Source organism: Urocitellus parryii, chromosome 4, assembly GCF_045843805.1.
Source record: "Urocitellus parryii isolate mUroPar1 chromosome 4, mUroPar1.hap1, whole genome shotgun sequence".
In the NCBI taxonomy this organism is placed as follows: Eukaryota; Metazoa; Chordata; class Mammalia; order Rodentia; family Sciuridae; genus Urocitellus; species Urocitellus parryii.
Window position 1 is genome coordinate 16,301,561 of NC_135534.1, and position 72,089 is coordinate 16,373,649.

At 36.0% G+C, this 72,089-nt stretch overlaps 5 protein-coding genes across 5 annotated transcripts; 2 read left to right on the plus strand and 3 right to left on the minus strand.

Annotated features, from left to right (window-relative positions):
• The first annotated feature begins 16,747 nt into the window (after positions 1–16,747).
• On the plus strand, positions 16,748–17,683 carry LOC113195167 (olfactory receptor 9G19-like). Its single transcript, XM_026406590.1, has one exon. The coding sequence runs from the start codon at positions 16,748–16,750 to the stop codon at positions 17,681–17,683; it is 936 nt and encodes a 311-aa protein (XP_026262375.1).
• Positions 17,684–25,770: 8,087 nt separating this feature from the next.
• Positions 25,771–26,733, plus strand: LOC113195128 (olfactory receptor 9G4). Its single transcript, XM_026406541.2, has one exon. The coding sequence runs from the start codon at positions 25,795–25,797 to the stop codon at positions 26,731–26,733; it is 939 nt and encodes a 312-aa protein (XP_026262326.2). The 5' UTR covers positions 25,771–25,794.
• Positions 26,734–28,766: 2,033 nt separating this feature from the next.
• On the minus strand, positions 28,767–29,702 carry LOC113195168 (olfactory receptor 9G19-like). Its single transcript, XM_026406591.2, has one exon. The coding sequence runs from the start codon at positions 29,700–29,702 to the stop codon at positions 28,767–28,769; it is 936 nt and encodes a 311-aa protein (XP_026262376.1).
• Positions 29,703–39,110: 9,408 nt separating this feature from the next.
• LOC113195129 (olfactory receptor 9G4-like) lies at positions 39,111–40,073 on the minus strand. The gene has a single exon (XM_026406542.2). It carries the CDS (start codon positions 40,047–40,049, stop codon positions 39,111–39,113), a length of 939 nt encoding a protein of 312 aa, XP_026262327.2. The 5' UTR covers positions 40,050–40,073.
• A 17,297-nt stretch (positions 40,074–57,370) lies between these two features.
• Positions 57,371–58,309, minus strand: LOC113195130 (olfactory receptor 9G4-like). Its single transcript, XM_026406543.2, has one exon. It carries the CDS (start codon positions 58,307–58,309, stop codon positions 57,371–57,373), a length of 939 nt encoding a protein of 312 aa, XP_026262328.1.
• Between the last annotated feature and the right edge of the window lie 13,780 nt (positions 58,310–72,089).

The window sequence follows — 72,089 nt, forward strand, 5'->3', positions numbered from 1 at the left end:
CAAAAGATATCCCACAGCCAATTTATAGAACCATAAAGTTCACGACGTCATAATGGCCACGAAAAACAAATACAGGGTTTGATAAAGAAACAGAGTGAGGATGGAAACAAGAAAGGTAAGAAGGGAGGGGAGAGGAGGAGGAAGGAAGGAAGGGTCACATGGGGTGAGGACATTCACATGATTTCTTTAAGGAAGCTTCCCGTCCTGGGGTTGGTGGTGAAGATTGATTTCACGTCTAGCAATGGTGAGGAGGACACTAGATTGGAAGGGACAGTCTCAGCAAGAGCATGAGGAAATGACAAGGCATGATGCTTAGCTGGATGAGGGAAATGGGAAATAAAGGGCAGGAATGTGAGTAGGAGAGCAGAGGGAGTCTGACCTCATTAGTTTGAAGAGGTGGGACTTCATGTTTTCTGGAGAAAGAAGGGGCCAAAAACAGATATTTTAAATGTTCAGGGCTACCCCGTCAGAGAGCTGGCTTGGTGTAGCTGGTCAGAAAGAAAGAATGAGATGGTGCAATACCCTGGGAGGGATGGCTAAACAGTGAGGATGATGAGCATTTATTGAACTCTTCCTGTATACCAGGCACTTAAATGAATTATCTTGGGTAACTCCACACTCCAGGGACTCTTACTGAGTCGACTTTTACATTTGAGGAAACTAACACTCAAAGAGTTTTTAGTAACTTGATCAAGATCAGGAGCTAGTGTTCTGTCCCAGAGGGGTCCTGCAAGAACCGTGCTCCTCCACATAAGGAGGCTGGAACTGCAGCCTTTCCTACAGCTTTCAGTTCTTATAAGTTAATGTGATCTGAGTTGGCTGGGTTTTGCTGAATTGGAATATATTTTTGTTTGTTTTGTTTTGCTTTTTAGGGTGATAAATTGAAGCCCAAGAAGACAGGAGAGCAGCCCATGAGTGGATAATGCTCAAAAGTGGCCCTCCCTCGCCTCTCATCAGTTTACAAAGGGCACTGCCTATCCTCAGACCCAGTGTCTCTGTGCTGGCTGATCTGCCAGGTCCTTGGAGGTACCTTTCAGAGCTGAACCACAATTATCATCCATGAAGTTTTCTTATTTAAAATTGCCTTGATTAATTAGATCCTCTGAAACTTGTTTAGGAGTGAGTAAGGTAGGTTAATTAATGTTGATAGTTGCTGGTCTCTGAGCACCCAATGGATCTTAACAATACCCAAGACATCTTGTTAGGCCTCGGAGTCTCAGTCTCACACTGTCAAGAATAACTCAAGTCACTATTTGGCTGTAATAGCTTCTCTGATATGTTAAGTTCTGTTTGCTCAGGCTCCAAACTCATATAAAGCTTTTTTTTTTTTTGAGTAACAGGAATGTTAATTAGAAAAATCACTCTAGATATGACTTGGACTAAGCCCTTTCTTTGTTAAGTGAGGGAACTGCCAACAGGAATGGAGAACTGATCTCAAGTTTGCAGAATTAGAAACACAGACTCACCTAGAACCTATTCTCCCTGGTATTTAAAGCACTAATTCCTTTTAGAGTAGCATGACACCCGCTCATAGGAAAGAAAGGAAAGAAGAAAAAGAGAGGAGAAAAGTAAATTAAGAAAGGAAGGAAGGAAATAAGTCTCAAGTAACCATCACGTTGGAAAGGGAATATTAAAGATTTTATAATTAATTCAGGGTCCTCTCCAAAGGACCCAACCTTTGAAAAGAAAGGAAATAAGATGACAGTTGTGTTCTTGTGAAACTTCTAAAATCTGTGATAGGGCAGTAGGAGGGTTTTTTGAAATGAGCACCAGTGCTTCTTGGTACCTGGGAAGAAGCCACAGAGGGAGGGAAACAGCTTTGGCCACTCAGGGGAATAAGGACACTTGCTCTTTTTTTTTCTCTGCTTGCATCCCTCTGCTAGCTGACTTTCTTTTTTTAGATTTATCTAGGCCTTCCCTCTGAGAAACATTTGATATAAGCTGAATGGATATTAGCTGTGCAAATATGTTTATGTATTTATTACATAACCACATTTTATTTCTTATATTTGTGAACTGCTACATGTTTCTACACACATCTTATGCCAAAGAGCAAGCTTTGAAACTAAGTAGGAGGGAAGTTCCAAATGAAGAAAGGATGAGTTTGAATAACTAGAAGTATTACCAAGGCTTGGGTTTAGAATGTGATGGTATTAACCCCTTGCCAGAAGTCTAGCATTCAAGTTCAAATATTTCCTCCTGTTCTATAGGTTTTCTCTTCACTCTGTTGTTGCCTTTCTCTACAGAACCCTTTTCATTTGCCCAATTTGGCTTTTGTTTCCTGTGATTTTGTTAATTAAATAACTTTGCAATTAAAAAATCTTTATCCACACTGGACTTAGAAATATCCTGTCTCTAAATAAAATATTTTAAAAAGGGCTGTGGATGTGGCTCAGTGGTTAATTACCCCTAGGTTCAATCCCTCATCCCTTCCCCCTCAAAAAAAATCTTTGTCCGAGTCAATGTCATGACCCATGACATCTATGTTTTCTTGTAGTAGTTTCATGGTTTTGAGTCTTACCTATAAGTCTTTAATCGATTTTGAGTTGAATTTTACATATGATGACAGATAAGCGTCTAATTTCATTCTCCTACATGTGGATACCTAGTTTCTGTCAAACTATTTATTGCAAGCAATATCTTTTCAACAAAGTGTGCTCTTGGCACCTTAGTTGGCAATCAGTAGGCTGTATTTATTTATGGACTCTCTATTCTATTCCATAGGTCTGTCTGTTTTTATGGCAGTGACACTATTTTGATGACTTCAGCTGATAGGATATTTTGAAGTCAGGTAGTGTGGTGCCCGCTGTTTTGCTCTTTCTGATTATGATTGCTTGGACTCTCTGATGTCTTTCATGATTTCATACAGATTTTAGAATTCTTATTTCTCTTTTTGTCAAGTATACTGTTGGTATTTTGGAAGGGATTACATTGAACCTACAGATTGCTTTGGGTAGCATGAACATTTCAACATCAATTTCCCGCTGCATGAACATGAAAGATCTTTCTATTTATTTATATCTTCTTCAATTTCATTTGCCAGTGTTTTGTAGCTTTCACTGTAAAGATTTTTCACTTCTTTGGCTAAATTTATTTCTAGGCTTTTTTTGAGTTATTAGAAATGGTATAGTTTTTTTGATTTCTTTTTCCATATGGCTTACTATTCAGTGTACAGAAATGCTATTGATTTTTAAGTATATACTTCTTTATTTTTAATTGGTTCTTTTATGTATCCATGTTACTGAATTCGTTCATCAGTTGTGATCATGTTTTGGTGGATGATCTGAGGTTTTATATTTTCAAGAGCATATTGTCTGCAAACAGCAAAAATTTAACTCACTCCTTTCCAATTTGGATACATTTTATCTCTTTTTATTCATTAAATACTCTGGCTAAGATATCCTATACAATGTTGAATGGAAATAATGAGAGTATCATACACAGAACTCAAACAAATAGATAGAAGTAAAATAAAATAACCTGATTAAAAAATTGGCAAAAGGCTAAGAGCTATATGAAAAAAAAAAAGAAAGCTCAACATCTCTAAACATCAGAAAAATGCAAATTAAACCACAATAAGACATTACCTCAATCCAGTTAGGATGAACATTATTGAAAGACAAATGATATGAGTTTTGGTAAGAATATGCAAAAAAAATGAACTCTTATATGAGGTTGTTGGGAATGTAACTTAGTACAGCCATCATCTGAAACACTATGGAGTTTCCTTAATAACTAAAAAATTAGGCTATAGATAGCAGAGTGGTAGAGCCTAGCAAGTACAAGGTCCTAGATTTGATCCCCAGAACCACAAAAATAAGTATAAAAAATAACTATTGCATGATTCAGTAATTACAGTACTAAGTATATAACCAAAGGAAATGAAATCACTTGTCAAAGAGAAATCTGCACCCTTGCTTCTTGGCTGCATTATTTACAACAACCAAGATATGTAATCTACTTAGCTGCCCATCAATGAATGAATGAATAAAGAAAGTATGTATATAAACAATAGAATACTATTGAGTCAAAAACAGCATTAAATCTGGGCACTTGCAACAACACAGGCAATCTGAAGGATATTATATTAAGTGAAATAAGTCAGACATAAAAAGATGAATGCTGCATGATCTCAGTCTTTATCTGGAGCTTTAGAAATCTGATTTTGTATAAGTAGAGAGTATAATGGTGTTATCAGAGCCTGGGGTGGTTGAAGGGCATGAAGAAGTATTGGTGAGATTATATATAATCCCAGTTAGAGAATAGCAAGAAATCTCAGGAGCTCTATTGTGTAGTAAAATGACTCTATTCTAATGTCAACACATTGTATTGTTAAGAAATATAAAGATTGGATGTTATATGCTAATAGCACAAAATGATAACTAGATGAGATGATGCACTTGTTAATTAGTTAGATGTAACCACTTCAGATTGCACATCAAAAGATCCTATGCACTTAAAAAGCATGCAATGCTGCCAGTTTAAATAATGATAAAAAAGTAAATCGTGAGGGTTGTAATAAAAGGCATGTGGAGGTTTATTTTCTCTCTTTTACGAACTATGGAAAAAAAAGACAATTTCTGTCTCTAGTTGGCAATGCTTATGCTACTTATTATTTTGTTGTTATGCCTTTATGTTGAAAAATGATATATTTTCATAATACATAGTCAATAAGGTAGGCAAATAATTGCACAGTAATTACTGAGAAATCATCACAACACAGACCTTCAACTTCCCTAACAGTGATTCTTTCTAATAGGTTCTGTGTTTCCTTCCAGAGGATTTTTTATTCATTAGGAAGGATGTGCACAGATAAAATTTTAATAGGCACACCAAAGCAAATGTTCAAGAAATTTACACATTGTCCAGTGATTTGTTTTTTTTTTAAAAAAACTATAAAAATCCTTTGTCATGATTATATATCTGAATATTGGTCAATTAATTAATTCATAATTAGCTAGCCATGAGTGTCTATCAAGTGCTGCTTTATAGAAAGTTATCCAGGAGGCTGCGGTAGGGTGGAGATGGAGACACTGGGGGTTTGGGGTTTTATGGTTTTAGGACAACTCAGGGGGAAACATACAATCACAAATACACATTAATTTTACAATATAACAAGTGCTACAAAATAGAGACGTTTGGTCATGGATGCCTTAAAGGGTCTGAAATCAATAAAAATCCTGAGAGTGGTGGAAGCTGGCCAGTGGAAAGCTGGGTTCTGGCCTCAGTTCATGGATACCAAGTCACGGTGCATTGCGTTTCCTCACCACAAGATGGCAAGAACTCTCCATGAAGGTGATCGCCTCTTCTAAGCTGAGGCTAGAATGTTTTCTTTGACTGTCCACCTGTGAAAAGAACAATATCGAAAATCAAAATTTTAAAACGTTACTTAGAACAAGGACAATATTTAATTACATTGCATATAATTAAAATACTGGCAAAACCAAGTTTTCATTTCTATTTCATAGGAATTCTATTATTGCATGCCTGTTAATAAAAATAGTCAAAACCTACTGCATTGAATGAAGGATACATAATGAATATGCCTTCCACATTCCACTCCCTATTGACCCCCATTCAAATTCAGCTTTCATCCTATAGATTACCTCCCTCCCCTGTTTTTAAAGGCTTTATTTTTTAAAGAGAGTTTTAGGTTCTCAACTAAACTGAACAAAATCTACAGAAGAGAACTCCTTCTAACATTTTTTTCCCTATGTATTTGGCAGTATGTCATATTTTATTATTATTTCCCCAATATTTTTTTTTTCCTTTAGGGGCTTCTGTTTCTGCTTGTCTTTTAACAGCCTGTTTGGATTTTGGGTTTTCAACATTTGTTTGATATTTAAATGAATGCTCCAGACTATTACTAGAAGAAGGCTAGATCATATCTCCTGGGAAGCTTTCTCCTTCCACCAAGCAGTGACTCTGAAATCAGGCTGCTTCTCTCTTTTGATGCCACAGTCACCTCTACATGGCCACTACTCCCTGGCAGAGGGGAGCAGGAGGACGGGTGATGTCTATGGCATTTTATGGACAAAAAGAGAAATCTTGTACTTTCCTTTTGTCCTTGTCTCATTGGCCAAAACATAGTCACATGATCCTGGCTTTAACTACAAATCAAATTGGGATTGCAAACCAGCCTGGGGAGCTCTATAGTTATACATAACATTGGGATTCATTTTGACATCGTCATACATGCACGGAATAGAATTTGCTCTGATTTAGTCCCTAGTACTTCCTCTTTCCCACCCTTTTCACTCCCCCTTCTTTTACTCTTCTGGTTTTCCTTCTTTATATTTACAGCATTTTAAAAATTAGTGCTTTATGGATATGCATAAGGATGAAATTCACTGTGGTACACCCATAGATGTACACAACATATTTTGGTCAATTTTATTCCACCATTCTATTTATTTTCTGTCTCTCTTCCCTCCTCCTCAACCCCCTTTTTCTGCTCCACTGATATTCCTACTATTTTCATGGGATTTGTCCTTTTACTCCCTTTATTTTGGCCTATCTTCCACTTATGAAAGCAAACATTTGACCCTTGGCTTTCTGAGTCTGGATTTCTTCACTTAGCATTGTATCTTCCATTTCCATTTTTTTTTTTTATCAGTCAGTGTCATTCTTACTTTATTCTTTATAGCTGAGCAAAACACCATATATTTTTAATCCATTCTTCTGGGCTGGTTCCATAACTTGGCTATTGTGAATTGTGCTGCTATAAACTCTGATGTATTTGTATTCCTATGGTATGCTGAGTTTAGTTCTTTTTGATAAACACCAAGAAGTGGGGTAGCTGGGTCATACTGTGGTTCCCCTCCTAGTCTTTTTGAGGAATCTCCATGCTGCTTTTGAGAGTGGTTTTACTAGTTTATAGTCCCATCAGGAACGTCTAAATGTACCTTTTCACCTGTATGCTGCTGCTGCTGCTTCTTCTTCTTCTTCTTCTTCTTCTTCTTCTTCTTCTTCTTGTTATTATTATTATTATTATTATTATTATTATTATTATCATTATCTGTTCTTGATTGACATTCTGATTGGAGTGAGATGAAATCTCAGTTTCATTTTGTGCCGTAGTCCTGCTGGGCTAAATAACCGAGAGGTGACAAGCAACTTGAAGGTTGAAGTGGGAACTACTTTATTGCGAGTGAACTCAGCAGGAAATGAGCAAGAACTCCAAGTAATGGGCACCAGAGATAGTAGGAGCCGCTTCTCTGCAGGACAGCAGAGGTACATATACCCAACTAATTACACACAGCTTAACTTAATTAACATCATCTAGATACAGCAGTCAGTCATTAAAGAATCCTCACCATCTTAATGGCTCCCTGGTGTTGTTTCACAAACCACTCCTCCTGGCAAAGTGCCAGGCGCCATCTTTACTTGATTTGCATCCCTAACAATTTTGCATTTCTCTGATTTCTAAGGATGTTGAATATATTTTCTTATATTTGTTGTCCATTTGTATTTCTTGTTTTGAGAAGTGTCTGTTTAGTTCTTTTGCCCATTTATTAATCGGGTTATTTGTGGTTCTGTGTTAAGGTTTGAGTTCTTCATGTGTCCTGAATATTTAATCCCCTGTTGGAAGAGCAACTGGCAAAGATCTCCTTTCTGTAGGCTCTCTCTTCATTAATTGTTACCTTTGTTGTGCAGAAGCTTTTAAATCTGATGCTGTCCATCCTACTTATTGATCCTTGTTTTTATTTCTTGGGCTTTAGGAGTCTTGTTAAGGAAGTTGTTGCCTATACCTATATGGTGGAGTATTGAGTCTATATTTTTTTCTAGCAGTTGTACAGTTTCTGGTCTAATTCCTAGGGCTTTGATCCACCTTGAGTTGTCTTTTGTGGAGGGTGAAATGCAGATATCTAGTTTCATTCTTCTACATACTTTTAGACAGTTTCCCTCACATCTTTTGTTAAAAAGGTAACTTTTCCATAATGTATTTTTTGCACCTTTTCAAATATCAGACAATTAAATCTATGTACATTTGTTTCTGTCTCTCTTCTATTCTGTTGGTCTTCATGTCTGTCTTGAAGCCAATAACATGCTGTTTTGTTACTGTAGCTCTGTAGTATAATTTGAGATCTGGTATTTTGATGCTGGAGGCGTAGCTCTTCTTGCTTAGGATTGCTTTGGCTATTCTCAATCTCTGATTCTTCCAAAGGAATTTTGGGACTGATATTTATAATTTTGTGAAGAATGCCATTCATATTTTGATGGAGATTGCATTGAATCTGTGTTATGCTTTTGGTAATATGGTCATTTTGATAAAATTAATTCTGCCTATCAAGAACATAGGAGGTCTTTCCATCTTCTAAAGTCATCTTTGAAATTTCTTTTTTCCATATTCTCTGCAGTTTCCATTTCAGAGGTCTTTCATCTCCATGGTTAGATTTAATCCAAGCAATTTTAGGTTATTGTAAATGGGGTATTATTTTTTGTGATTTGTTTCTCAGCAGATTCATTATTGGAGTATAGGAAAGTGATTTTTATATGTTGATCTTGTAGCCTACTGTTTTGCTGAATTCATTTATCAGTACTAGAAATCTTCTGGTGGAGTTTTCTGGGTCTTCTAAATACAGATCATGTCATCAGCAAACAGAGATAATTTGACTTCTTCTTTTCCTATTTGTATCCCATTACTTTCCTTCTCTTGCTTGATTACTCTGGTTAGAGTTTCAAGAACTATCTTAAATAGAAGTGGGAAAGTGGTTATCCTTGCCTTGTTCTTGATTTTAGGGAAAACGTTTTCAGTTTTTCTCTGAAATGATGCTGGCCTTGGGTTTGTTATGTGTTGCCTTTCAATATTGAGGTAAGTTCCTTCCATCCCTATTTTCTTTAGCATAAAAAGCACACAAATGCATGTTGGATTTTTTCAAATGCAAAAATCCTTAATAAAGTTTTGGCCAACTACATTCAAAAAACACATTAAGAATATAGTACCTCATGATCAAGTGGGTCTCATCCCAGTGAGGCAAACTTGGTTCAGCACGTGCAAATCAATAAATGCAATTTACAGCACCAATAGTTAAGGTCAAGTATCACATGAGCATCTCAATGAATGCAGAAAAAGCATTGACAAAATCCAGCACTCATTCATGTTTAAAACACTAGAGAAACTAGGAATAGAAAGAATTTACTTCTGCCAGCTATAATAACTTTGTTTTTTCATGTAATTATTTTATTGTACTTTGCATCTCCAGGCAGCTTTCCCACATTTGGGTAAACTGTGTAGCAGGGCATAAGCTTAAAATTTATGAAAAGAGTAAAACAGAAATTTCTGGAGTGGAAGTTGGAATAATTTAAGGGGTATTTTATATACCTTTAAACATCAGGATTTAATTGAGATGTCAGATTTATAGCAATTCACATCTTTAATTTTCCAGATAATCTGGAAAATAAATGATTTATTAATGCAAATACAAAGATTTTGTTAATTTATAATTTATTATAAATTATAATTTATTATAATTAACATTCAATAAGTGTAATGTGTTATTACTCTTATTGAAAATGTTAGAGACTTTTAAATTGAGCCTTGTGTAGAAAAAAATGTATTAAGCAAAATTATGTGAATAAATATTCCCCCAAAAATAATATAAAAAAAGAATTTACCTCAACACTGTAAAGGATTTATATGACAAGCCCCAGAGAGTTTTACTTTCATTTCAGTTAATCACACCATGAATTTGAGTAAAATCTGCCAGTGGCTTCCCAATGCACAGAGAATGTTGGACAAAATCATTCACATGGTCTATTCAGCTTCTGTGCTATCTGGCCTTGTAATCTCTCCTGCCTTTTAAAATATTCTTCTGTTTATCTCTTCAAGGTCCCATACTCTGAACTTCCACAGCCTGAAATCACTACCTGCATTAGCCAATCTGACTAGTCAATGATTATTCCTCAATTCTTAGGTAAAATATTACCTTTGTAGATAAATCACCCACATAGCATCTTCTATTCTAATACAATCTTATGACACCCTATTTTCTCCACAATGACATTCATAATTTATAATTTAAATTTGTATGACTATTTGACCCTAATGAGGCTGTAAACTTTACAAGGGCAAATGCTATATCTGTACCTGTATTTAAATGTAAACATGTGTATATACAATTTAATATGTATTTTATTTTCCTTTTATTTTAAAAATTGTGTAATTATTTATTTTTATATAATTTTAATTTTTAATTTATGTTAATTTGTATTTTATTTTTAAATTGTCTTTTTATTTTCTTTTTTATATTTTTAATTGACATGTGTTAAAATACCTTTATGCATACTACTTCATGAGAAAGACAAATTATTTACAATTTAGAGATAAGAAAATTGAGGCTTGGTAAATTTAAATACATTGGTCTTAGTCACACAGCTGGTGATTTGTAGAGCTGGGATTCACTCTGATGCTGTCTCTTTTTAGTCTGTCTTTTACCAGTTATTAAGCTCAGCTTGTCTCAGAGTTGTATTTCTTCCAAATCACTGCAGAGCTAGATTATTTGAATATATTAGTATATTCACAGTCTGCTCTAACTGAATGACTTTGTGGGTAATAAATAAATTCTGTCCCTCAATATTATTGTTCATAAAACAGGATGATGTTTAAGAAATTGATAATGAACAAAATTTTAGAAATAAAATTTTATGGTCTTTTAATTATTCTTCCTATTATAATTTTTTATTACAGTTGCAATGATTTCTGAACATTTCCTGTTTATAGGATATCCCATGATTTTGTCCCTGCCAGTTCCTTTTTATCTGCAATTCATAAATAAAACTCACATACTAAAAGTTTCCACTTATTTTTTAAACAAATTGCATCCACTAGATACATTATGATGATCCCTTCCCACCTCATTTCCGAAAGATAACTGAGCATTATAATTGGTCACTTGGCACCAGAATCATACATGGAGATCTTTTTTTCTCTTAGCAGCAAATCCCAAAGGGATGCACAACCTTATTTGGTTTCCCAGTATTCTTATCACTGGAAAGAAGATTTCTATGACTGAGCAGAAGGCACTTGGATCTAAGGTAAATTGAGAAATTCTTGACTTCAGCTGAAATTCAGACGAAGTGACTATGTTCATGAAAGTAAGTACTGTATTTAATAGCTAAAGGTAAAAAGGTCAGAGGATCACAATATGGACAAAGAATGATTCTTAATGTAAGATAATTGTACATTTTGAAAAAGATTAAAGTTCATCTTTTCTATAATTACATCTAATGAAGAAGTGGAAGAGTCCCTGGGTGTCTTCTATTCTAGCTCCATTTTCTATTTCAGTGAAACAGGTAATTAGATGTGTGCCTGGTGGATGTTTCTTTCTCATAAACCCTCTGTAGCTATGGTTCACTGCTTTCCCTCCTGTTACCTTGCTAAGACCATTTTAGTGCTCCTAGCCAGTCCATATGAAGAAAAACTAGAGAGAGTCAAATTTTCTTGAATGTAGAATGTTTCTTTTTCTATATTTGGTAGTGTATGGTTAAGTATGGGAGTAATAGATAGATAGATGATATATACATGCATATATATACATATATGTATAAGAAATATATATATGTGTATATATAATATATATATATATATATATATATATATATATATATATATATATATATGATCATGATCATCAGGATCATGCTATACACTTATAATTAATATATTATGGATGAAGTGTCTAATGAGTAACAAAAGGAATGACATAGATAAATTAAGGTATGGAGAGGATTTAGAGATCATTAAGAGGCTAAGTTCTAAGGTGTGATCATTTCCAGAAGCATCTACTTCTTAAAACATCCTCCAGTGGGGAGAAGTGGCATACACCTGTAATCCCAGCTATCCTGGAGACAAAGGCAGGAGGATCACGAGTTCAAGGTCAGTCTGGACAATTTCCATGACCCAGTAATAAAAATAACAAATACATAGGGCTAGGGATGTAATAGTAAAGTGTCCCTGGGTTCAATCTTTAGTTCTTCGGGGAAAAAGAAAATCTTTCTGATGAAGAGAGCTGTTGATGGATGAGTAGACATGATTTGTGAAGAGAAACTTTCTGAGCACCTCTTGACTCCAACATGCATGCAGCCAACTTTAAGTTTATGAATGAATGGGAAAGTAAATGTGCTTCAGAAAACACACACACTCTCTCTCTCTCTCTCTCTTTCTATTCATCCATCTCATTCTACATAGACCATGTTTCCCTCATTGTCTCTGCAAGGAATTTTAGAAGAAATGATTTCAAAGTTAGCATCAAGAATGGCAACATGTTGCCTGAACCTACAGCTCACTTGCTTGTCTTTGCACAATACTAACTGCATCTATGGGTTGCTAGAAAATTTCTAGGCAAACCTGTGGTCCATACCAGTAGTGGATAGAACTTGTGGATGTGCAATATGGTTTACCCCTGTCTCTATGTGTAACTTTTTCTTTTTAATTTATGCAGTTCAGCTGTGTTAATAGTGCGAGTACTAAGATAAAAAGTTTCAGGCTCAACATTAAGCCACCTTTGATTTATTTATTTTTTCAGAAAACCATTGATGTAAACATATGTAAACATTCACATTTATTTTTACGTTATGCTTCAATAACTGTAGTTGAAAGCAAGCCAGGTTAGTGAAAACAAATTTCTTGCATTTCATTTCCAAATGGAATTTTGAAAACAAGTCTTTAGCTACCCATTAGTGTGAATCCATATATAAAAGAAGGTGGTTTCTCCCACTGAACACATGGAAATTCAGGCAGTCACGGCATAGGTGAAACTGGAAATTCTGGGGAGGTCAAGCAAACATCTGAGGGCTGGATTACTGAGGTGAGTAAAATCATGGAATCTGGAAAACACAACATGTAGTCTTAACTTCAAGTTTTCAAATTGCAGACTCACATTTGTAATATGATGAAGTCCCACTGAACTAAGAAAGATAGGTAAGAAATCAGAGTTCAGAGGGGATTATGCTATTTAATATTGGCTGCAACCAACCAAGTTTAGAACCCAGGTCTCCTGATTTGTGGGCTCCTGCTGCTTCCAGAAATATGCTTATTAAAAATGTCTTTAGCACCTAACACCCTTGAGGAATGAAGGCAATCAAAATATCACCTATTTTAGTTCTCTTTGCTTATAAATAAGAATTGTTTTTGAGAATAAACCTAGCATTAATATTTAAGTATAAGTTTATATATAGGTTCTGAAATTCTAGTGGAAAGAAATTGTCTTATTATAGATGTACTGTTCCAAGAGTGTGATTCTTTATTTTTCTAGTTCAGTTTTCAGGTCATACATTAACACAATTACCAATTATTTGTTTTATTTTTGTATTTTTAAAGCTTTGAATCTACTAAAAGAAATTCAGCAGCCCTGCCAATCTGTAACCCTGGCCATCATAATCAAGCCCTTCCTTGATGCAGGTAGGTTGTCAGGAGTCTTTTGAAGGATGCATTTCCCATGTTGACAACATTCCTGTCCTGCTTCTACCTCTGAGGGAAAGGGAATGCTGAGGCTGTATTCTGTCACTTCCTGTGTGAGATTTCTCATGCTGCTCTACAGAGTAGTACAAAATTGATAGTTTAGAAAAACAGGATTTATTCTCTGGATGTTCTGGAGATCAGCAGTCTAAACTCAGTATGTCTGAGCCAAAATCAAGGTGCCTACATGCCCAGATCCCATCAGATCTTTAGTGGAGGGTCCATCTCTTGCCTCTTCCGTTTTCTTGTGGCTTCTGGCACTCTTTGGCTGCTGGTTGTATCCCAGTCTCTGCTTCAGTGGCCAAATCTCCCTCTGACTTCCTCTTGCAAGGGAGGTGATAACATACAGGTCCCACCATGATAACATTCTTATAGGAAGATAATTTTTATTATTTTTAGTTTTTTTTTATGATGTGCTATCAGTTGAACCCAGGGCCTCAAGCATGTTATACAAGTGCTCTATCACATGGTTATATCTCCAGAGTCTTAACAACACCTGGGAAGAATCTTTTCCCATATAAAGCAACATTCTCAGATTCTTGGGATTGGAATTTGAGTATCTTTGTGGAACTATGTATGGTATATTACTCAGCCTGTCAAGCTTCCACAAGCCTTTCATTTTAAGCAGTTTTAAAAGAACTATTAAATCTTTAGAAAATTTAACACACACTATTGAAATGATTATTCAATAATTAATATTTTGACTTCAATTTAGGCTGCTTTTAGAGGTCATACTGCTAAGCTGAAGTTCTCAAATTCCTGTTATCTAGGTAAATCTATCCCTCAATTTTGTACTTTCTGCAGTTTGTTCTTAGTTTTGTGGATAAATAGTTGAATGAAATGTAACTATTGCCTTTTATTGACTTTACCAGTACAATGCATTTTCAATTATGTTCCAAATTAAAGTTAGAATAAGATTATGCTTTTTTATATAATTCATTATAAAAGGACAAATTCAAAGATCTAAAGAAAAATTAAGCCTTCCTTTCAAATACCCATTTTCATATAGTCCACATGATCCTCCAAGAATCCAAAATACAACCAGAAGAGAAGATATACAAATCTGACCATTTGCCCAGGTTTAAATTGTATATTCATTTTATTATTGTTGTTAATTTTATGTATTCTGGGTATTAACCCTCTGTTGGATGAGAGTGGATATTTTCTTCTATTATCTTTATATAGTTGTTTCCTTAGTTGTGTAGAAGTTTCTTGGTTTGATATAATCCCAATTGTCTATTTTTCAAATTTTATTTGTTGTGCTTTGAATAACATGAAGATCATTGCTCATTTCAGTGTCCTGAAGTATTTCTCCTTTTTATTTCTTGTAATTTCATAGTTTCAAGTCTTAGATGAAAATTTGATCCATTTCAAGTTTTTTTTTTTTTGTACAGGGTGAGAGATGGGGTCAAGTTTCAATCTTCTGTGTATGTATATTCAGTTTTCTCAGTATCATTTATTGAAGATGCTGCCCTTTCTGCAATATGTGCCTTTTGGCACCTTGGTTGATAGTCACTTGACTCTAGATTCATGGGTTCATTTCTGGGATCTTTTTTTTTTTTACTGGAAAAAAATGCTCTATATCATTAGAAATTAGGAGAATGCAAATCAAAACCATAGTGATGTATAATTTCACCCTAGTTAGAATATCTATTACACAAAAAAATAAATGCTGGTGAGAATGTGAAGAAAAGTTAATGCTTGAACACTGCTGATGGGAAAGAAAATTAGCATATCCATTATAAAGAACAGTACAGAAGTTCTTAAAAGACTAAAAATGAACCTACCAAATGATTTACCTATCCCTCTTCTGGGTATACATCCAAAGGAAATTATATCAGCATATAATATAAACCAATAAGATATCTGCATGCTTGTGTTTATTGTAGCAATATCTACCATAGCTAAGATACAGAATCAGCCTAGGTGCCCATCAATAGATAAACAAAATACCCTCCCCCCCAGACTAGGTTACTAGTTAGCCATAAAGAAGACTGAAATTCTGTCATTTACAACAAAATGGATGGAACTGAAGACATTATGTTAAGGAAAATAAGCCAGATACAGAAGACAAGTACTGTATATTGTTGCTCATATGTGGAAGCCGAAAAAGTCATTCTGGATGTAAAGTATGGGTTACTAGAAGTTGGAAAGGAAGGATCAGATAAAGGAAGGCTGGATTTGATGAGTGCATGCTGTATACATATGTGGAAAGGACACTGAACTCCATAAATATGTACAATTCATACATGTTGGTCAAAACCAAAATTATTTTTTAAAAAAGGCAGAGGAGCTCAAGGTGAGTACAGTCCTGAATGAAGTTGATAGATGGAGAAATAACTAAGTAATCCTATAACATTGTAGGAAAAAAGCAGACTGGTTAGTAAATCTTACTCTAATTCAATTAGTTTTCAATCAGTTCTTTTGACCTGCCCTAATTCAACTCAATAAGCTGTGCTCCCAGTCATCCAGTATTTGACCTTACCTTCCTGGGACAACCAAGACTACGATGCTATGTGCTTGATCACCTGCAGTTAGACTACACAACTTGGTTTGGTATTTCTAAAACTGATTGTGAATTACAAAGAGGTAACACTGTAAGATCTGTCAATACTTGGGTATAGCAAGGTGTCAATAACCACAGAAGAGAAACTGCTAGCATAGCTGTTTTTTTTTTAATATTCTGGTAATCCATTATTGCCTTGGAAGCACAAATAAAAAATAAAGCTACATCTTCACCACATTTTGCCATCGATTACTTTAACTTCAGAAGTCATTTGCACTTCAAAAATATGTTACTCTCAAATTCAGTAATGCTTTTTTAGATCTTTATTTTCAGAGTAATTTTTACTTAGGTCAAGATATCACTAGTTCCTAATCGAATGACGGGAAAAGCTAATGTTGATCTGACATAGAAGTTGTTTCTGCATTCTAAGTTTCAATCTCCTGTGATGTTAAAAGGAAAGAATAAATGCTATAAAAATAAAAAAAAAGAAGACGAAGCTACACAAATCACCCTCTTACGTAGAAGGGAAAATTAGATTGTAAATATAAGGTGATATACACCAACTGACCTCTCCAGGCTACTGAGAAGTGATTTCTCATTTCCCTAAAGGAGGGATACCCATTTTAGCAAATACCCCCATTTCATAGTAAGAAGTATATATGCATCAGTTGGCTTTTTCAATGTTCTAGAAAGACAAAAACTCTGGGGAAAACATAATGGTGTCTTAAGCCATGATAAGTGTACTAATCTTTTCACAGAAAAGGCCCTAGAAACCCAAATCCATGGATGAAAAGAATTTCACTGGAGTGAAGGAGTTCATCCTTCTCGGATTCACAGCAGATCCAGGGGTACAACAGGTGCTCTTCTTCATCTTCCTCATCATTTATATCTTCAGCCTCTTAGGAAATATGACCTTGATTTCTCTAATCTGTGCTGATTCTCAGCTCCACACTCCCATGTATTTCTTCATTGGAAACCTGTCATTCCTGGATCTCTGGTATTCATCTGTCTATGCCCCCAAGATCCTGATGACCTGCATCTCTGAAGACAAAAGCATCTCCTTTGCTGGCTGCCTGGCCCAGTTCTTCTTCTCTGCTGGACTGGCCTACAGTGAATGTTACCTTTTGGCTGCCATGGCTTATGACCGCTATGTGGCCATCTCCAACCCCTTACTGTATTCCCAGGCTATGTCCCCAAGGTTATGTGCCAGTCTGGTTGCAGCTTCCTACCTTGGTGGCTTTGTCAATTCCACTCTCATCACTAGTGAGACATTTACTCTGAGCTTCTGTGGTGACAATGTCATTGATGATTTCTTCTGTGATCTGCCCCCACTAGTAAAGCTGGCCTGTGATGTGAAGGAGAGCTACCAGGCTGTGCTGTACTTTATACTTGCCTCCAACGTCATCACCCCCACGGTTCTTATTCTCGCCTCCTACCTCTTCATCATTGCAGCCATCTTGAAAATCCGCTCCACCCAGGGCCGCCTCAAGGCCTTCTCCACCTGTGGGTCTCACCTGACGGCTGTCACTCTCTACTATGGTTCCATTCTCTTTATTTACTCCCGACCTAGTACTAGCTATGCCCTGGGACGGGATAAAGTGGTGTCAGTGTTCTACACTGTGGTGATTCCAATGCTGAACCCTTTGATCTATAGCTTAAGAAATAAAGATGTCAAAAATGCTCTGAGGAAAATGTTAAATCGAGCAAGGATTTCTTAAACAGAAATACTTGGCAAGCAAAACAAAACAAAACAAAACAAAACAAAAAAAAACAAAAACAAATAAACCAGCAATAGATTTTTTTCCATGTTGTTATTATTAGCTTGTACTCTCAGAAATAAAGAAAAATTGTTTCATAATTATAAACAATATCCTGTGTTTGTTTTCTTAATTTGGCACTTAAGAGATATTTTTATAAGAATAAATGAAGGTGGACTATTTGGAAAAAACTGCTGTGTGTGCTAGCTTGACAGAGTCTGTAAAACTGCTGAGAATGTGAGAGGCTTGAAAGAAAGCAGATCTGTTAGAATTTTCAATTGACATTTCATAAGATGATTTTATCTATAATGTTTTAAACTGTAATTTAGCTGGCTATGGAATCATTATCGAAATTTGACTTCATATAGCTCATAGTTGAGAAAACAGGATCATGACCTATAACTTACAACTCCAGAAGCACTTATGTTGCTTAGAGAACAAATCAGCAAAATATGAAGTAGACAAGAAATATCACTTAGAGCCACTATGTATTCCCAGTAAAAGAATATTGTCTCCACCAATTAAAAATCAAGGTTAACAGTCGATTAATTGTATAAGATCGAAATGGACTTAAGCTGACCAAGAACACAGGAACATCATGTACATAAATATAGACAAACAGAAGAGATTTCAAATAACTACATCCAAGGGAAGGTTCAGAACAAAATCTCTACTGGGTAAAGTAGTGATTGATAGTAACTAAGAATCTACAAATGTTTGTATTTTTTTCTCTTTTTTATGCATCAATTAATTAAGCATTAGAGACTATTTCATTGTAATGTTTCCCATTTCTTAATTTTAATCATATCAACATTAAAAGGCCATAGTGTTGATAACAAGTGTATTTATTGGTTTGCTAGGATTTCCATCAACATTTCGTGGTTGAAACAACAGACACGTTTTTTTCTCACAGTTCTGAGGCTAGAAATCCAAGTTCAAGGTGGTGGCAGCCTTGTTGTTCTGTGAGCTCTCTTCTTGGCTCGTAGATGGCTACCATATTAGTATGTTTTCAAATTGTCTTTTCTCTGTGTATTCATGTCCCTCTTGGCTCTTTGGAGGTTCCAGATTTCCTTTTTATAGGTATCAGTCATATTGGACTAGGGTCCACTGTAACCACCTCCTTTTAATCTAATCACATCTTTTAAAATATATATATATATTTAGTTGGAGATGGACACAACATCTTTATTTAGTTATCTTTATGCAGTGCTGAGGATCAAACCCAGGGCCTCACATGTGCTAGGCAAGTGTTCTACCATTGAGCTACAACCTCAGCCTCCCAATCATCTTTTTAATGGCCGGATCTCTACAGTCACATTATGAGGCACTGGGAGTCAAGGCTTCAACATATGAATTATGGGGAGACGATTTCACCCCTAACACCAGGGTTGGATAGTGGATTCCCAATGGAGGAGACAAGGAAGGGCACTCTGGACAAACAGAGGGGCATGTGACAGGGAAAAAGCAGTGAAATATAAGATATATTTTAAAACATCATAAGTAAAAAGAAAAAAAAATAAAACATCATAAGTAGTAAAATTTGGAGAAATTCTGTATCAGACATATTTGATGCTTATATTATAACTTAGAACCATTAGGAGCCAACTTTTAAAAATACTGCTCACTTGATCATATTCCAATTAACATATTATCCCCACATTCCAAGTGTACTCTAATTGTGTCTTTGGAGACGGAGGTACCTATTTCTGGCTGATGCGTGGAAGAAGTCTCAAAGGGCTATTGAGAAAGTACATATGTTGAGACCAACAGAGGCACACCAAAACACCAGAAGAGAGAGAGCAAAGTGTGTCACTTCCAAGAACTGACCTTCCTGACCCAGGTAAGCTCCTGGGATGGGGAAAGTTAAGCAGTTTGGCCTTCCTGTGATGTTAGCTATAATTAGAATGGGATACAGAGTTTGGCTGGGCTGTCAAAGGATCATTGCTTTGCCAAACTTGCATGCAGATGTGAGTGGTCTCCCTCCCTCTCTTTCTCTCTTTCTTTCTCTCTCTCTCTCTCTCTCTCACACACACACACACACACACACACTTCTAATTCCAATTCCATCCAGTGATATATCTGGTCCTAATATACAGTTTGAAATTCAGTCTGATATTTATGCTGGAACTTCATATATTCATTGACACAGTGAAAAAAATTCAAGAGGACAAAGCATGTGCCTTTTTTGGACATCTTTGACAGCTATTTTGTGCTGTCCAGACTAGTAAAATGCATTATTTTAAGTCCCTGTAACTTATTTTTTGGTACCAGAGAGACATTAGTTCCACAGAGTTCTTGCTCCAGGGAAGGCAGCAGCGACCATCCTGCTCCTGGGGAAATGCATCACCACAAGCTGTTCTACGTGGGATGCTTCAACATGACTGCTTCTGATCCTCTGTGTCTTTTTTCACATTCAGATATATATCAGCAGTTTATTTCAAATTTGAAATGGATTTGAGGTCTCAGGAATGAATCCTCTCTTTTATTTATTTATTTTTCTTCTTGTCAGACAATTCACTGTGCCAGGAAAATCCACTTAAGATAGATTTTTCATTCTGAGTATTTTAAGCTAGGTTAGGTGTAGATAGCATTTTAGGAAAAAAAAAGTCAAGATAGACAGGAAACCAGTTATTCTCTCTGCAATTATTTATCAAATGCCACCATGTTACCATAAACTGTTCTTGATAGTGTAAAACAGCAGTAAAGAAGCAGAGAAATGTAATGCCCTGAACATGTGATATTCTGGTAAGGAGAAACAGGCAACAAATTCAATAGACAAGAGTGAGAATGTCAGAGTTGAACAGAGACAGTACCAGAGCAGAGTCTGGGCAGAATGGTAGAATGAAGGGCATTGGTGGGATGTGGTCATGAAATTTTTTAAAAGGCCCTTAGTAGAAATAACATTCAAGAGGGGCTTAAATAGATGAACCTTGAAGATATCTGGGAAATAGACTATAAAATGTTCTTCAGTGTTGGGACAGGATGGCATGTTTCAGAAAGCGGGAGAGTTGGCAGGGCTGGAGCAGAGTGAAGGAGAGAGTGAATGGTGGGTATTGGAAGATCAGGTCTTATAGGAAAGGGGGAGCCCAGACTCTCCAACATGGCACTTTCATGAAATAGACTGAGCATCTTTACAAGGTTCTAATACAGTCGTGATATTTATTGGACCACGCTGGTTGCTGTGTCGAGACTCTACTGTAGGGCACAAGGGTGCACACTAGTTAGAAAGCTGCTGGAATACTCTTTGCAAAAGATGATGGTAGCTTGAATGGTGGCAAGGGAGTTGCAGTAAGAGTCGTGGGAAATGGGCAAATTCTGGTAAATTTTGAAGGAAGGGATTTCAGTATTTTGTGGTACATTGAAAAGTAGATAGGAGAGAAAGAGATTAGGTTGATGACAAATTTTAAAATTCAGAAATAGATAGGGTAGAATTTGAATCATGGCTGTGGGAAATGCACAGATAGATCAATTTTTGGAAGTGAGCATTAAGAATTCAGCTTTAAACATGATAAGCTTAAATGCACATATCTATTATTCATCTTTTAATACAGAATGCCAGCACTGGAATAAAGCTGAAGCATCTTCAACTGGTGGAAATTTTTACATAAGAATCGAAATTGGGAAATGAAAAGTTGGCTTTCTCATAGTTGATAAAGTCTCTAAAATGTTGCATGTTTAAATATCTGTGCATGTACATATTGGGGAGAATTATCATTACATTTATCATGTTCTCAAAGAGGCCCAGGCTCCATAAATATGAAAGCCATTAATAATTGACTGATAAAGAAATTAAGGAACATGGTGGCTAGAGAATTATGGAAATTTACAGGATTGTTTTTTTTTGGGGGGGGTGAAAGAATGAGAATGCAAATTTTGAGGTGGAAAGAGGAAGGCAGTAGTCTTTGGCACTTTCTAGTATCGTCACTGCAACAAAATTGGTGATGATGTCCCATGTTTCCACAGATAGGCATGGCTAATCTGCTTTGCCACATGATATTTCAACAGGTGAGGCTATCTCTTGTTTCCTTTGAGTTTCTCTAGAAGATGTTAACATAAATTGGAATATAGAATGCTGCTTCTGGGGACAATGATTAACCTTTTTTTTTTTTTTCCATATGGGCAAAATGTGCTCCTGGGATGAAAGATTACTCTTCCAATTCACACAGGTGATTAGCATCAGGGATATGTACCAGACCTCTTCAATCCCACACCAATGAACTTTGCATTTCTAAGACTTTCACTCCTGTATCAATTACATGGGAATAGTGACAAAAGTATTAAACTTACGGATTTTAGCTAGATACTGAATGATACTATTTGGGCTTAAATTATTTGTAGAAATTTGACCTTCTTATTTTTTTTATAAGCTCAGAACTTATTTTTTTATAAGCTCAGGTATTTTCCCTCTCATTCAGAAAAATAATAGCTGTGCAGAATGGGCTGTGCATTTTACCTATTTAACTTTGAGATCTTCTCATCTTTTTGGATGGGAGCACATGGGGGTTGGCAGGTTGTTCAACTGCTTTTCCAAAATGATAGAGCTACCAATAAGGGAATCAGGCCTTGAACTTGTGTGTCATTTCCATTTTGCAATTCTGCCTATGCCAGACTTTTCTACCCTCAAGCAGACTTGCTCATATATTTGTGGGATGAATCCCAAGGAATGACCCTGCTCTCATGTCTGGGGATCATTTACTGTGTCTATAAAGTGTAGACCGGATTTCTCATTATTCACTAAGTTGATTAGGGCTTATTCACAGACATTTGGTGGGATTCTGAAGTGAGAAGTGAAACAAGAAAAAAGCTACTGAGACCCAACCTTGCAATCCACGTGGGGCAGTCTATGCTGCAACCCATTGGCCAAAGCAAACCACCAAGCCTTCTAAGTCACAAGAGGTGGGAAAAACAGTCCACTCTTGATACCAGTAAAGACCTTTTTTGTTTGGTACTACAACACATAATTTTTTGATCTATTATTTAATTTAATTTCCCTCTCTTTATTTTAAACATATGAACTCTGGTCCAAAATATAATGTGATAATTTTTGTAATATCATTTTATTGCATACAGAAGTCAAAATGATGGCTATGGCAATGCATCTTTTAACAGAGAGTTCCATCAAATTTATTTATACATTCTTTCCAGTATATTGTAGTTTCTAAGTTCTATAGTTTTCTAAAAAAAACAAGAGATACAGCAGCTTTGGTACTAACCCATATTTTAAAAGGACCTTGTTTTTAGATTTCAAGAGCATTTTAAGGAAAAATTATTATTGAAATAAAAATTTTTGTTCAGAGGTGAGATTAAGACTGATGGTCTTCAAATCCCATCTACCAAGATGTGCTTCTAGTTCATATATTGCTTTCTAATTCTACCTAGAAATTTTAATGCCTCTTTTCTGTCTTCAGAAGATCAGAAGGCTAATATAAACAACTGACAGAGGAATGAGGATTTCAGAGTTACCACTTAAGAGTGAAGAATTACTCCATTCAATGCATTTCAGGCCTGCAACTTGAATGAACTTTACATAAGTATATCTGATCACAGTAATTCTTCATAATGGCCATGGCTTCCATTTCTGTTGGCTTACAGGATAAGAAGTCTTTTTTATGACTTGCACAAGTTTAATTTTATTTTTTTGTTATCAGGGATTAAATCCTGGGGTGCTTAACCCCTGAGCCACATCCCCAGCCTTCCTTTTATTTTTATTTTTTATTTTGAGACAGAGTCTCCCTAAGTTGTTTGGGGCATCACAAAGTTGCTGAGGCTGGATTTGAATTTCCAGTTCTCCTGCCTCAGCCTCCTGAGTTGCTGGGAAGAGTTTTGTAATCTAGTGTCTCTTTTGGCTCTTCCAAGACTCTCTACCCATCCATCTTTATTTAACCTCTCTCAGTTTCTTTAGCTCACCAATTTCTCTCTTGTGTAAGCTCTGATTACTTAAATTTCTTGCGATGGAATTTCTTTCCACTATCTTCTTAACCCACAGTGAGTGTTATTTGGCCCAATTCTCATTTTTTAAGTTTCCTTAAGTTCATCTTCTGGGAAATTGATGACCAGTAGACTAGACAATTTATTCTAATAATTATTTGCCTCTTGAAGTCAGAAAAACAAATGTAGCAAAAGCTAACCATGAATTCCTGCCACTATAATTCTGCTCACACTTGATCAGATTTGGAATAAAAATTTCGTCATGCAAATGAAGGATGGCACAGCACTATAGAATTAATTGTGGGCCTTTGAGGAAATGAGAAATCATTATTGAATGATGAATCACGGGTGTGATCCTGTATGGTGATGTCTTAGGTGATGAGAACTGGTGGACTATAGGGTCATAAAGGTAAGTTAAAACCCACTTCTGGAACCTTGGGTTTGGGGCAAAAGTGCCTGTACTTTAAGTGTTAATGAAAGACAATGGTTATATACTAAGAGTGAAAGAGGTGGACTTGTCTTCAGGTTTTCAAGCTGAATTGTTTACAATAGTATCAATCAAGTCAAATCACTGAGCATCATTGCCTATGTTTGAAATATTAGGCCATTCATACCTTCCTTCCTAGAAATAAGAACAGTGGGTAAATGAAGCAGTAGAGGACTTGAGTTTGCATTTCTGCTTAGAACACTGACTAGTTTTTCTGGAAGGTAAATATTTTGAATATAGAAATATAGTTACTCTAATTAGTAACGAATTATTAACTAATTAGTAACTATAGTCACTCTAATTAGTAACTGATTAGTAGCTAATTAATTAACTAATTAGACACCTCTTCTTAGCTTCTCTCTGAGAACTCTTGAGATTCAGGATATAAAATTTAAAGGATTCATGGTTTCTCAATGCCTTGCCACCCCAAATTGGGTCCTTTTTATTGTTCAGCATCTACCACATCAGAAAATGCCTGAACTATGCATACAAAACTCCTCAGCTGGAGAAAAGTTAGTTGTAAGAGGTTTTCAGGTTGAAAGAGGGCTGTGGCATTGCCTTAAATAGGGGAACACAAGAGAAAACAAGTATTCACCCATAAGAGAGAGAAATGATAGTAGTGGAGAGCAGATGTTCTTCTTTCTTTCATTTTTTATTATTTTTTAATTTTTAAACTTAAATTTATTTTAACTGACATATAAAAACATGAACTTATACATATCTATGAAGTATCATGTGATACTTTCATGCATATATACTTTGTATAATGTTTAAGGTAGGGTAAATACATCTATCTCCCCAAACATTTATGATTCCTTTAAGGTAAAACATTCAAAATCTTTTTTTTTTTTTGGCTTTTAAAGATATGTAGTGCATTGTCAATTTCTATGATCTTTCTACTGTACAATAGCATACCCAAACTTCTCACTCCTCTCTAGTTATAAGCTGGTATCTAAACATAGACTATTGATTAAACAGGTTCTGGTTTCAAATATCAGCTCTTCTATTGACTTGCTCTGTGACTTTGATTACTTGAACATTTTATGCTTCAATTTCCTCCACTATATCATGAAGAGCATAATTCCACCTACATCATAAGGTTGTTTTGAAAATAAACTCAGTTAAATTAAGTATAGGTCTATGAATAGAAACTGGTATATGATCAGAAATGTATTTATTTTTCTATTTGTACTAATTGTAGGAGGGATAGTATAATATACTTTGACACAATTCTTGACACACAAGAAATTCTCCAAGATCTATGGAAGGATACTGAAATTTGTTTTGAGTGCCAACTATCTATTAAAACTTGACCTTAGTGTTTTCTTCTATATATTTTTTTAACTCAGACAATCTTCCAGGAAATTATTCATCATTTTCATGAATTTCATTTATTTCAATTTTTTATGAGAATAAGAGATTTGTCTTAGATTAAAGATGGTAAGTGAATTACCTAATTTTAAAATAAGTTTTGTAACAATCCCAATGGTCTTTCCAAGTCAGACTGAAGTTCTAAAATTCTAGACAGTAAGAAAGGAAATTACTTCTTAGAAATTGCTGATTCAATTGATATACTTGTTATGTTGTTTCAAAACAAAAAATCACTAAGTGATGTTTATTCTCTGGTAACAATATTCAGGCTTTTCCCTTTGTGGACATGGAAGTGGGAAATCGCACTGTCCTGACTGAATTCATCTTGGTGGGCATCTCATCAGACCCCAGGTGGCAGCCAATTCTATTTGTAATATTTCTGGTGCTTTATTTGGTGACGTTGTCAGGGAACATGACCCTGGTTATATTAATTAGGATTGATTCCCGCCTGCATACACCTATGTACTTTTTCATTGGCAGTCTGTCTTTCTTGGATTTCTGGTACACCTCGGTATATACCCCCAAAATCCTGGCCAATTGTGTCTCAGAAGATAAGCGCATTTCCTTGGCTGGATGTGGGGCTCAGTTGTTCTTCTCCTGTGTTGTGGCCTACACAGAGTGCTATCTCCTGGCAGCTATGTCATATGACCGCCATGCAGCAATTTGTAACCCTTTGCTTTATTCAGGCACCATGTCTGCTTCTGTTTGCATTGGGCTTGTTGCTGGATCCTACATGGGAGGCTTTCTGAATGCCATAGCCCACACTGCTAACACCTTCCGCCTGAGTTTCTGTGGTAAAAATATCATTGACCATTTTTTTTGTGATGCACCACCATTGGTAAAAATGTCCTGTACCGACACTCGGGTCTATGAAAAAGTCCTTCTGGGTGTGGTTGGCTTCACTGTTCTCTCTAGCATTCTCGCCATCCTCATTTCCTACTTCAACATCCTCCTGGCCATCCTAAGGATCCATTCAGCCTCAGGAAGGCGCAAGGCATTCTCCACCTGTGCTTCCCACCTGGTCTCCGTCATGCTCTTCTATGGATCCTTGCTTTTCATGTATTCAAGACCCAGTTCCACCTACTCCCTGGAGAAAGACAAAGTGGCTGCTCTGTTTTACACTGTGTTAAACCCACTGCTCAACCCTCTCATCTACAGCCTGAGAAACAAAGATGTCAAAGAGGCCTTCAGGAAAGCAACCCAGATCATACGACCACAAGCATGATGATTGTTTTGTGGCTGAATATTGTTATTTTCCAAATAACTGACATGTAGACACATGTGTACCCATTTCTATATTTCATTTAAATTCAACAAATGATACTTTAAACAATGGGGTATCAAACAAAAAACTCAAAGTATTATTTTTTCATTATATGAACTACTCTTAACCTGTAATACTTGGTTTTTAATACTCCACAATGTTATTTTGCTTCTTTGCAGTACTAGAGGCTTCATAAAACTCATTTTGCTACTTGTCATTGGGAGATTTTGTGAAAAGAAAGAGGAAATTTCATAGTTCTCAGCATAAAGTTTAACTTGGAAACTTAATATACAAACATTACTAGGTGAGGAGAAGATTTGGAATGTTTGCTCCAGATTTTACAAATAATTATTTTAGTAATGTATTTCCTCTAAATTCCTTCATAAAGCTCTAATTGAGTATACAGAAACTATATTTGTAAACCTCATTCCCTCTACATCAATATAACATTATTCAAAATATTTAGGAGTTATTTAGATTAAAAAAACAACTAGTAACCCACAAAATCCTTTATAAATCCATGGAGAAATGCATGTCCTTAGGACTGTACATCTTTCTCCAAGAGTGTTCTCTCCGTGGGAGAGTGAGCACTTCATAGTATTCTTCCTTAAGTCACACAGCCATGGAACCCCACTAGTAGAAAAGAAGAACATCAAACTAAATGAAGTAAATCAATAGCAACAATGAAAAAATCCTTAACAGTAGGGTCCCCAGCTCTCTCTGCTTTTTCGTTTGTCCTGGCCAAAAGACACAGGATGCCTAACCATGTGGCTACTAGTTGCATGTTTTCCCAGGACACTTGAAACAGAGTGGGGGTCTTGACCAGCATTAGCACTGACAGAATTTGTGTAGGTTGTTGTCTGAAACCCTGAATGACCAAATATTTTGCTGAATGCATGGGAACCCTGACCCTGAGACAAATCTCTCATATAAACTCAATAACTCATCCTCATCAGTGGACACAACTAGGTATGACATCCGCCATGTTGCTGTCCTTTGAAAGAACATGCTGCAGCCCTCCTGTTTTAAGGTTCCCTAATAAATACTGCAAATTTATCTGCCCATTGGTGATTCTCTCTTGGAATCCCACTAAGCTGTCTTAGGATGGTTTGGGGTACTTCCTTAGGGGAAATTCTCTGCCACAGCTTTTGATGAAATTCCAACTACAAGTTCAGATGGAAAGGACAATAATCTTGACCCAGTGCTAGTATTTTTCCATATAACATTTTGATTATGAAAATAGCTTACAGTTCAATATTCATTCCATGACAGGTTTGGTTAATATTTTATTTAATACCATTTCCAAAAGCATAATTAAAGGACTGTCAGTTAAGTTTTACTTACATGGAGCATCTAGCTCATAGGTTAGAACATTGTCATTGAAAGATGATTGCAATAGAGGAAATTATCACATTTAAATAATCCATTAAAATTAGAAAACATTATAAAAATAGTTGTAAACATTGTGTCATTTGTATAAGCTTCAGATTTCTTCTCTTTAATTTTATCTGCATTTATTTTCTTACACATCAATGTTCTTTCTCTCTTTTCATCAAAAATCTTGACATCCCTTGTTTGTCTGTCATTGAAGTTCTGCAAGTACTTAATAAACACTATTTAGCCAACAACATAATTCCATATTATGTTTCCTTTATAAACCCATGATACTTTGTAGGGAGAAATAATTGGATCTACATTAAGAGAGAGAGAACAAAGTAAAATTTAAACTTTGGTGTTCTAGAAGTATTACATACATACTTATATATTTTGCATTCGACCCAGATACTGCTTTTTGAAAATTATACTAAAATGAATGTATAATCAATAGTAGAAATTCTAGTCTAATCATTAAACCAAAACAAAGAAACTAATACAAATAAAAATATGTTAAATTTTATTAAATAGAAATTTAATATTTTAAAATCCAATTCCCCATTTTTCTCCAGGAGCAGTGTTTTATAGCTTAGCAGTGATCTGAAAACAAGTGTATCAATTTAGACTTCGGACTGAGCCAACTTGAAAAGCTTTTTCAGGGCTTCTTTCACATCCTTATTCCTCAGACTGTAGATCATGGGGTTCAACATGGGGAACAACACAGTATAAAAGGTAGAAACCATTTTGTCCCTCTCAAGGGAATAGCTGGAACTTGGGCGAGAATAGATGTAGAGGATGGAGCCATAGTACAAGGTCACAGAGGCCAGGTGGGAAGAGCAGGTGGAGAAGGCCTTGAGGCGGCCCTGGGTGGATCGGATCCTCAAAATGGCGGCAATGATGAAAAGATAGGAGGCCAGGATGAGCAGGGTAGGGGTAATGACATTGGAGGTCAGAAGGAAGAACAGTACAGATTGGTAGCTCTCCTTCACGTCACATGCCAACTTTACTAGAGGTGGAACATCACAGAAAAAGTCATCGATGACATTGTCACCACAGAAATCCAAGGTGAAGGTGTTGCTGGTTAATATTATTGCATTGACAAAACCCCCAGTATAGGAATATAGAACCAAACAGATGCACAATCTCCTTGACATGGCCTGAGCATAAAGCAGGGGGTTGGAAATAGCCATATAGCGGTCATAAGCCATGGCAGCCAGCAGATAGCACTCACTGTAGGCCAGCCCAGCTGAGAAGAAGAACTGAGCCAGGCAGCCAGCAAAAGAGATGCTTTTGTCTTCAGAGATGCAGGTGACTAGGATCTTTGGGGTGTAGACAGAGGAATACCAGAGATCCAGGAAAGACAGATTTCCAATGAAGAAATACATGGGTGTGTGGAGCCTGGAGTCATTACAGATCAGTGCTATGAGGATGGTGTTTCCTACCAAGGTCGCAGAGTACACTCCAAGGAACACAACAAAGAGGAGGACCTGCATCACAGGGTCTGCTGTGAAGCCCAGCAAGATGAACTCGGTCACTGTGTGATTGCTCCTTTCCATGCCTTAGAGACCTTTCACCTAGGGATGGAGTAGAGAAGATTTAATTGCCACGACCAACACCAGATGAAGGCACTCTCCATGCTAAGCCCCTTAGATGTGCTCAACACCAAGCTGGAACCTTGCGTCCCTTTTGCAAGCGAGGAATTTTCTGAGTTCATTTTCAATATGTGAAATACATTTAATAATAGGAAATTCAAAATGATGTCGAGGGTTTGTGTTAGTCAGCCTTGTGTTACTATGATCAAAATACCTGAAAAGAACAGCCTAGAGGAGGACAAGTTTGTTTTGGTTCATGGTTTCAGAGGTTCAGTCTGTGATCAGCCAACTCCATTGCTCTGAGTATGAGGTGAGATGGATTATCATGGCAGAAGGACATGATCAAGGAAATTGCTCACCATGTGGCAGCTAAAAAGAAGAGAGAGAGAGAGAGAGAGAGAGAGAGAGAGAATATGAATCAGGTGGGCAACAAGATACAATCTCTTAAGGACATATCCCTGTGATTTATCTTTCCAGCCATGCCATACAGTTACTACCTAGTATTACTAGTCTTTTAGAATTTTTAATCTATCAAATGGATCAATCCATAGATTAGGTTACAGCTCTCATAATCTAATCATTTCACCTCTGCAGATTCCTGCATTAACACAGGTGCTTTTAGGGGATATGTCATATCCAAACCATAATGGGGTTGTTATTTATTTTTACAAAAATGTATTTCTTTAGCTCTAGGTGCAGTTTAGCACACAAAGACATGGCTATGAGGCTGAAAGATTTTATTTTACAAGGTACGGGTTTGTAGGAAACAAATAAATCAATAAATACCAACAGGTTTTCAATTAATGCCTGTGCTATTATGAAAACTAAACCGGATAATGGGATAATAATGAACTAGGAACTAATTGAATTTAGACATGGAGAAAAATTCATTTTCCCATTTTCCAGCTAGGAATGGACAGGTGGTTCAGAGCCCACAAGTGCGATGTCCCCATGGTTTAAGATGTAATGACAATGTCTTTTAATACAATCTCAGAGAATGCTCTCTTCCCAGGTAGTAATTAGGAGGGGTTGATACATTTATTATGAAACCCAGGGAATAAATCAGATGGAGAGTCAGGATGAAATTGAAATGGGCACCAGCAAATCAATCTATTCTTATATCAGATAAAAACAAGTTTGATGTCATTGTGGGTTTTGGGGGTCGGAAAGCCTGAGACACAATAAATATTTACTGAATGAATAAATGAGAAGCCTTGATCCAGAAGAGAAATTGCTCAATAGGAACAATGCTCTGAGTGGCCTCAAATGGTGTCATTTTACCCTAAAACTACCGCAAAATTTTGTTTGCTATCCCACATGCATGTCTTGACACCAGCAAACCCAGATTTAATGTATTCTTTGCAGACCCAGATAGGAAGAAACAAATTAACCAGTCCCAAAATGGTCAGCCTGAGCAAATATTTGTTTACCCAAATTGTGTCTACAAATATAAGTGTTTTCCATGTCTGCAACAGATTGTCTGTCATCAGATGTCATGATGGATAGATATAGGAAGCATCCCTTGGAAATCAGAGCTATCCATCAATCCAGAGAGACCTGAAAAAGCATTTGACTTTCAGTCAACTCAACCACAGAGCAGGTACATGTTGTAATACTGACATGTTGAAAATACTAGAGGAACAAGTGATTCTCATATTCTTTATACATAAAATCACCTGGCCAGTGTTTCTAATTTAGCACATTGTAGGTGACCCCAAAGGAACCTATTTTATATATATAACCTGCTTTTAACATATAATCTGCTTTTAAATATAAAAGCAGCCCAAGTATTTGGAACTTCATTTGTGTGTAAATCACAATGAAAAATGCTGACCTGAATATCAGTCCCATTATTATTATTATTATTATATTACAGGAGTCTTGCTTGCCTTACATGCATATAAAGATGTGGTTCATAATTTTTCAAATTTCAAAAGATGAGTTGTAACAGATTTATGTTTCAGTCCTGATATTAACAATTTCTATACTTGTGACCTTGCAACAGTTATTTAAATATTCCATCTCATTTTTTCTTGTCTATGAAGGGAGGTAATAACAATTTCCTCATAGGACCGCAAGAAGATTTAAAGGAGATATTATACATCAGGTGCTTAATACATTGTCATGTAAACTATCTGTCCTATGTAAATAATTATGCTATGCAGGTGTAAAGCAGCAACATTGTCTTTGTATGAAAAGCACAGCAATGGGTGAGATTTGTGCTTAATACTGAAGCCTCCATGTGCTTGCATGCCTCTGTTGGCATTTTCTTCTCTCCCTATCTCTGCTGCCTTTGCAGGAAAATCCTCTAAATGGTCTCACCATTCATTCATCAGGAGCCAGGGGATGCTCCATCTCCTTTGATTGGGTTTCAGTCCCTTTGAGATTTTATGAAAACTATGCAATTCTTCTCACTTGGAAAAAAACCAAACCCAAACAAAGATATGCTCATGACTCACCCTGGGTCCCACAAAGAGAGACAGGGCACAGATTTCCTTGGCATTTCCCCCTGTATCACTACATACAGCCCCAGAAAGACCGACTTTTGTGCTGATCCTGTATTTTTAAATCAGAACAACAAATTAATTTACACTGGCAGGATATATTAATCAACCTACACACTTATTTTTCTAACAAATGGTACTTTTAATGATAATGAAAAAATAAAATTTCCATTCAAAAGTATTAAAAGCCACCCTTTTTGTTTAAAGGTAAGCTTCATTATCAGTGGTCTTCTCAAAAATATCATATGCCTTTAAACTTTCCCAAGGAATATCAAACTGAAAGAACTTCAGCTTTTCTTGATGTTTTTGTTTTCTAAACTAACCATCTCTGCTACTTCAGTCACCTCAGTTGCTCTTGAGATATTAACAAAGTTTCTCGTGGGTTCTTGTATGATTTCACATTTAGGTTTTTTTCCAATTGTATTTTTTGGTAGGGTTAATGGATATTTTTTGTGTCACCGAAACTGTGAAGTTCTACTTCTCTGTGTGAACTCAGAGATTAAAACAGGAAGATAATAAAAACACTTCAAAATAGGCCCCTTCTTTCAGCCTTTCAGGAGGTTGGAATATAGAGGGCTATTAAACTGATTTTTAATAAATACAATTTTCTGTCTATAACATCTGAATTGAGCAACTTACCTAAAATTTTCAGTGACAACACCATCTCAACAGAATTCAAATCTGAAAGTTCCAGAATCTTTTATGCCATTTTCTAGATTCCCAGGGTTATAGATTGCTGAACTCCCTCAGGATTTATTTACTTGTGGAGGAACTAACAAGACAATTAAATGGAATTGTGTGTTGACAAATCAGGTGTTATTAAGTAAAGTTGAGAAAGCTTTTTTTTTTTTTTTTTGAGACTGTGCTTATGCTGTGTTATGTGTAGTGGGATCTACCACTGTCTAACCGTCAACCCCAACCCCCATCTTCCTCATTCTAGGACTTCAGGAACCATCATTGTACTCAGGCATTAAGAAATGCATTGTTAAGAACATCATCCGGGGGCTGGGGCTGGGGCTCAGTGGTAATGCACTTGCCTGGCATGTGTAAGGCACTGGGTTCGATTCTCAGCACCATATATAATTAAGTAAAATAAAGGTCTATCAACTATATATAGAACATCCTCAGCATCCTTGTAAAGCTCTGCAGGGGCTGCTATCAGTGGGCTAGTGAGGGAGGTGAAAGAAACAGCAAAGCAATTCGATTCCCAGAACTACAGAATCCAAGTTGTCTTTACATAACTGTAAAGACAAGTTGAGTATATATATAAACTAGGTGTCAATAAATACTTTGTTGGGCAGACATCTGTGGCAATATTTGTAGAATCTTATGGAATGAAGAAGATGGAAGGCAGCCAAGGCTCTGCTTTTCGCATAAAGAAGACACATTTATTTGTGCTTGAAGGAAAATCAACTGAAATTGTCCCAGTATAGAAATATAATCTCGCACAATTCTTTAATCTAAACTGGTTGAGGGTGAAGCTGGTCTCCTTTTAATCTTGAAGACAAAGACACTTCATCTAATGAAGTCTTTGCCTGTTTAATTCCACCTGGGTGTCTTCTTGGAGGAGCCAGAGTAACACACATCTTTTATGTGATAGGCCAGTAGAATTTAACTCAACTACCTGTGAAATGCAGAAGGTAGTCCACTTGGTTTTAGCAATCCCTAAGTCTTCCCTTTAGTCAGATATTCATGATCCATGATGCTTATGATTTTTGCTCTTGACCCACAAGGTTTTAGATCATGGTAAGGAGTTTGGAAGTCTCTCATGATTTTAATTCATAAGTCAGACCAAGTACAAAATATGACTTATGACTTAAAATCATAAGAGACTGGCTCTCATGAGGAAAGTATGTTTTAGGGAACAAAAACAAACAAACAAACAACAACAACAAACAAACAAACAAAAAAAAACAGGGCACTATACCAGTTAGGTGAGAAGAGTCATGGTAATGGCTCTGTTTGAAATTGTTTGGATGCTTACAAGTGGAGGAAAAAAATAGAGACACGGTTTTTTTTTTTTTTTTTTCACCCATATATGGTTTCTATTGTTGCTGCCATGGCTCATTGTCATGGGCACACTATTGAAGCTCAGCAATTTAGGGAAGCAAAGTGTGAGTCTCATTTTGTACACTTCGTTACTAGTTAAAAAAGATTAATGGTTATGAAAGATTCTGGAACTAGCTGTTTTGAATCTTAGAATGAAGTGTTTCCTGCAACTTTGGTAAGTCACATGATGCAGATATTATTAGTGGCATAGAATTTTTATATTTTTTGGCCCTTGAATGTCCTCTCTGTAATTGATGCTCACTAGTGGACATTAGTGATGGAGCCTAAATGTCTTCACACTGTCCTTCCCTAATGATCCATCAATGTACCTCTCCAAGATTAATTTTCCAGTGTTATGCTAACTTCTTGATCCATCACTTTCTGCTCATGAAACTGTGTAGACTTGCATTTGAGACCACCACCCATCTAAGCCCTAGGAAAATATCAGCATTCCCCTTGACAGTCTTCATCTGCACACTTTGGTCCTAAATGTGTATCTCTAATCCTACTACCCAGCCCAAACTTCAGGAATTCTCTTAAGATAGCTGTGGCCATATTTTAGTATGATATAGCTTGGATCTGGGGTGTCTCCCGAAAGTCTATATGTTGAAGGCTTAGTTCCAGTGCAGCTGTGTTCATAGGTGGTGACTTTGGAAGGTGATTGGGTTATGAGGGCTCTAACCCCATCATTGGAGTAGTCCTGAACAACTGTAGGAGATCAGAAACTCTTTTGAAGGTGTACTTGGGTTTTTTAAATGCTCTTTCATGTAAGATGTTCATAGATTTCAGAATAAAATGCCCCATTTTTTTTTCTCATTCTAGGGATGGAACCTAGGAGTGCTCAAACAGTGAGCCACATTTTAGCCCTTTTAAAAAATATTTTTGAGACAGGGTCTCAGTAAATCTTTAGGCCCTCACTAAGTTGTTGGGGCTGGCTTTGAACTTGCAATCCTCCTGCCTCAGCCTCTCAAGCTGAGGGATTACAGGTGTGCACCACTGTGACTGGCTTCATGTTTTTTTTTTTTTAATAATCATTATCATGGTTTGTATCAGTGCTTCAACCAACTTATCTTTCAGTGCCTTTCTCTCCACTTGCACTCCATGCCATGACATCACTGGTGACAATTCAAGTAATCATGTTACCACATTCCCTAGTTACCAGTGTCCCATTTCCCTAGCAACAGACATAACTGAATACGCTAGACCTATGTGAGCCAACTAACCATTTTCTTTTTTGTTGTTGTTGTTTACTCTTAAATTCTATAATGGAGATTCGTGGATTTGAATAAATGAAGAGACCCTAATACTCCCATATTTTTATGGCACTACACAGAGGGCCTGTGGTTTAGCTTCACACAACCCTGAGTGCAAAGCCCATTTCTGTTCTTCACTATCAGTTTAAGTTGTTTGAGTCTCTGTTGTTTTTATAATTGTCATCTATAATCAAATTGTGTTGTCTTCATGTGCTTGGGCTACCATAATAAAATGCCATGTACTGGTGTCTCCATCCACATAAATTTATGTTCTCATACTTCTGCAGTCTGGAAGTCCAAGATCAGGTACTAGAATGGTTAGGTTTTTATGGGGACTGTCTTCCTTGATTGCAAACAGCCATTCTTCCATTGTGTGTGTGTGTGTCTGTGTGTAATAGGTAGATTTCTCTTCCTCTTCTTAAAAAAACAACATTCCTATCAGATTATGAACTAATCCTTATTTACTTCAAAAAGCCCTAACTACAAATAATCTCATTGGTTCAGAGATTCTTGCTATGAATTGGTAGGATCACAGTTCAATCTAGGTAGGATCACAGTTCAATCCATATAATGTCTCTATCTGATAATTGTTATGATGAGTGGAAATAATGCCTCCTCATTATTTAGTAATGCACATGGTTTAGGACACATATTTCTCCTCCTTCTGCCTCTTTCTCTACTTTCAATTCATTATTAGCAATTTTATAATTATGAATTAAGCCTAACTAGATCCAATTGATCTCTTCTGGGAATAATTTCATTTCCCATAATAGTCTAGGCCATGAAAACCCTCATGTATTACAGAAATGTGATCTAGAAGATGAGCTTAGTGATGACATCAAAGCTTTCAGGATCTGCAGTGTAGAATTCCCCTGTAAAATACAAATGTTAGAGGCAAGTGTTCTGACCCTGGAGAAGGGGTGAAGTGAAGCTCTTGTGGGTTCTTTATTGGGAATTTCATTTGGGCTGTGCTGTTGTTTTCCTTAGTCACACTAAACCTTTTGCCTCATTACCCGAAGCATTAAACATTAAAATATTAGTTAATAGCAAGCCATTATCTGTGATATGATATATACTGAGATTTATTTTAATATAATATAGTAAGGTGACAGATATTGAAGTAACTAACTGTCTTTGAAATAACTATTAATTACATTTCCGTCCAAAAGCGGGCTATAAAATCAGTTTTGGTGAGAAGGCAGATGAGTAAAAGAGCTCAGTGTCTGATTGTGCCTTTTGTGTGAAAAAATGAACTAGGCAACATAGGTAAAATCCAGCAAGTTTTAATGAATTGGATAACATGGATTTTTTTTATAGACTCCAGGCTCGGGAGGAAGCCTTAGGAATCTGTCCCTAGAGTGATTAGTGATGTATACATATAAACCTACTGCTAGCAAAATAACTTCTAATGAATTATCCAACAACTCTATTAAGTTTATATTGCAGTTCTAGGTAGAGTGTAGAAAATAGACCCAGAGCAATTGATTAATTTTGATTAATTTTCCCAAAGTAAATTCAGAAGTAAGTATAGGTAAGAACTGAATGTGCAGCAATTGGATAAAAAAAAGTTGGGGGTTTTCCTCTATACTGTGGTACCTCATGGTCTTTGAATTTCTATTCTACATCACTTCAGAGGTTGCCTATCTTTTTCTGGAAAGATAACATTTTACAGCAAGAACATATTCACATTTCTCATTGATTCGTTAACCAATTTTGAAGTAATAAGAAATGCATTGTGTTGACAGTTTTATCTAATAAGACAATTCAAACAAGACATCATACTGGTTAAAAGTAACTTGTCGACTTTCTCCACTGTATATTATAAAATATCTAATGAACAATTAATATGTTAGGCAATCTACTTGGTGTGTTAAACTTTCCAAGTACAGCTGTAAAGGACTCAGCTCTTTGAGATTTCAAAACAATGTGTTGAAGTATCTATGATGATTCCAATTTTACAAATGAATTTTCTGAGACACAGCAATGGTTGTGCATAGACTGTTCAAGATTCCAGAGTTGGAGCCTGGCAGACACACAGTTCAAAGCCAGTTCTCTCAATGGTTCTCATCTGTCCCAAGACCTGCATATCTATCTGGAATTACTATTTCCTCAATACTCTTATAGAGCCTGATATCACATACAAATAAATGAAAATATTGTATCTATCTACAACTAAAATGATATTTTAAAAAAGAAGAAGCAATATATACCTAGGTACTGTGGTTTTGACTATCCTAGGTGCATGCTAATTTTATATATAGGAAGATTGAGGTTTAAATAATATTAACAAGACCTTAGTAAAAATGTGAGTGTAGCTAGTGACAAACATTGGAAGACAAATACAAATAATAATATAATAAAAAATGAATGAACCATGTGGTGTTTTGCAACATGTTTATATATTGAGCAGCAAATTTTCCATTAAAAGCTATAATTTTTTACATAATAACTATAATCTTTCAGTAACAAAATTCTCATCTCAGAGCAATAAGCTTCTCATTTTTAAAGTATCATTTATAATCCTTAAATTACATTGTTTTGAAAAGTATTAATAAAATATAATCTAAACTCCTGCCATGAGAGCTGTTAGTTTCAGCATAAAACCTTCTGGTGGAAGAAAATGATCACTGGTTCTTGTTGGTTTGAATTTTGTTCCACTTGAGGCCGTTACTTTCCCCTAGTGAGGTTGACATTGTGTGACCACAGGAGAGCATCATGGAGTCAGTCCTTGCTTCATGAGATACACTCTAGTATATGATCCCCCAAATACATCTTTCACTGTGGATTTACCAAGTGTTTTTTCATTAAATCTGAACACTCTGGCAGCTATGACATTAATGTAGGAGGTAAAAGGTTTATACAAGTATGTTCTATATGTTCAATGAGAGATTTTAAAAGAAATGCTGAGAGGGCAACTGAATAGAAATAAATATTTGTAAAGTCTTCAGCAAATTTCTAGTAATCTAACCATTTCATATCATTTGCTAATCCTGTGATGTTTCCTCACCAAACTTCAAACTCAGATTATATCCAAGAAAAACATTTGCTTCCTCTTCTCACTTTCCAAAATGTCCCAAAGGAAACCATAGTACATTATATGAAAAATGAAATATGCGAAGAGGCAAAGTGTTCTATTACAGGACTCCATCCAATAATACAGACTTTAGAGTGCATGTCACAAAAACGTCACTAAAGAGTGTTTGCCCAATATTTCATTATTATAACTTCTCTGTTTAAATGAATTACAGAAATGCATACAAACATATTTATAAGTCTATGATATGTGGTAGCACATATCTTCATCTTAGCTATTCAGGAAACTGACACAGGAGCATGATGCCAAGTTCCAGGCCATCTTGTGAAACTTAGTATAACCTTGTCTAAAAAAAATGTTGGTAGAGGATGGGCTTATAACTCAGTAGTAGAGCAATTGCCCCATCATGTGTGAGGCCTTGGATTCAATACCTGGAACCAAAGAACAAGACATAACAAGATAAAGAAAATAAACAAACCATCTCCATAAGTCAACAACTTGTCAATTGAAATAAATGCATAAAAGTTGACCTTCAAGCTTGTGGTTGTGTTATCAGTATTGCTTTCCTGAAGGCCTCTTTGACATCTTTGTTTCTGAAGCTATAGATGACAGGGTTGAGCAATGGGTTGATGATGGTGTAGAACAGGGCAGCCACTTTGTCGCTCTCCAGGGAGTAGCTGGCACTGGTTCTTGTGTATACGAAGAGCAGAGATCCATAGAAGAGCATGACAGAGACCAGGTGGGAAGCACAGGTGGAGAATGCCTTGCGCCTACCTGAGGCTGAGCGCATCCTCAGAATGGCCAGGAGGATGTGGGCATAGGAGATGAGGATGACCAGAAGGCAGGAGAGAAATGCAAAGCCAACCATACTGGAAAGGATTATGACATAGACCTGAGTGTCTGTGCAGGACATTTTTACCAATGGTAGAACATCACATAAAAAGTGGTCGATGACATTGTTACCACAGAAACTCAGGCGGAAGGTGTTAGCAGTGTGGGCTATGGCATTCAGAAAGCCTCCTATGTAGGATCCAACAACAAGCCAATTACAAACAGAAGAAGACATGGTGCCTGAATAAAGCAATGGGTGACAAATTGCCACATAGCGGTCATATGCCATAGATGCGAGGAGATAGCTCTCGGTATAGACTGCTACACAAGAAAAGAAAAACTGAGCCCCACATCCAGCCAAGGAAATTCGTCTATCTTCTGAGAAACAGTTGGCCAAGATTTTAGGGGTATATACAGAGGTGTACCAGAAATCCAAAAAAGACAGATTGCCAAGCAAATGGTACATAGGTGTATGCAGCTGGGCATCAATCTTGATTAAGATGACCAGGGTCATATTCCCTGCCATGGTTAGCAAATAGAGCATCAGAAATGTTACAAACAGAATCAGCTGCCACCGGGGATCTGCTGAAATGCCCACCAAGATGAATTCAGTCAGGACTGTGCGATTTCCCACTTCCATGTCCACAAAGGGAAAAGCCTGGATATCATACTGAAGTGAAATGTAACTTAGTGATAACTTGAGATAGAGAAATAAACAGAATATCAACTAAGTCAATAACTCTTAAGGGGATTGAGAAAATTGATTTCTCTATATATAGAATCATAAGACTTCAGACTGTGTCTTTGGAAAACTATTGGAATTGGAGTCAAAATACTGTTTTAAAATTAGAGCTTCTGTTTATTACCTGTTTAATGCAGGGCCATTCCCTTATCAAACAATTGAGAAGAAATCAGCTCATAAAGATGACTAATAGCTTCCTCGCAGGCTGTCTGATGATGTGAAGATTCACATGAGAACACTCTGCTGAATGTTTGGTACATAGGCTGCAATTGAAAAAAAATTTGCATCTGTCCATAACTTAAGAAAACATCTTATGTATCAAGTATTGTGATGGTATTTACAGGAATACTGATATACTGCACTTTTCCTGCTGCTATAAGTGCAATTGGAAGTCTCATATTAGGAACTCTCTGCCAGTTACCTCTCAGGTCCTCTACTTAAATGATTGAATTCTCACTTTAAGTTGATAAAGCAGGTGGTTTTAGTATGATATTGTTTTAGTTGAAGAAACTGAATCATAGAGTTTTAAGTAGCAAGTCCAAAGTCACGAAGCAAAATAATAAAAAGCAAAGGGATAAAGAAAAAAATAACCATAGCTCTCTATTGATTACAGGGCGAAATCTGTTATTTAACTCTGGAGTTTTACATGTCCTGGTCAATCATTTGCTTATAACCCCAGATATCAATAGGCTTTTTGTGATTCTTTTTCACTGTGGAAACTTGTCTATACCAAGTCAACAAGCCTGAGCTAGCTTGCTGGATATTGAGGCATGTGGTCAAATTCTGTCATTCAACTTGATATGAAGCTGGGTCACCAGCATGGGCATGAGGCCATTCTATATGATCTAGTGACCAACTGAGTAAAGAGCTAACCAAAAACTTATGAAGAAGTCCAGTTGCAGGCAGACAGGTCTGGAACAGGCAGAATTGAATAAATGTAGTTCTAACTGGGTGCCTCTTTTCGTCAGCTTTTTTGCTCCTGTGACTAAAGGACCTGACCAGAAAAATTGTAGAGGAGGAAAAATTTATTTGAGGGCTCAAGGATTTTGAGGTCTTAGTCCATAGAAGGCTGGCCCCATACCTCAAGGCTGAAGATGAGGCAGAACATCCTAGTGGAAGAATGTGGCAGAGGGAAGAAGCTTCCATGGTGGACAGGAAGCAGAGAGAATTCTCCACTTACCAGATACAAATATATACCCCCAAAGCCATGCCCTGAATTCCTACCTCCTGTAGCCATACCCTCCCACCTCAGTTACCACTTAGTTAATTACTATTAGGGGATTAATTCACTGATTGGGTGAAGTCTCTCATAACCCAAGCATTTCTTCTATGAACCTTCTTGCATTGTGTCACCCATGAGCTTCTGGGGGACACCTCACATCCAAACCCTAACTATATCAATTCAAATTCCAGTACTTAGCAGCTTTAGGAAAGTCTTTTAACAAGCCCTAAACCCACAATATTCACCTCTGAACATGCCAAGAATTTTCAATGCTATATAGATCAGATGCATAGTGCAGAGCTGGAAAGAAAAAAAACAATACTTATGGAAATAATGGCTGCTATCTTCACAGGGAAAGGAATAATGATTGATTGATTTATGAGAACTGAGATCCCAGGAGGCTGAATAAACAAAACCAGCAAAAAACAGAAAACAAAAACAAAAACAAAAAAACAAACAAAAAAACAATCAAGTTTTTACAAAGAGGCAAACAATTAAGCCAGGTGGTGGTGTCACTCAGAATTTTGCTACATTCTAGAAATTTATTATTTTGGTTATCTAATCTTATGTAAATTTTTTAAGGTTCATATATTTTTTGCCAACTTTTTCTGTAATGAGAACAAGTAAAATCAAGTGTTAGCACACTTCAATTCTGCAATTTGGTATTATTAACTGTAAGCATCATGTTGTCTATTGGAGCCCCAAACTTACTCTGCTTCAACTGAGAGGCTGTGCTTTCTGTCTCCTCACTTCCCTATTCCCCAGCTTCTGGCAGCAACCATCCTGGTCTCCTTTCTTCTTCAGTCTTCTTTAGTCTGCTCGGCTTCACTGAAATAATGTTCTACATGTTCACCCATGTTGCAATGAGATTTTTAACAGAAATAGGAAAAAATAACCTTAGAGTTCACTTGGAGCTTCAAAAGCTCCAGTGTATCCAAGGTCATCGCAACTACCACAAAAAGCTAAGATGGAGGCTTCACTCTTCCTGAGATTAAATTATTTTCCAAAGCCATAGCAATTAAAAGAGCATACGACTGGCATAAAATCCCACATCTAGACCCATGGAACATGATGGAGAGCCCAGAAATCAATCTGTGCAACTGATCCTTGAAAATCTCACCCAAAAATACACAATGGAGGAAGAAGAATTTCTTTGATGTTGGGCATTGGAAAAACTGAATATCCACTTGCAAAAGAATGACATTGGTCCCATGTTTCACACCACTCACAAAAATTAACCCGAAATGGATTAATGGCATAAATATAAGATACTAAATTATGCATATCTAGAAGAAAAGCATAGGTCAAATACTTGATATTTGTCTTAGCAATGACTCTTTTGGATATGATAGAAACATAGACAAGAGCTACAAAAATAGAAAGAGAGGTGATTGCATCAAACCTTAATATAATTTGACAAAGGAATGATATTCTTGGAAGTACAAAGTTCATTGGCTTTGGACTGAGGAATCCTAATAGGGAGGTAGCTCTAATGATGATTATGTGGGTGATTTTAGGAGAGTAGAGTCATCTCCTTCCAGCAACACATTTTATGCATCTAAAATTTTTTAAAACTTTTGCAAGCATCAACATTCTATTATTTAGATTTCTTAACATCTCTTATAGAATCCATCATAAAAAAGTAGCCTCCCATTCCAATACTATGTAGAGGAGCAGATTAGGAATCTTCATATACACATTTATCTTTGCATACATAGGACAGTACAATCATTTTGGTTCAACTGAGAGATGAAAATACAAAAGATGATTACTGCATTCTTCTTTTCTCCTCAATATTTGGATTCTTATTTTCCTTTTCCTAAGAAAATAATCTTTAAGCTTGTGAATATTCTCTAACCACTGCAATTCTTAACTTGTTTATCTTATAAAAAATGACTGAAATTTTTGGAATAATGTTCTTCTTTGAGGGCATGGCAAACACAATTGTAACAGTATATATAGATATAGATATATATGTATATGCACATATATACAGACAATATTTCAGTGTCCACAAACTTTCTAATATGTATATCTGAATTTTCTGCACTTGATTCTCCGATTATGATTTCTAGCAATTGGAAATCCCTAAGTTTCTGTCCAGTGCTGACATTTCTATAAGAAGAGCTAATTAGCTTAGCATGTTCAATTCTCAATTCCCAATCTGTTTCTAAAACGTGGTGCATCTACTCATTCTCTGAATCAATATTTTGATATTTAAATTTTTTCAGATTGTCAAGATAAAATTAGGAATCAACCCACAACTTTAGTGTTCTCTCGGCTCTTTAATAACACAAAAAATGCTTGCATCCTTACCTATCTTGAGTTGTATCTTTCTAGCCACCTGCGCTGCTACCAGACTGGTCTAAATGAACATTGTTTTATTCATAGTATTGAAGTAGCTTCTCACTGGTTTAATCACCTGTTCCTGCCATATTCTGTTTCAGTGTAGCATCCAGTATGATACTTAAAACATAAGAAAGGGAGTAGGTGGTATTTAAAATACCAAAAAACTCTCAATTTATACCAAGTTAAAATTAAATTTCTTACAATGGCTAGGAATTGATTCATGGCTTAATGTTCAAATTCTAATATCTTAACATTCATTTCTCCTTAATTCTGTTGCAGCACTGTGACTTTACACAGTTCCACCAACATGACATTTCTGCCTTAATATCAATGATTATTAACTATTTTTTTCTGCCTGAAACATTATTCTTCGTGTATTACAGGATTTACCTCCTCTTCTCATTTACAATGCTTCCAATGGCATTTTATGACCACACCCCTTCCTATTAACTATTTCAACCATCAGTCTCCATCCTTTTGATTTTTGTCTGTTCGTGGTCTTCTGTTTCCCTCAAGTTTTGTTTGTTGAATTCACTGTTTCTCTTAAACACAGGCAACATCCCTATGTTAAAGAGTTCTACATTAATTTATCTGCTCTAATCCAGCAACTAAGTAACTAAGTAACTAAGTAACTAAGATATTCTTAGTAAATCTTTCTCCAATGAGTAAATGGGAAATTTCCCTTATTTCTTGAAGTTATTTGTCTAATGCATTTTCTAATTCTAATGCTGTTCAAATCATCCAGGTTATAAATCAAACAACTGATGGACTTCTCCAACATAGTGTACATATCACTACTCAGAAAGAAGATTAAATTAAAAAGATTCATTCTCATTTCCTCAAATCAATCTGGACTATGAAAGAAATTTCCTGTTTATGTGGGAATGTGAAATAATAATAATAATAAAGCCTCCTCTACAGAATGCCTTATTGTGTGGGGTCTGCTCACACAGTTATCCCCTCCTGTTTTCTTCAGGGGAGCTGTAAAAGTTCTGTAGGAATAATGAGGCCTCTGGATTCTAACAATGAGAACTAAGAAATGTAACACCATTCCCTAGAAGTTTGGGAAACACAAGGCCAACTTCTTCAAAAGCAAGGCAATTTATTGTCCTCTTGAGTGTTCTCCACTGCTTATGTGACTAAGCATGGTGTAACAAAACTACTGACCCAATTTTAAAATTGCAGGTGAGCATGCATCATTGGATAGAATATGATTAAGCTCTCTGTGTGTGTGTGTGTGTTTATCAAAGCAGTGATCCATTTAGAGACAAGTTAGACTCTAACCTCCTTGAATTGTAGCTTTTAATTGTAATCACAGAGAGGCCAAATTGCTTTGCTGCACTTGACCTGAGGTGCTTACCTTTGGTCAGAGAGCCAACTCCTGGAAGTGACAAACTCTGTTCTCAGATGTCTAGGCATGCCTATTTGTTGGACTCAATATATGCATTTTCTCCGAACTCCTCTGAGACTTCTCCCACATAGCAGTATGAAATATGTACTAAAGTCTCCAAAGAATCAATTAACGTCCTTCTGGAACTTGAGGATGATTTTAATTGGTATATGAAGAAATGAGTAACTTGTTCTTTAAAGTCAATGCAAAGCATCTAAATCATAGCATAATTGTTAAGTGTGTCTGATAATAGAAATTCTACGAATTAAACGTTTTGAACTTTTTGTCAGTGTTTCTTGTGGTCCATTTTTCTCATATCCTCTTCTCTGTGTCCAGGCTACAACTTCTTGTCTCATTCACGAAACTCCTATTCATACTTGGTTTTATTTCTCCTTCCAAATTCATATTAGGTCTAGATCCTCAAAACGTGGCTGTTCTTAAAGGCAGAACCTTTCAAGAGGCAAGCTCAAATGAAGTGGTTGTTTCCAACTCAACTATTTTGGTGTGTTCTTATCAGAGGAGAACATTTGGGCACAAGGGGACAACAGGTCTGTGTTCACACAGTGAAAAGGACCACGTGAGGCTGCTGCAGGTAACTGGCATTCACAAACCAAGGAGAGAGGCTTCCAGAGTAACCAACCCTGTTGCATCTTGCATGTGGATGTCCAACATACAGAATGATGAAAACAAATTTCTATTGTTTGCCTCCCAGTGTATGGTGTTTTGCCATAGCAGCTTTAGTAAACAAGTACACTTGGTTACCATTATTAAGGTCCTAGGTATTGATTGGTACAACTTCATGTTGTATTGGTAAAAGACTGCTAAATGAAGACATGTGCTGTATCACAAAGTAACTTCCTCTAGTTTTAATTAATTAATGCATAAAACTAAATAAGTTCAGAAATACATTCTTAGAACCTTAACTCTTAGGAATCATTATTTCACTCATTAAAGATTTTCACAATGAATCTTCTCTTAGATAAAAGGCATTTTTGAAATCTCTAAGTTCCTTTGTCTATTTTTCAATCTAAATCTTCACTACTGTCTACTTCATGTAACTATTGCTATTTCCCTTGTTAAATTGTTGGGAGAAATATTCTTTTTCTGCAATTTCAGTGATTATGAGCACAACATTTTTTTTTTACTCTGCATCCATTTTCATGGAAATCTGTTATTTTTGAGTCACAGTAAGTAAAGAAATGAGGACCAGAAATGAAAAAAAAAATACACTTTTTTTTTTCTAGTGGCACTCCTGTGAAGTATATTCACATGTTCTTGTTGCCAAATTGTCTTGAGTTCAGTGAGACAGAACATACCACACACTCACACACACACCCTGCAGGTTACATGAAATAGTTTCTTTCTTACAGATAGTCAAAAGGGGACAAGAAAAGCCAAGGGTTCCTTGCAAGCCAATTCCCCAAGGATCTGGAAATCTGCAAAGTGTCCCAGAGATTATACTTCAAGTACCCCCTGCATAGCAGGTGAGAAAATGCCCCAAATTAGCCAGTCTTGGGTTTTATATGTCATCCCTACATGACTCACTGGGCTAAAGCGGGGAGGGGGCGCATCTTGATATCAAGAGACATTTTTCTAGTTGTCAGAAGAGCCTGGGCTATTTTGTACAGTACTTCTTTGCTTTTTTTATTTGGTGGGTGGTTACCAGTGATTGAACTCAGGGACACTTGGCCACTGAGCCACATCCCCAGCCCTATTTGGTATTTTATCTAGAGATTCACTCAGTTCCTTAGTGCCTCTCTTTTGCAGAGGCTGGCTTTGAACTTGAGATCCTCCTGCCTCAGGCTCCCGAGCTGCCTGGATTACAGGCGTGCACCACTGCACTCAGCTTTACAGCCTTCTTATGTCAGCATGTTATATCACACCGTTACCTAAAGTCATCCTCAAGAACTATAAGCAAGTCAAGAGAGGAACTTGGGAGGCTAAGGAGGCCCATTACCACCCTTAGAACTGGCTTGTAATGTTATAATACATATGTGTATGTGTGTGTGTGTGTGTGTGTGTGTGTGTATCTGTGTGTGTGTGTGTGTGTGTGTGTGTGTGTATGTGTGTGGTGCTGGGATTGAGCTCATGGCCTTGTGCAATATAATACCTATTTTTCTTGTGACTTTATAATTCTTTCTTTCCTAACAAGTGAGATAAGCACTTTGTAAAAAATCCTATTATCACTTGTGATTTACCTCTGAGCTCTGAAGGTATCTTTCAATAAGTGCTCTTGGATAAGTGATAGAATTCCTTTAAATATTTCTCCTTTGAAGTTCATTATTAAATTTTCTTAGCAGAGGGCTTAAAAGAGACATTATAGGAGAAAATAAACATCTGCTAATTGTGGTTTGAGCAGAGTAGGCCTGGTGGAAATTTTCTTTTTTATTAGTGTTATAGTTATACATAATAATGGGATTCATTTAGACACATTCACAAATATATACATGTTTATTTATTATATATATCATTAATATATATATATATATATATATATATATATATATATATATAATTATTTACTCCATTTCAATCTCCTTCCTCTACTTTACTGGTCTGTCACTTATATTTTTTTATTGATGCCTAATAGTTATACATAAAAGTGGAATTCATTGTGGTACATTCATATATGCACATAGCCGAATTTGGCTAGTTTTTTTATTTTGAAGTATGGAATGAGATAAATACTTTTAAAGTTGAAATTTTTGGGCTTACATTCCTCACCTATAAACTACATAATTTGATCAAATTTTTTAATCCACTGAATCTTGAAAATGATTCTCATTTGTAGGTTAAAATATTATCGACACCTGAAACATATGCACAATCAAGTGAAAATTATAACTATGTATATCTTTTAAGTTTCAGAAAATTCCAGTATTGTTATAGTCTCTGCCCTTCTAAGATAGTGCACATCTAATGAATAGAAAAGGAATGAGAGAAAATATTTTAAAACATACTTGTGCTAAGATGGTAACATCCAAAATGTAAAGAATGCAAACAACTCAATAGCATACCAAAATGCCAAGAGTAAAACAAAATACTCATTAGTAATAAATCATCTAGTTGGGGTTGGGACATACAGAATGGGCCTGTGTCTTTGGGGCAGCCTATTACCAGCTGAGCAACAGAGAATCCACCCAGCTTTCTCATTCTTGAGCCAGTTTCCCAGGCTCATTTACTGCATGATGACAGGATTACAAAGTGTGAGAAGGGGAGTGTGAAAAGCCTCTTGAGACTCAGGCTGTCAATCCCAGTGGGGCTGCCTCTGCTGCACCTCTTCATTAAGGTGAATCCCAGGCTATGCTACACCAATGGGTGGAAAAAACAGAATTCATTCTCGAAATGGCTGAGAGAGCTTTTACCAGGAATGGAGAAGATTTAACTGCCACAACCAACACCAAATAAGGGTGTTCTCCATGCTAAACCCCCAGGATTTGATCAACACTCAGCAGGAAACTTGCATCCCTTTTGCCAATGATAGGAGTTTTCTGAGCTCAAAATGCTTATTTTATGAAATCTATCTAATAATTGAAATTATGTTTCTGTGAGAATGTTTATTAATGTTTTATTAAATATTCTCAGAACCTCAAGCCTATTTTAGATTTATCAGTGAGAGTGATAAGGATGACCATAATATTACAAAAGTTTATTCTAGAAGGGAGAAATACATAAAAATACAGCTAGATGTTTACACAGTTGTAGAATCTATTAACACTAAAATGGGATATTGAGATAAAAGTCAAATTGGTAGAGGAGATAACTAAATTTAAACACAGGGAATAAAAACTCTTTTCCATTTCTAAGGTAGGAAAGGTCCCGTTCAGAACTCGTGAGAAAAGGTAAGGTCTCCATGGGTTAAAAGGTTATGATATTTCTTCTTCCACAATCATAGAAGGTGTCCCTCAGGAGCTCTTGAGGGTCATCTGTCACCTATGTCATAATACCAGGGGAGAAGCAAAGTCTGAGTCATTGAGAACTCTGGATGGAGAAAAGCAAATAATCCATAATATTAAACCAAGAAGAGCAAAAGTGGAGTTCACCATGTCAGAGTATTCACAGTATTGACCTCACAAAAGAAATTTTGATTATAAAGCAGGATAGGTTTCCAAGAAATAATTTAGAATGCATAAATTCATATTTATATGATATATGATAGTTATGATATATAATTACAAATATTTGAAGCATATGGGGTATATAATTTCACATTTAGAAATATGAAAGGATGATTTCTCTCTTCTTAGGGTTATTGTAGAGAAGTTAATTCAAATTAAGACTGAGGAATAGTGTCAGGCTTTTGATTATCACTCAATTAACTAGTGGCTCTCAAATTCTGTGCATGAGAGTCATTTGGTTCCACCCCAGTGGAACAAACTTGGCAAGTTGTGATTGGGGATCAGGAACCTGCTTTTCTTAAGGAACACGAAGTTCTTGTAAGGCAGTTTTTCTGTAGGTCACACTTCAAAATACTGAAATAATTATCAGTTTTATTAGTAGCACTATTGCATATTGTAAGAGTCTTGTCTGCATTCCAATGTTGTGAAGAATGAACAATTCTACAAGTGCAAGGCTATGTTGAAAAATGTTGTACACATTAAAAGACAATGTAAAAACAGATCTATGTCTCAATTCTATTGCTAAAATTTCTATAATTGAGCCGTTGGTAATTTCATTCAAATTTATCTGATCTCATTTTACTCATGCATACAAGGAGGTAGCAATACTTTCCTCATACATTTGTCAGAAAATTTAAAGAGATAGTTTATGTAAATTTCTTAATTCTTTTTTATGTAAAATATTTCACATGTAATTGGCAATGTTGCCCAATTGGAAATTAGTGGTATTCCATTTTTTGGTAAAATATTGCAATAATCAAACTTTTGTCTGTAGTACTGGGCTATTAACCCTTTGATACACTCTCTCTCTCATCAGCATTCTCTTTCCCGTCCCACCACCTTTGCAAAATAGTCCTCTCAATGATCTCCCCACACATCACGGAACCCAGGGTGATGTTTCTTCACTCCATCAAACATCCACTCAAGGTTTTTGCTCTTAGGTCTCTGATGTTAGCATAGACAATTAACTTTTATGGGTTCCAGAAACATGGAGACTTTTATAAAAATACATTTTTTCTTTTTGATAGAAAAAATGGTAAGGATGTAGAAGAAAAAGGAACTTACTCTCTGTTTGCAAGAATATATCTGGCCCTGGGGTGATGAGTGCCGGGAAAATATTGCCTGGATATGAATGAGAGATTAAGGAGGTGGTTGGGAGGTGGGCATTGGTTTAGATGATGTGCATAAGAAAGGTGTTCACATGCTCTCTGGCAATATAATTTTTATATTTTGTAGTTAACTATCCCAGAGAAGGATTGTCTTGAGGATTAGAATGGAGTCTAAGGTGTTAAAGGATCATAACATAAAGAAAATTACTAAAAAGTCAAACGTCCTACATGTGACCTAAATAGTCTATTGTGATCTTATGATTTTAACTTTATCATGTTAAGTAATTGTCACATTTTTTAGTACTTCATTTCTATTGTTCCTCAAACACAGCAGGCAGATCCACAAACTGCTCACATTCCATTTTCCATTTCTGTACTTGATAATTTTCCTTGGCGGACATGTCCTCCTACACAAAGTAAATGTTGTGCATTTTTCAAGTATAGAGACACACTTCCTCCTCCTCCTCATAGAACACATAGTATTGTCTTACTTCCCTGAGCAGGGTCTCTATAATTTAGGGCCCCCTCTCATACTATCAGATAATAGTAACTGATTCCGTCATTATCTGTCACATTTACTTACTTACAAAGATTTGTTTTCTCCCATAAAATACTCCCTTTTGCCAGGCTTGGTGGTGCACAACTGTAATCCCAGCGATTTGGGACCCTGAGGCAGGAGGATCACGTGTTCAAAGTCAGCCTCAGCAAGGGTGAAGCACTAAGGAGGAAGTGCTAAGCAACTCAGGGAGACCCTGCCTCTAAATAAAATACAAAGTAGGGCTGGGGATGTGGCTCAGTGGTTGCGTGCCCCTGAGTTCAATCCTTAGTACCAAAACAACTAATATATATATATATATATATATATATATATATATATATATATATATATATATATTTTTCTTTCTTCTTTACATCAGGCCACATGTTTTAGTTCTTTTTTGAAAAATATTTTTTGTTTATTGGTTGCTTTTAGTTATACATGACAATAGAATTCAAATTGACATAATTATAAAAGCACAGAATATAATTTGTTCTAATTTAGTTCCCAGTGTTTTCCTTCCCCTTTCATCCTTCCACCTCTATTCCCTTTCCTCTATTCTACTGATCTTCTATTTACTTATGGGTTTTTAAAATTAGTGTCTTGTGGAAGTACATGATGGTGAGACTCACTGTGGTATATTCATAGAGGTACACAGGAATTTAAGGTCAGATTCATTTCACTGGCTTTCCCTATCCCATCCCTGCTCCCTTCCTTTCATTCCCCTTTGTCTACCACACTGATCTTTCTTCTATTCTTTTTTTTTAAAATCTCTCCCCTCCTTATTTTGGATCATTTTCCAAATATCAGAGAAAACATACAACCTTGACTTTTGAGACTTGCTAATTTCATTTAGTATGATAGTCTCCAGTTCCATTCATTTATTGGCAAATGCCATGAAATTGTTCTTGTTTATGGCTTAGTAATACTTTGTTGTGTATATATGTACCACGTTTTTTCTTTATCCATTCATCTATTGAAGGGCACCTAGGTTGGTTCCATAGCTTGGCTATTGTGAATTGGGCTGCTATTAATATTGATGTGGCTGTGTCACTGTAATTTGCTGATTTTAACTCTTTTGACATATATGGATGAGTGGGGTCATATGGTGGTTCTATTTCTAGTTCCCACATGCCTTAGTGCTAGCAGAGTGTCCAAAAATAGTAATTCTAGGCAGATATGCAGGTCTGGGTACAGACGAGGACCACAGGGAGAACTAGTTTAAATCATACCTTTGCCAACTGCCAACTGTCACTTTCAATAAGGTATGCACAATCACTTCTGTGTCTCAAAAAATTAAGTTGTAAAATTAGAACAAACACAGTTACTTTACAAAATTACTTTGAAGGGTCCGTGAGAAGGCACCTTTACACCAATAAGTGGAGTGCCTGACATGTACTAAATGCTCATTAAGTACTATTATGATACATAATGTAGAAAGTTGACAATATACTTTTAACCAGTATTATGCCTTATTTAAATTATATAATTAGACAAAATTTTCACATTAGTTAACATGAAATTTTTTATTACTTCAAAATTAGGTGATTGAAATTTTTTATTACTTCAAAATTAGGTGATGAGTCATTGATACATGTAAATATAATCTTGTTGAAAAATTTATATTTAGAGAACTAAGGATAAGTGATGCATGTCTAAAGTGATATCAGTAGAGAAGAACAGGGACATAAAGGTTTTGAGGTTCCCATGGTGGGAAGGAAAGTCACAAACTTTTTGATCCAATAGGTGTCAGTTCAGTTCCTACCTGTATTTATTTCTGACTTTACTTTGGGGAAAATAATTAACTGCTCCATACCTATTTTCTACTCTATAATGAGAATTGTGATACTTAATTTATAGAGTCAGTTGATAATTAAATAAAACCTATTTTGTGAAAGGTAGGTTGTATCTCCATATATTTATAAAATATTCATATGTGACAGTGTATGGTTTGGATATGTGGTGTCCCCCCAAAAGCTCCTGTATCAAACAAGGATGTCTCAATGATTGGATTATGAGAGCTGTGATCTAATCAGTCCCTCCTAGTTAGAATGAACAGCCGAGGTCATAATGTATGTAGGTAGAGTGTGGCTGGAGAAGATGGATCAATGGAGTCAATTCCCAGACGGTTCTTCTCCCCTGTGGTCCCTTTCTCTCCTGGTGTCCAGGCCACCATAAGCTGAGCAGTGATCCTCTGTCATGCCCTGATGCCATGATGCTGTGCCTCACTTCCATCCCAGAACAATGGAGCTGGCCAGCCATGGACTGAACCACTGAAACTATGAGCTAAAAGAAATGTTTCCTCCTCTAAGTTGTTCTTGTCAGGTATTTTGGTCACAGCAATGCACAGCAGACACTGACATAATGTAATAAACTTTAATCACTATATTTGAAATACTATCAATTCTTTTAATTATTACCTTTTTCTTGCATTCAGTTAGACTTTCCTAAATAAATTCACATTTTTGTTCATCATCCTTTCTGAGACTTTATTTAATGAGGATACTTTTCATTTATTTAGCAATATGATTCAACCTGAACCCTTGTTTTTTCCTCTTAGGTGACATTTCTTGTATTCATGGAGAGAGGGCATCACACAGGACTGAGTTCATCCTGCTGGGCTTTCATGATGGATCCTGAGAGGTGGCTGGTCCTCTTTGTGATGTGTTTTGTCATGTACATTTTGACTGTAACAAGAAACACCTCCCTTATGGTGCTGAGGTACTGATCTGTAATGACTCCCAGCTCCACCTATGATTTTTTTTTATTTTTACTGGAAATCTGCTTCTCTTAGATCTCTTATTATCCTATCCAAAGATCCCAGTGGCCTGCATCCCTGAAGCATCTCCTTTGCTGGCTGCCATAGCTTATGAAGACTATGTAGTCATCTCAAAGCTATTGCGTTATTCTCAGGTCATGTCTATAAAGCTATGTGCATTTTTATAGCTGCCTGTTTTGTTTCTTGGCTTTACCAAAGCCTTCATTATCAGCAAAGACAGTTTTGCCCTGTATTTTTTTCTATAGGGACAATGCCACTGTTGACTTCTTCTGTAATATCTCACCATGGCACAGCTGGCCTGTGGCAGGAAGGATGGCTCTCAGTCTGTGTTGGTCCTGTTCCTGGCCTCCAGGTCATGACTCCCAGTGAATTCATCCTGGCCTCCTATCTCTTCTTCATCAGCCCCACCATCTGTGAATCCGCTGCTCCCAGGGCCAGCCACCTTAGGGCCTTCTCCACCTGCTCCTCCCTCCTAGTCTGAGTGACCTTGTACTATGGCTCCACCCTCTATGTCTACACTCACTCCCCATCTAGGTATTCTTTGGATATGGACACCATCATTCTGTATTTTACACAATTGTTCTGTAGTGTTTCCCATATTGAATCCTGAAGAATAAGGATGTGAAAGAGGCTCTGAATAAACTACATAAATAAAAACTAAATCATTTCTTTCTGGGGATAAGCAAAGACAAAATTTTCATGATCTAGAATTCTTTACAAGTTATCATGCTTCCACATGACTTAAAATAGGAAGAGTAGGACAATTTAGGAGATAAAATTTGAATATGGAATATAGCATTTGAATTGAATATTATGTTACTTGAGACTTAAAGCAGTCGAACCATGAAACAATCAGACAAGAAAACAAACAAAAAGTACTTATAAGCCCCAAATACTTTTCTACTTTTGTAAAAATATAGAAGAGCCCACTTTGATTGACATAAAAGATTTGTTTGACTGATACACATACATTATTCCCTTTATAATTAATTCCTAGAATTAAGTACAAATACATTCAACTAATTGCTAGTATTTTGCTATGATGAATAATTACATGACATTTATTACTTTCCACTCTGTTAACATAATATCTTAATCATTTTTATATGTACATTTCTCCCCCAGAAGCATTAACACACAGGTACACAGGCACTCACCATTAAGTCCATGCAAACTAGAAGGAGCAGGTGTGATCCTTCTAATCTATATCTCTTTCATATATTTCTCCATAGAGGAATAAGTAAGTCACAATAATGATTTTTTAAAGTATTTATTTTTTAATTGTAGATGGACACAATACCTTTATTTTATTTATTTTTATGTGGTGGTGAGGATTGAACCCAGAGTCTCGGACGTGCTAGGTGAGCACTCTACCCCTGAGCCACAACCCCAGTCCCTCACAATAATGATTTTTGTTAGACATGACATAACTCTGAGGAAGGCTCTTTATTTTGTAGTGATAAAGTTACAAGGACTTCTACATTCAAGTTTTGACATATCAAGCATGAAAAAACACAGTTGTTATAACAAAATACATTTATGGGGCAGTACAACAACTTGAACAATAAAAGTCTATGAATACACATTAATGGGAAGGTACAATTTTATTAGAGAATAAACATAATTAGTGATAAAATGTAAAGGGAAATATGAATGTTTCATTTAATTTTGTTTAATATTTTAAAATAAGAGAATATTAATCAATGCATGTTTATAAAGCATAAATATGTTCTTGTATATATCCATTTCAGCAGTAGGGAAAGAATTTTGTAGAAACAGAAACTTATTCAAGTAGACCTAGAGCATGCAGGAGCTCCACACAGAGGAGGAAGGCCTGATACACACTGGTTGCCATGCATGTTAACATATAACTTGGAAAAACGTGTGCATTGGTACTTGTTTTAACGCACAGTAATCAGTAGAGATGAGGTCCAATGGCATAATTCCAAGATTTTTGATTTAGATAGTATACCAAAAAAAGAAAGTATTTATGTGAACTCTGCCTGTACTGTGTAAACTATTTTGAACTAATAAGAAAATTGCTACTTAGTGCATTTCCAAGTAATGTTAACCTGTGCCAATGGTGTATAATATATGCATGCACATATGTGTACATGCACACACTTATATACCCCTATAAAAACACCTACCTCAATCCTTTTGTGAGAAGCAACTAACATCTATACTTCAAACAAGAATCTATCTATCTACACACACACACACACACACACACACACACACTGTATCCTGGGGTCTGGCATAAGAGTATATTAAGTTTATTCTATGTCTGTGAAAGTTTTCTAAACTCCAGATGTGTGTTTAAATAATATTACCAAGACCCTAGTAATAACATGAATGCAAATAAGATAAACATTGGAAGATCAGAAATAAACAAGAATTTAATAAGTATTTAATTAAACATGTTTCACTGATGTTCTAGAACCTGTTTTAAAACATTTCTAATACTTAGCAGCATGCTTTTTACTTAATACTATATTTTTTTACTCAATAGCTATAAATTTCTAACCTCTAAACTGTAAACTGCTCATATAAAATATAATTGATAATCCCTAAATTGCAATGGTATTAAAACCATTTGTTCAATATTTCATTGTTACAAGTATATTGAACAAAACATCAACTGAACACCTGCCATGTGATTAATATGGAAATGTCACTTTCTACACAAAATTTTCAGTTGGAGGAAAATGATCATTGTTTCCACGACTAGTGAGGTGCTTGCTAATCTGATGGTTTGATTTTGTTCCAGTCAATGATTGATGTTATTTTCCCCTCTTTGGCTTACATTTTGTGACCCCGAGGGAGAGAGTACTATGGAATACTCACTTCCTTTGCAGAGATACGACTCTCTTAAATTGATACCAGATCCCCAAAATACATGTTTCATTGTGAATTTCTATTAAATTTAAATAACACTAAACACTTTGACAAGTATGATGTTAATGTTGGAAGTAAGAAGTTTACACAAATATATTCTATGTATTCAATGAGGTCCTTTGGAGGAAATTTGGAGGGGACAACTTAAAAAATTAATATTTGTAAATCTGAAGTAAAGTTCCAGAAATCTCGGCATTTTGTATGGTTTGCTTATCAATAATATCGTCTTGCCTAAAACTTAAAACTCAGACTATATGCAAAAAAAAAAAAAATCCTTAAATTATTTTCTCCTCTTTCTAAAATGTCACAAAGAAAATCAAGAGCAAAAAATTTATAAAAAATATAATGGACAAAGATGCAGAAGTTTGAACTATTCAATATTACAGACTTAGAAAATGTACATCACAAAAAGTAATGATAATCATAAAAGAGGGCTTTGTTCAATGTTTCACTGTTACAAGTATAAATTGTCAATTATGAAGGAAATATAGAAATCTGTATTAATGTATTTCTAAGTCTATTGGCTGCAGTGGCACATGACTTGCCATCTCAGTTACTTGGAAGATTGATGCAAAATGATCACAAGTTCAGGGTCATCCCAGGCAATTTACTGAGGAGAACTTATCTCAAAAAAAAGGGGGGGTCTATTTATGTAGCACAGCTACATCATAAATAGCACAGCTCAGTGGCATAGCACTTGCCTTGGATTCAATACCCAGTACCACAGAACAAAACAAAACAAAGAAATAAAATCAAACAAACAAATGCCTACAGTCAATAAATTGTAAACTATAATAAAATAGTCAAAAACAACCTTCATGCCTGTGATCGAATGGACACTATTGCTTTCTTGAAGGCCTCTTTGACATCTTTATTTCTCAGGCTGTAGATGAGAGGGTTGAGCAATGGGTTGATGATGGTGTAGAACAGGGCAGCCACTTTGTCTGTCTCCTGGGAGTTGCTGGAAGTAGGCCTTGAATAAACAAAGAGCAAGGAGCCATAGAAGAGCATGACCGAGACCAGGTGGGAACCACAGGTAGAAAATGCTTTAAATCTTCCTGAGGCTGAGCGGATCCTCAGGATGGCCAGGAGGATGTTGAAATATGAAATGAGGATGGCAAGAAGGCAGGAGAGGACAGTGAAGCCAACCATACTGGAAAGGATGATCACAGCTGCTCGAGTATCCGAACAGGAAATTTTTATCAATGGTAGAACATCACAGAAAATGTGATCAATGATATTTTTGCCACAGAAACTCAGCCGAAAAGTATTGGCAGTATGGGCTGCGGCATTTAAAACTCCTCCTATGTAAGAGCCAGCAACAAGACCCATGCAGAGAGAAGAGGACATGATACCCGAATAAAGCAATGGGTTGCAAATTGCTACATGGCGGTCATACGCCATGGATGCAAGGAGATAGCACTCAGTGTAGGCTGCAAAACAGGAAAAGAAAAACTGAGCCCCACATCCAGCCAAGGAAATGCGCCTGTCCTCTGAGATACAGTTGGCCAAGAGTTTAGGAGTATATACAAACGTGTACCAGAAATCCAAAAGAGACAGACTGCCAATGAAAAAGTACATAGGTGTATGCAGCTTGGAATCTATCCTGATTAAGATGACCAGGCTCATGTTCCCTGACAAGGTTAGCAAATAGAGCGTCAGAAATATTGCAAATAGAATCAGCTGCCACCGGGGGTCTGCAGAGAGGCCCAGCAAGATGAATTCAGTCAGGATGGTGAGGTTTCCCACTTCCATGTCCACAAAGGGGGAAACCTGAATATCAGAATATGGGAAGAACAGAAAAGAATGCATCAATTAATCAATTAAGCCATCAATTATTAGGGAGTAGACATTGATCTTTTTTTGTTGTTGTTCTGTTTAGAATTACATGACTTCGATCTGTGACTTTGGAAAACAATTGGGATTATAGTCAGATCCTATTTTAAAATTAGTGCTTCCATTTATTATGGGTTTGATGCAGGACCATTCCCTTACTAAACAAGTGAGAAGAAATAAGCTCACAAAGATTACTAATAGCTTCCTGGCAAGCTGTCTGATTGTGCAAAGATTGGTAAGAGACCACCCAGCTGAATGCTTGGTGCACAGTATATATTTGGCAAATTTCAGCTTTTATTCATAACTCAACAAAAAGATCTTATGTACCAAGTAGTGTGATGGTATTTATAAGAATACTGATATATTATACTCCTCCTGCTACTACACTGCAATTAGAAATTCATATTAGGAACTCTGTGTAAGTTACTACTCAGGTGCTACTCTTAATCAGTTTTTCTCCCCTTAACACTATAAGGAAAGTGATTTTATGATGATCTTGTTACAGTTGAAGAAATTGAAGCACAAAGTATTTAAGTAGCAAGTCTGAGTCACAGAGCTGATGAGTAGCAAGCTCATAATTACCCAGAAATTTCTTAACTGAGAAATGTGCTCCTAACATGAAACCACTGACCACTCAGAATTGCACAATTCTTTTCTACTATTTTCTTCTACCCAAGGCAATGCTATGGGTCTCTTAATATGCGTCCCTTTACTTATTAAAAAGTTTAGAAAGATATCTTACTTGGGAGATCTTTGTTTTTAATTTTCTTCCAAGTGACATAAAATTATATAAAACATTTTATAAAATTATAAAAACATTTAAGAGCTCTGTGTAGAGTTAGGAAAGAATGTACCAAATGTAACTTTTCCATGAAGAGAGGAATTAAGGTCAGTAGTATAATACTCTCCCTAAAGGGAAATTCTGTTTGCATACTTTTTATCTTCAAAACACTAGGGAAGGCCACAGATAAGAATATTTCAAAATATATATTTGGTAATGAATGTTTTATATCTTCTTTTTTACACCAAAGCAATTAGGTCTTAGAGTGTATAAACAAAATTAGGTGAAAACTTGAGAACACTCCATTAGAAGACTTGGTATTTTATTCATGGCTCTGACTTCTGTGTGCATGATAAAGAGATCACATTATATTTTAAAAATAACTAACTTATGTACCTATGTGGTACAAAACAGACAAACAAACAAACAAAACAGAGTTCTTTGATTTCTAGGGTGAATCTGTTTTTCTTTTCTTTCCTTATTTTTTTTCGCTTCTTGAATTTTCTGTTACCTATTCTCATCAATAGGTTGCTGTGGGCAGATCCACAGAGATTACAAACCTAGGTCTCAAGAGGCTATTCGTGACTGTCACTTTTGGAATCCAGCCACCACCATGTAAACAATTCAGGGTTGGCTCGATGGGTAAAAAGACATCTGGTGATGTTCTTTGTTTTATCCAAGCTACATGAGTTTAGCCCATAGAAATGGGACTGGGGCCATTCTATATGATCCAGCACCCATTTGAGCTAAGAGCTCACCACAACCATGAGGAAGACCAGGTGAAAACAGACAGGTCTGGTGCAGGCAGAATTGAATAAATACAGTTCTATATGGGTTTCAATTCTGATTCCAATACATGATAACTTTATAATAGTCTATTTCAATAGAGCATCCAGAAGGATACTTAAAAGTACAAGGGAGGGAACAGGTAATATGACTCTTGGATTTAAAACACTGGGAAACTCCCAATTTATTTTAAGTACAAATCAAATTTCTTACAATGGCCATGAAGTCATTCATGGCTTTACTCTGTGAGTTGCAATATTCTGACCCTCATTCCTCTTTTGCTCTGTTCCAGCCTTATTGACTTTCTCAAAATTTCACCAACATGACATTCTGCTATAGTATCAAAGATTACTGACCATCTGTTTCTTCTGCCTGAAACATCCAGATACATGCGTGGCTCATCCCCCAACTTCCAGTGTTTTTCATGTCATTTTCTAACCAAAGCCCATTCTGATAACTATTTTATGTGCCTCAATCACTTTCAACCAACAATCTCCATCTTATTTTCTTTTTTCATATTTCTCTATCACTGCCACCCCACTGATGATATAGTCATCTCCTAAGTAACTGAATTGATTTTTTTTTCTTCTGACCACAATGCAATATCCTAAACAGAGTTTTATTTTGCATTCTGCTATAACTCAGCATACAGAACTGTTTCAAGTGAAAAGAGACCTTTAGTAAATCCTCCTACATAGAATGGCTCATTGAGCGGCATCTTACCACATAGCAGTTCTCTCAGGAGAATTAAAAATTTTATGGAAATAATGTGACCTCTGAAACCTGAAAATGAGAGGTAAGAAATGAAACTTTGTACACTAGAAGTCTGGAAGACAGCAGAACATCAATGAGAGTCGAAAGTATGGCCGGTTTTGTCCTCTAAATTTCTCTGCTACCTAAGTGAAAAATGCACGGTCTGACAAAACTACCCAGATTGAATTTTATATTTACATGACTGCAGAATAGCACGGGGTAGAATCTGATGAGAGAGAGAGAGAGAGAGATAGAGAGAGAGAGAAAGCAATGATCCATTTAGAGTCAAGCAAGACTGCATTGCCTTATAGTGGCCGCTGAAGTCACTGAGGCCAAACTGGTTCTGAACCTCACCCAAGTTGCTTACTTTGGTCAGTTCCTAAAAGTGACACTCCTTTCCATGTCCTCCGGTGGCTAGTCATGGCCTGGTCGGAGCCTATACATGCCTTTCCTCAACAGCCCTTTGAGAATCCTCCTACATAGAGGTAGGGAACGTGTCCTCAGTCTCCAAAGACTCAATTTCGAGTCCATCTGGAATTTGCTGACGACATTTTAATTAGGGTCTGATGAATTGGGTAACCTTTTATTAAAAGTTGACACCACGGATCTAAGTCACAATATAATCATTAAGTGTACCTGATAATAGAAATTCTACAATTATACTAATTAGACTACCTTGAATTTATTCTATGGTACATAATTTTCCCCTCCTCCTGTGATCTTCTCTTCCTCTGTGCTGCCTTTCCTTGTTTCTACCGTGAGGAAACTCTTGTCATCTTTGGAATCATGGGCTGAATCATTCCTTCTTAATATCATATTAATATGCTAATATCTAGATCCTCAGAATGGGGCAGTGTTTGAAGACACAATTTTTTTAAAAGCATTTTTAGCACATTCTAGTTATACATAATATTTGGGTTATTCTGACATAAATATACAAGCTTGTAATAAAATTCTTCCAATGAAGTCTCCAGGACTTTCCCTTTTCCTCTCTTCCTCCCTCCCCATGTTCCCTTTTCTCTATTCTACAGTTCTTTTTCTCCTTATTTTAATTTTTTAATTAGTGCAATATATATATATATATATATATATATATATATATATATATATATATACACACACACACACACACACACAGACAGGTGAAATAAAGAGATATCTAAGTTCAAACAGTATTTAAATAGTATTATCAATATGAAATATATATATTAATCATCAGGTGAAAATTTGAACTATGTACATATTTTAATTTCAAAAAATCCTCACATAACTGAGATTTATACACACACACACACACACACACACAAACACACACACATATCTCCATCTCACACCTAACTGAATAGACAACCTAAGAAATGAAAGAAACACATCTGATAAGATGTTAATATGAAAATGTGTAAAGAATGCAAACATTTCAATAGCATACACACACACAGGGAGAACAAAGAAAATTAACAATAGGAATCAATAATGTGAGTAAAATATAAACAAAGAATCTTGTTGTGCTTAAGATGTGGAATGTTCCCCAAAAGCTCAGATTGAACGGCTTGGTCCCCAGTGCTTCAAAGTTTTGAGGTCAGACATTTAGGAAATACTAAATCATGAGGGCTATAATGTAGTAGATTAACCAATTTTTTTTTATTTAGAAATCTGAACGTTATTGAGAGGTGAGACAGAGTAAGAGGAAGTAGATCATTAGGGGTGTTCCTTTGGGGGCTATATCTTCTCCTTGACCCTTTCTTTCTTTCTCCCTGTTGGCTCCCTGGGTGTCATGACCTGGCCATCATGTCTTGCTAAGTACTTCTGTTATCACGTTCAACTACACCTCAGGCCTAGAGCAATGGAGCCCCCTGACCATGGACTTAAAAGTCAGAAATTGTGAGCCAAAATAAAGCTTTCCATCTTCAAGTTGTTTGTGTCAGTATTTGGTCACAGGAACAAAAAAAAATACTAAAACAGACCTAAATTGTCACTTTTCCAAAATAAGATATATAAATGGGAAACTCAGGAAAAAATGCTCAACATTACTAAAAATAGGGAAATGCAAATTAAAATCACAGTCAGGTATCACATCATAGCTGTTAAAATGGTTCTTGCCATATACCAAATGATAATAAGCATTGGCAATATTGTGGAGAAGAGGGAAGGCTTGCACAGTGTTCACAGAAATGTAAAATAGTATAGCCGTTATGAAATAAGTTACAAATTCTCCTTAAAGTAGTAAAAATCAAATAAGGTATGATGACACTTCCTGTAATCCCAGTGATTTGGGAGACTGAGGTAGAAGGATTACAAGTTCAAGGCCAGCCTGGAAACTTAGAAAGAACCTGACTCAAAATAAAATTTAGAATGGTCTAGAGGTACAGCTCAGTGGTAGAGCACTTCTGGATTTAATTCCCGGTACCATAACTAACTAACTAACTAACTAACTAAATGTAAAAATAGGACTACCACCCAGCAATCCCTTTCTAAGTATTGTGTATGTACACACACACATACTATATATTACATAAAGTACATGCATATGAAATATGTAGATATATATTTGTGTTTATAAATATATATATATATATATATATATACATAAATATGTAAAATTCAGACTTCTAAAATGTAAAGCATATCATTTGCCACTACATGGATTATCCTAGAGGTAATTATGCTATTTGAAAAACCCAGACTCAAAAAAAAAAATATGACATCCTCTTAAATATGGGTGAAATGTATCAAAAAAAGTCAATATCAAAAAAACAAAGTTTATAATTGTGGTTACAGAGTCTAGGCAAATATAGGGAGAATTATGAGATGTTATTCAAAGAATACAAAATTTAAGTTACACAAGATGAATAAGTTCTCAGAATCTGATGTACATCATGCTGACTATTACTAAATATATTGCATTATATTTTTGAAATTTGCTAATACAGTAGATTTAAAAGTTCTCACAACACAGATACACACACACAAATGGTACTGAGGTGAAGGACAGTTATGTAACTTGATGATGGTCATAACTTCACTGAGTATACACATATCAAAACATGTTCTTCACCTTAAATGTACATAATTTTTATTTGTGAAATATATTTTGATAAAGCTTAAAAAGTAAGCTTTAAAAGTCTGAAACCAACTTAAAAAGAGAATAACAGACTGGGGTTCTCACCTTAAACAATGATTATTTCTTGTTATCTGATTTTATTAATTTCTGAGACTACAGGTTAATAACAGTAACAATTAACAATGTTTTTTAAAGTCATTTCCCAAAATATTTTTATTAAAGGAAACTTTGCTCTATCTAACATTTCCTCAGGCCATCTTTGACATCTTTCCTTCCTTCTTTCCTTCCTTCCTTCCTTCCTTCCTTCCTTCCTTCCTTCCTTCCTTCCTTCTTCTCTTCTTCCTTCCTTCCTTCCTTTCTTTTTGTGCCTGGAACTGAACGTAGAGGTGCTTTATCACTTAGCTACATCCTCAGTTTCAGCCCTTTTTATTTTCTATTTTGAGACGGTGTCTCCCTAAGTTACTGTGGTTCTCACCAAGTTGCTGAGGCTGGTCTCAAAATTTTGATTCTCCTACATTGACCCATCCAGTCACTGGGATTATAGGCATGTGGCACAATACCCAGCACATCTTTATTTCTTACTCAAGTGTTCAACACTGGGATCACCACAACACAGAACACCAATACCACTTTGTCTGGGGCACTACTAGTGTGCATTTGGAAGTAATGAAAATAAATAAATCATAGTACAAGGTCTCAGCTTTTAGATGAGATGTACAGGTGGAGAAGGCCTTCAGGTGGCCCTTGGTGGAACCCATGTTCTAGATGGATGCAGTGATGGATGAGTAAGGGATAGAGTCAGTATGCTGGGAATGATATGTTGGAGATGAGTCTGAAATTCAGCACAGATTAGTACTCTCCTTCATATCATAGACAGATTTTACAAATGGGTGAAGATAATCCAAGAAATCAATGATATTTTTACCATGGTAATTCAGAGTCAATGTCTCACTGGTGATGATAGTGGAGTGTACAAAGTCATCAAAGTATGAAGCTGCAACAATACTGGTTTATAACTTTGGGAACATAGTGGAGGAATAAATAAGAGATTCAAAATGGTCACATAATGATAATAATTCCTGGTGGTTAACAGGTAACATTCCCTGTGGACCAATCTAGCAGAGAAGAAGAACTGAGCCAGGCAGTCAGCACAGGAGACACTTTTGTCTTCAGAGATGCAGGTTTTCAGGATTTAGGGAGCAAAAACAGAGGAATACTAGAGATCCAGGAATAGCAGAACTCTAGGGAAAAGCTACATAGGTATGTGGACCTTAGAATATGCACAGAACAGAGAAATAAGGGTTAATTCTCCCGCATGACATTGCTGACATGTATGATGAGGAAGATAAAAAAAGAGTATGCTCCCTAACACCACATCTGTTGTGAACCCTAAGTACGATCTCCTTCACTACCCTGAAACTTTTCTCAGGTATTGAATTTTGGATTTCTATGGTGGCTTTTGTAAAAATAGTAATACATACATCATGGCTTCAGATATTCTTCTATGCTTTAGATAATTATCATATGTTTTAGATAATCAAAAACTCATCGGATTCATGTTTTTCTTTGTGAGATGTGCCTACGATAAACTGGGTATTGTCCTTTGGGATGGTGGGAGTCATTTCTATGCTGCCTTGGAAGTTAGTAAGCCTATAAAGTAGTATATGTCACCTTATGTTTTCAGTCTAAACCTTCATCCTATAGGGAGAGGGAAACTTGTGTATACTCTCCTTATGATGCACTTAGGGAGCTGGGGAACCATATGGAATATATGGAAAAGGGTTTCTGAAAGAAAGCTTTGATGTTTCTTCAGGTCTTTGAATTCTTTAAATTTTCCCAGATAATTACTTGAAGAAAAACTTATTATTTTAATTTGGAATATCACTGGAAGTACATTATTCTGTAATATTCTCAAAGTTAATATTTTCTCCAAAATTATATTCACAAAATCAAGAATGCAGATTTACACTGAAGTAAAAAAGAACAGATAGGCTTACATGATAGGTATGTGAGTTTACATTTTTTGAATAAAAGACTATTACTTTCCCTATTCTTGGGCTATAAAACAAATCAGGTGATGATTTTTTCATTCAACCGATGTTTAATACTTGATGAAAAATATGGGATATATAAATACACACACATATCTATCTATCTATCTATCTATCTATCTATCTATCTAATCTCATAGAATTTATGTTTGTAGGGAGATAAGATAAAAGAAATTACCTTGTGTCACAGGAAAAAAAACCCAATGTGTTAAAAGAGAATCATATATCTTCGTGCCTGTTCTCTGCCTACTTCATTTCACTTCAGCTTTGAAAAGTGATTTTACTACCTGAAGTTACCCAGTGACCCAGCTCTTATTGTGAAATTAAAGGTTAACAAAGTTTGTATATCTTACAAGACACTTATTTGTTAAAGCTCATATTTAATGTAGTTTTAGAAATAAAAAATCAGACAAGATTTTAAAAAGATATCATTTTTACCCATATTATTAACTATTTAAAACCATAACATATATGAAAAGATATAGTAGTCACATAGAATTCCCAGAAACATTTCTGCCTTTTGGCACATGTTTAAATGAGGAAATCAAGCAGGAGTGATCCTCCTCCTTTCACTTACATTCCGTATTATTCTTGTATTTTACTTAGTTCCTTTTAAGAGTAAATAATGAAAAACTCATTATTCTTATATTTTACTCAGTTCATTTTAAGAGCAAACTGCTAAACCATATACTTGTGCTTTAGCAAAGTTTTATTTTGGCAAGACAAGTAAAATCTCAAAGCAATAAGCTATGTAATACAATATTATTTAAAAGATTTATATTTTAGGCATTGCTGTTAGATTATATTGCCCAGGTATGATTATTTTTTAAACAATTGTGTACATTTATGTAAATTTATAAAATATGCAGCTATAAAATGGCAAGGTATTTAGGATTAGCCTGAAAGTGGGGATTATTAAAGATTTCAAAAAAATATATTTAGCAAACCTGCAGCCTAATTCTTTAGACTGGCACTTGGCAGCATTTTCTTTTCAGACTGTTAATAAGTTGAAATCAGATATAAATCATAACAAATTCTCTAAAGCCAAGCAGAATATACTTTGAATTAATTAATTTTATCTATCATATATACTATAAGTCTGTGCATTAGCATGATATTTTAGTACACACAGCATTACACAAAATGGTGGCAGCTCAGGGTAAGCTTTTCTATTACTCACTTATTCCTATACTTCATTTTTTAAAATTATTTTTTGTTCTAATTTGTTAAATATGACAGCAGAATGCATTATAATTCATATTATACATATAGATTACTAATTTTCATATCTCTGTACACAAAGTAGAGTCACAACATTCGTGTCTTCATACATGTACTTAGGGTAATTATATCCATCTTTACTACCATAATTCTCCCTTCTTTCCCCTCCCTCCGCTTTGCTCTATCTAGAGTTTGTCTAATCCTCCCATGTTCCTCCTCAACCCCATTATGAATCAGTATCCTTATATTAGAGAAAACATTTGGCATTTGTTTTTTTGGGGGGGGATAGGCTAACTTGACTTAGCATTATATTTTCCAACTCCATCTATTTACCTGCAAATGCCATGATTTTCTCTTTTAATGCTGAATAGTATTCCATTGTGTTATATAATACATTTTTTAATCCATTTACCAACTGAAGGGCATCTAGGTTCTTCTCATAAGATGATATATAATCAATCAACAGATAAATGAAAAATGTTCAACATCTCTAGCAACTAGAGAAATGGAAATTAAAACTACTTAAGATTTCATCTCACCCCAGTTAGAATGGCAGCTATTAAGAATAAAAACAGCAATAAATGTTGGCAAAGATATGGGGAGAAAGGCACACTCATACATTGCTGATGGGACTGTGAATTGGTGCAGCCAATCTGGAAAGTAGTATGGCGATTCCTTGGAAAACTGAGAATGGAACCACCATTTGACCCAGCTATCCCACTCTTTGATTCATAATCAAAGGACTTAAAGCAGCATACTATAGGGACACAACCACATCAAGGTTTATAGCAGCACAATTCACAATAGCTAAACTGTGGACCAACCTAGATGCTCTTATTCCTGTACTTTTAAGGGCATTTTTTCAGTCTGTAACTCCCTCAGACTGTTTAATTTCATTACCAAGTTTTTGACAGTTGATGGATCATAATGAAAATGCAATGAAGGCCAATGGTGACAAATATTCCAGATCTTTTATCCCTTGACCACATGCTCTGACTGGTAAATGCATGTTTTAAATGCTGTTACATGAATACCAGAATGATGTGTCAGAAACAATATACAGGTGGGTATTTGAAAACTGTTTAGTCTTAATGTGAATGATATACTCTAAAAGTAAATATGCAATTTCTCTAGCACCACACTCAGTGATTAGCATTAGGTATGTATTCTTTGCATGCCATAGCCATGCCCTGTTTCCTATAAGTGCAATCCTTTATATTCACATGCTGTCTCACCCCACTTCACCTGACTTCATTTGGGAGGCTCTTGCATGTATTTTTACCTTTGCAGTGAGTTACCTATGCTAATTCAAATGAGAGCTATCGTTTTTATGTTGGCATAACTCTAAATATTACAAATTATTTACTATATACTAGCTCTAGTCTTTTAAGTAAATTTAAAGAATAAATAATTGTTCAAGTTAAAAAGAGAGAGAGAGAGAGAATCATAGGCAAAATATTATGGTAGCTCACTAGAAGGATGGCACATTCTCTTGGGAGATGAGGAAAGGTCTGTGGAGGATGGAGACCTGACCTGTCTTTGAAACATGGACCAAAAATTAATAAGGGAAACAGAGGAGGTAGGGAATACAAAAAAGAGGAAGGAAGTACAGTGGACAGACATAAAGTGGTCAATAACTAAAGTGTATATCTAGGCCATTTGCACAGGGTGCCTAGTGGGAGGTTTAGTGGTGAAGCTGGAGTGCAGCTCAATCATCTGCCACCAAAGTGAAATTGTGGAATATATTCCTTGGAGAGCAGGATGTCATCTCTTCTGGATTCCAGGGAACATCCCTCCTGGGGCCCTGGAATGCTGTCACATATCCATCAGCATAGCAACATAGCCCCTCTGCTGGTAAATCTGTGACGCCTCTAGCTATTGAATCAGGTTTAATGGCATAGATCAGGTGCTTTTCTTAATGGGGTGGCATAAAGCTCTTGCATTTGGCTCAGGGTCTGGTCTCCTCTCAAAGGAAGAATTTAGGGTAACTTTCTTGCCTGTATGCCTTATAGAGGATTCCTGGAATCATTAAGGTCTAAGAATCTTGATGTGTCCCACAGTTACCCCTAGAAGCTAACAATTACCAAAGTCCTTTGCTTGTCCCTCAAGTTCATATTCCATAAGCCATCTCTCTGTGTTTCTCCTCCCTCCAGACTCTCCTGTAAAGCTATAAATGACCCCTACCTCTTCCTGCCTCTCTATCCCTGTCAATTCTCTTCCTTCTGCCCTCCATGCTTTCTTGATGGTCTCAGCTCCTTGACTCAGGTTGTCCAAACTCTTTCTTTATGGACCAGCTTAAATAACACTCCTTAGACTCCCGTTCTCAAATCTCTTGAGCTGGTAAGAAAACGTTCTCTTTTGCATAGAAAAATCCTTTAATTTACAGCATCTTATCTCATGTGTGTGAGATATATATGAATAAGTAGCTAAATATTATATAAGGTGAATTTAGTTTCCCCATCTCAAAAGCTAGCACATAATAGACACTTAGGAGTGCCTGTGAAGAATACAGTGAGAAGAAATGTTTGTTAGTAACACTTCTTTAAACAGCTACACTTACTCCAGAACTGTGCAGTCCAGGGAGAGGCTTCAAAAGGAGTATTTTGATCTGCATATTTAACTCTGTTAGATGGAGGGTTTGTGTGCACAGTAATTATTCACCAGAACTGGCTTTAGGGGACTGGACCATAGACCACAGTGAAATTAACACTATGAATGGCATCCACATATGACATCTCAATTTTTAGTCTTGTCCCAGTCATTCCCTTCCATATACTTCCTCAAAGTCAAGCCACACTGAACTCAATGCTTTTTCTTATTTATATTCGCCTCTATGTCCCCCAATTCACGAATCCACTTACGAAATACAAACTTATGTTTCATAAGGGTCTGATCTCCTCCCAAAGGAATCGTCACATGTATAAACAACACCCCGAGTAACCCAACACGATTTTCTGGCCTGTAAATGGGAGTCAGTGATGTCTGCATCATAGAGTTGCCAGGAGGGCTACCCACGGTCATTTGACTGAGGCCAATTGTCCCTCTTGCTCAAGGCAGCTTTTGGTTTTGCCAGTTGTCCTGGAATAAGTGCCATCTTTCACTCTCAAAAGTGCTCTTCCTCAGATATTAAAATAGATAAAAGCTGAAGTGCCCTGTATTTAAGTGCTTCCAAGCGTAATAAGTGGTTGTCCTCCAATGTTCTGAGAAGTGCTATGCATATAATTCTGCTGTAACTACAAAGCATACACACTTTAAAGTGATGGCCTACTTTGGGGACTGAGATAATTTAAGGAAGATTCAGTTTATTTTATCCTCAAGTTCTGGGATATATTAGGTAAGCAACAGATGCCAGTTGAACAAGTTTTGAATGACCAGATCTGGCTGAGAAACAGGAGAACTGAGGAAGCCTAGACACAATTCTGAGCCTCAGAAAATCTACTGGACATATGTATGAGCTCCCTAAAATGCATGAGAAGACATGTTTGTTGGTAGCACTTCTTTAAACAGCTACACTTACTCCAGAACTGTGCAGTCCAGGGAGAAGGACTTTGATCTGCGTATTTAACTCTGTTAGATGGAAGGTTTATGTGCATAGTATTGTGTATTATGAGAGAGTATTAGTACTTCTATGTCTTACTACCATGAAACTGAAGTTGAAGAATTAGAACAAATGTTTCCTGATTCTTTTTCTGATATTTTTTACAAAATAGGGAGATGGAGAGCATTGTAAAGAGTGATAGCCATGATCAGAGTGTGGGAAGACGTTTGGGGCACCTCTATAAAGGGCTGGATTCATGGCCATGTTCAGTCTGGTGGCATGACTGGATTCATAAGTCAGTATTTGCACAGGGATACACTGTGAAACACTTGTTGAAAAACCCTCATTAGCCTATGATTTCAATGAGCTGAAACTTTGCAAGGTCAAGCAAGCTAGAGAAGTCAGTGTACTATGAAGGTATAGAAAGAGGTAAGAGAGGAGATGGTGTCCAAGGAGCATTTCAGATTATGATGAAAGGTGATGAATTCCTTTCATTATGAAACTGGTTTCCCTTTGCCATTTTATAATCCTCATGCTTTCTAACTGGGCTATGAAAGTTAAAGGGAAACATGCCCTTGAGAAAATGGTAACATGACAGAAGATAGTGTTTATTACATCATTTAAACCTACAGGGATATGATAACATTTTTCAAAATTGCATTAGTGGCCTTAAGATTAACCATATAAATCCAAACAGTAAAAATAAAGATCATTTCAGGATAAAGTTTACAGATTTATAGCAAATTTATTTTCAGAAATTAAAGAGATGATGGTATGTAATACTGATAGATAGATGACAGTCTTATCCAACAAATATCCTATTTTATAAATGAAGGAATTGAGGTCCACTTCCTGGACATTAAGGAATGATACCCCATATTAATAAACATTGCTGAGAATCTTGTGTTTATAATTTTATTCTCTAAATATAATTGCTTAAAGCACATGGTGATACTGACCGATCAATCACCGAGAAATATAGTTTATGGCAATAGAGTATTCTTGATTATTTTCTAGAATTTTATTTTGAAATGTTAGGATATTTCCCAGCTGTATGGTACCTATGAGTCTATAGTCCCAAACAAATCTTGAGACACAATTGGACAAACACAATTGGATATTTGAAGTTGCGTGGGACCAATAATTCACCAGTATTTGTGTTAGTCTTAAGAAACAATTGTTCTTTGCTCTAACAATGATTGTAATGGACAGCAAATAGAATATCCCATTTTATGTTTTGAAACATTATATTTTCCTTTTATGTCAAAATAAGCAAACAGAAAAAAAAAATTGCTTGAAGAGGTTTAAGTGAGACCTAGTTTAGGGCAAGGGCTGTCTCCATTAAGATTTTTTTTACTCACAAAATTTTCCAATTATATTTATCATTTGAAATGTTGTGTTTCTTTTTAAAAATTAATATGAGGTTTCTAAATTATAAATAGTAAACTTATTATGTGTGCCTAATTTGAGGATATTTGGGAAAATTTAAAATGTTGCTTTTTGATCTA

What these genes read in the sequence shown, in the direction of transcription:
- LOC113195130 (XM_026406543.2), bottom strand. Translation starts at nt 58,309, where the DNA reads ATGGAAGTGGGAAACCTCACCATCCTGACTGAATTCATCTTGCTGGGC.
- LOC113195168 (XM_026406591.2), bottom strand. Translation starts at nt 29,702, where the DNA reads ATGGAAAGGAGCAATCACACAGTGACCGAGTTCATCTTGCTGGGCTTC.
- LOC113195167 (XM_026406590.1), top strand. Translation starts at nt 16,748, where the DNA reads ATGGATGAAAAGAATTTCACTGGAGTGAAGGAGTTCATCCTTCTCGGA.
- LOC113195128 (XM_026406541.2), top strand. Translation starts at nt 25,795, where the DNA reads ATGGAAGTGGGAAATCGCACTGTCCTGACTGAATTCATCTTGGTGGGC.
- LOC113195129 (XM_026406542.2), bottom strand. Translation starts at nt 40,049, where the DNA reads ATGGAAGTGGGAAATCGCACAGTCCTGACTGAATTCATCTTGGTGGGC.